Here is a 64,389-nt window from a genome sequence, read left to right as displayed (position 1 = left end):
ACTTGTGCAGGAAGATGTGGAACCCAACAGCAAGGTATTACTGAGGGTGTGAATTCATGAAGATGGCATCTTCCTAACTCAAGTCAAAAGATGGAAAGTACTCTTCACCCCTTTCCACATGACTTAGTTATTTTGATAGCTTGTTCTAAATGAGGGACTTGAGAGAAGCTTTCATAATTTTAAAGTGCAACAAAATAAAACAAATAGGGATGCTCACATGAGTCACATAGACGTTGAAAATAATGCCCTCGATCTTTAGCACTATGAGACCCACGGATTTGCCACCGAACCAGTCTCCATGCTGGAACTGTGAAAGAATACAGCACATATAAAACACAGGGGCAAAACTGAAACAACGAGTACAAATAGGTGTGCCTTGCACTCTTTCCTAAGCATGTTACTCACCATGTATGGGTAGCCATTCACAGAATATTGGTACAAGAAGGTGTCCAGGATCTGATGTTTGGAGAAGATGCAGAGCCCGCTGCCAATCACCCCACTGCAGAAGAACAGACACCAAATCATTATCTTCTCTATGGTGGGTAGACTTTGAGAGTTTGGGACCACACTTTTTGTCAGTGGCCAAAGCTCTGGGGGCGACAACGTCACTGGAAGTGGTGATGGCAAGAATCCCCACTTCTTTCTCTCATTTCTTGGATTAAGAGTACTGAAAGCTTTATGCATTTAATTTATGTGGCTTTTGCAAATAACTGTACCATTATTTGGCAGTTTGCCACCAAATTTTGGCAGGTGGAGTTAATTCTCAGGACTGAAAGTAAAAAGGGGTTTTCATGTCTCTGATTGAGAACATGACTCCATTCCTACCTGCCATATGAATCTAAAGCTGAGCTTTCTGGAATATAACTTTGTGATGGGGAACACAGGTAAAGGTTTCCAGAGAAAAAGCAGCATTTAGAACCTTTGGAATTATTCCCGGCTCTCTGAGAACGGAGTCACATTTTGCAAAACCCCCAGAAATTGAAGCTTGCCATGAACTGGGGTTTCAACAGCTACATATACATTGGATGTACAGGTGACTTTGAGTTACAACAGTTTTTTTAGTGACCATTCAGTTACATTAGCACTGAAAAAGGGACTTATAACCATTTTTCACCATTACGACCACTGCAACATCTCCATGGTTACATGATAGTTGCCATATCCTGGGGTCATATGATCACCTTGTGATCTTCTGAACAGCAAAGTCAATGAGGAAGCCAAATTCACTTAACCACCGTGTTACTAACTTCACAGCTGAAGCCGTTCTATTAATGACTGCAGCAAGAAAAATGTAAAATAGAGCAAATCTCACTTAACAACTGTCTCGCTTAGCAACAGAAATGTTGGGCTCAATTAAGGACTGCCTGTACTGTATATACTTTAAGCCACAATACAACTACATTTTTTGATCACATTTGCAATCACAAGACAATTTATCTGATCCGTATGCCAAAATTTACACGAAGATACTAAGCTGCTCCATGATCAGTTGCATTTAAGTTATACAATGTATATTTTTATCATTCCTTTTGTTTTCTACCATAGCAGATCTGGGGATCTAGTTACACAAGAGTCAATAGGGCTCAAAGTAGTACAGGAAATTCAACCAGTCTCCCAGTGTGATGCGAGTATGACTCAACATCCTGCCACGTTTGCATGTAAGTTATATCCTTAGTAACCAGTAATATCTCCAAGTTCATCGGCCTCACTGTCAAGAACAAGTAGCATAACAGGTCCCAATTGAGACCACATCCCATTAAAGCAAATCTGCAGGCTGTTCAACTAACCTGCCACACCTAGTAGGCAGGGACTACTAAAGATACACAAGTCAGTTGAAAAGCAAAAGACAATCATTGTTAGGAAGCTAAGTCCAACAATCTTTAGGTACAGTCTAGAACACATATTTTTGCAGAAAACTTCTGGAAAAGACTTTTCAATCTCTGTGGCAGCCCAACATAGCTCTTTGTTTAGAACAGTGTTTCTCAACCTTGACAATTTTAAGGCATGTGGACTTCAACTCCCAGAATTCCACAGCCAGCAATGCTGGCTGTGGAATTCTGGGAGTTGAAGTCCACATGCCTTAAAATTGTCAAGGTTGAGAAACACTGGTTTAGAAGCTTTCAACCACCTTCTCCCAACTGGTATCTTTCAGCTGAGAGACAGTGACTGGTTCAAGATCAACCAGCTGGCTTCATGTGCCTAAGGTGGGGCTAGAACTCGGTTTAATGGTTTGTAGACTTGTACCTCACCCACTACACCCAACTGATTCCATTTATATATCCTCAATAAAGCTGAACTATTCAAGGACTTTTCCCTGTCCTTGTTTGGGAGAAGTAGAGTTGGATCAATTTAAAAAAACTGTATTATGCTAATTTTAAGATTTAGACTACAATTGTGTATGATTGCCATAAAATCATACCAGTGTTGTTGAGTGCCATGATCAATGGAGGCTCTAGGATCCTCAAGACCCAATGTGCCAACTTTTGTCTTTACCTACTTTTAAGTCTAATCATACTTTGTCTAGTTAGACAGACAAATCCAGTCAATTTTAAGATGGAACAACAACAAAAAAGCTTGTGTTATCTTTCAGTCATGGATGCAAATTGAAACTGTGTTCTTCTTGAAATTAAAATCTTGCAAAAACTTTGGTGATACACCCTAAACAGAACAATGACTGTAATCTGCTTTCTAGAGATGGTAGAAGGCAATCAAATATATTTTGAGCACCAGATTGGGGAATGCTACCTGGACAAAGTGATAGCATGATAGCAATAGCATTTAGACATATACCCCTTCATAGTGCTTTACAGCACTCTCTAAGCAGTTTACAGAGTCAGCATATTGCCCCCAACAATCTGGTCCTCATTTTATCAACCTCAGAAGGACGGAAGGCTGAGTCAACCTTGAGCCAGTGAAGATTGAATTCTTGGCAGTGGGCAGAGTTTGCTTGCAATCCTGCATTCTAACCACTGCCCCACCAGGGCTCCTGATTCTGAACTAGGAAGGCTTTTTCTGCCTTATTAAGTAGTGTCAACTGGATATCTATGCCTTTCAGAAGTTAAACAAAAGAAAACTTAAGAGATTACCTGAACTTCATTTTTACCTTTTGAAGTAGTGGGAAGAAGGATAGTGGGTACACAGTTTCTTTTGCAGCACAAGATAATCTTTTTCACTCCATACCTGAAAAGCAAAATGCTATCACCACAGTGACTGTGAAAAAAGTAACAAAATGGCATGTTGATCTGGGGACCAAGGTCCCTAAGCTTATCTTCAATTAATTGCCAGTCCCAAAATAACTCTCTTCCATTTGTTATGTTTTTCTGCAACTGTGCAGAGTCCTTTAAGATTTCTCTAGAGCACGGCAAGAAGGCCTCTGCTGATCTGTGTAACAACAAATAGGCACACCCTTCCAGTGGCTGAATTTACCCATCACACTAAGCCATAATGTCATTTGTTGAGTTTGGGCTTATGACTAGTACTGTATGAAACAGGACATGATATTTTCTTCAACAAAACAAACCATGCTTTTAACATCATGTATGAAAATGTAATATGTCACCAGATGAAGTAGGATTAAAATCCCACTTTTTGTTCTAACAAGATCCATTCCAGAATGTGAAATCTTCACCTCCTGTAAGAGTGCCAGGTCAAATCCCTCCTGGTTAAGGACATCCCCAATCAATGCAACACGCTCTCGCCGTAATTTGCTCAGGTAACAAATGGCCCTAGACAAGGTGAAAAGGAAAGGGAGAGGAGTGAGGATCACCATTGTGAGAGATTGGAATAAGAATTCACAATGAATCAATTTGTATGTTTGCTTATACAAAAGTATTATTATTGCATGTTCCTTTAACTTCATATGTGTCTCCCTCTGTTCAACTCATGTAACATCCTTCCTAATCTGTGCCTGGTCCCAGAGTGCATGCTTGTGGGGACACAGGACTCAGGGACATGGGTTACCAAAGATACTTCTTCCTGCTGTAAAATGCAGGTCAGCTTGTTAGAATAACTATTAAGGCCTTGACTGAACTTAACATATCAAATCTGTTTTACTGCATTTCTAGAAATGTGCCTATAATGTATTCACACCCAAAGATTGGTATGCTTGTGGTTATCTTGTTTCCCAATTGCTGGTAAAGCATTTACTTATTTATTTGGATATGCACATGTGCGTGTGCATATCCAAAGTGCTTACTTCTACTAATATGTGCACATGCTCAAACTATTTTTAATCAGCTTACTAAATAAGATTAATTTTATCCCTGTAATACCACCCTAACAAAGTAAATTGAACTGAAACTAGCCAGATGGCCCAAAGCCATCTCAGTTCATTCCCAATACTTCAACCATCAGATGGAGCTATTTTTGCCTGGACCATAGTAAAGGAGATAGTTAATGTCATTATCCATTGCAATCCCTTTAAATATAAATATACTGTACAGTATAAAAATATACAGTGTCACCAATTTATGCATATACACTTAAGATCGATCCCTATTAAGAAACATTAAAATGTCTAGAAGCATTGAATAAAAACAGCCCAGTGGACCTTATTTGAGGACTAAATCCCACCATCAAGACAGGGAAAATTAGGGAGCTTTCAGAAAATAAAGGATAGCTCCTAGAAATAGATCAATAAAAACCTCAGTGGCCAAACCAAAAAGATGAAGATTCGATTAGATTAACAATGTTGAATGATATTTAATTCCTTTGTGTGTCTTTTCAGAATTATGAAAACACGCAGATATACCTAACGCTGGGAGCTGTTTTCCTAAATTCAAGTTCAAGGGATTAATCTTATTATGGCCAAAACCCTGGCTCACCTAAAGCAACCCAATCACTTTGATGCAGCAAAAATTTTAACATACAGTATATATTGGGCTCCCAGCAAATCCTTGACACTTTGCTGAGCAACCATGGCAAAGGAGAACCATAGTTTATATAACCTTGTCCTACTACATTGCAAAGGCAAGATAAAGAAATAAAGGCACACACAGTGGAAATTACAGCATGATGTTAGAATGTTTTTGATAAAACCCATCCACGTGATCTTAGTACTATCTACATATTCCGATTAGAGCATGCTAGCTATACAATCTTTGAGAGATGGTCAGTGACTATAAACAGTTTGGTTTATTGGGCCGCAGGTTCCTGACTGACTCTTCCCCTTCTTGCCATTTAGGATCAATTCAGGTTGATGTCAATGCATTTAAAGCAGTTAATGTGTGTGTGGGGGGGGGAAGGGGCATCTTACAGGTTTGATTGTAAGGGGGGAGTATCTTTTACCACTACATTCTACAAACGTGCTATATGTGCTAAAGATTTGCTGACGCTCATGCATTTTCTAAAAGTACACCTCTATCCTTCCCTCCAAATGCTATCTGTTTAAATGCATAATAGCAAATAACATTTCCTAAATATCAGAAAGCCAGCATGTTGAGCCAGTTTAGTGTAGTGGTTAAGGTGCTGGCTTAAAACCAGGAGACTGTGAGTTCTAGTGCCACTTTAGGCATGAAACCTATCCAAGTGACTTTGGGCCAGTCACTCTCTCTCAGGCCAATTTACCTCCCAGAGTTATTGTGGAGAAAATGGAAGGAGGAAGGCATATCATGTATGTTAACCTTCTTGAGTTACTTATAAAGTAATAATGGTAGGATTTCTTAAAAAGAATCTTAAAAAAAAGCAAACCATAGGATGAAATGGAACAACAAATGGAAGAATGAGACCTGGCCTATACCTGCAGTAGAAGGAAAGTCAAGAATCCTGGTATGTTAAAAGAGATTTTGAATTTTTAAAGTAGAACTAGGACACTGATAATGTTTTAAAACACAGTGTTTTATGAAAACATATTTTTTAGAAGTCACTATTCTCTGTAATACACAAGCATATTTTTTTTGTATTTACAACAAATGTATTATAGGGAACAGGAACAAAAATAGAATCCTGCCCCAATCCCATGATGAGCAATTAAATTTTACCGTTCAGCTATATTTGCAAGCTAGATCAGCACTGGAATCTGAACTTTCCTCAACAGAGGGATGAAATGCCTTAAGTCTCTGGAAAAAAAACCACCTCTCTGAATATTATTTTTTTGTTCTGTAAATAGTAGAAAAGGGATTCATAGGCTGGAGCTACTAATACAACATGGATCAGTTACTCCATCTTATCTTGGAAAGTGTAATAATAATTTTTCAAGCAAGTGATCTAGCACCTAGCACAGAAATGAAGTCAGCTGATAAAATGTATGCTACTTAAACTGTAAAGATAATAAAAACTAAGAAAACCTTAAGAGAATTATATTGTTTAAAGCAGTTTAGCTGCCTAATGGAGAATTAAAGTTGAACTATCACAACTGCAGGCATAATCAATCATTCTTGCCCCAAATATCAGGAGAGTTGTATTTGTAGACCTTTTCAAATATGCATTATTGTAGATAATAATAATAATAATAATAATAATAATAATAATAATAATAATAATAATAATAATAATAATAATAATAATAATAATAATAATGTTGGAAGGGACCTTGGAGGTCATCTAGTCTAACCCCCTGCTCAGGCAGGAAACACTATACCATTTCAGACAAATGGCTGCCCAGTCTCTTCTTAAAAACCTCCAGTGTTGGAGCATTCACCACTTCTGGAGGCAGGTTGTTCCATTGGTTAATTGTTCTAACTGTCAGGACGTTTCTCCTTAGTTCTATTTTGCTTCTCTCCTTTTTACCCATTTCTCTCCTAAATTTTAACCCACATCTCCATCATTTTGGCAAAGCTGCCCATACAACCAAAACTCTATTGTAACTATTATAAAATTGTAACTAAGAACTTGTGGTCCAGAAAGCAGAACAGGAAGAAAAAAGAAGCCAATAGCATTCAAGGAATATTTAACACCACCACCACCACACACTAAAATCCCAAAACATAAAGACAGGGCATCTGATAGCCTGCTTTGGGATAAAAACCATAAGCCCCAAGGAGGAAAAAACCCACATGCCACAGTTTTCAAAGTAATGAGTACGATTCAGAACTCTTGATAATATATTAGAAATAAGTCATAGTGAAAAAAGCTGTTCAGGTCAAAGATGCCCCAAACAAATGAAAAAGATAAACTCACCAGCAATTGAGGTCAAAGATACGAAGCTGCATTTGAGAACCCTCCATTGCTGTGGATGTAAGACAATGTAGAGGTGAATTCCAATCAAAATTTAACACAATGAGAAGTTCCGTTTCAACCTTTTGAGCAACCTGGGACTTAAGCTTGACCTTTCCCCCCTGCCAGAAGAACAGGAATTGTAGCTAAGAACTATGGTTTAGGGACTTTCAAGCAAGGTAAAGGCGGGGTGGGGCAGCTGATGGAACTGATTCACAGCTAGGAGCGTAAGGTTTGATGTACAAAGACAGAGGAAGCCTCTATGATAAACCCTTTGTCATCACTTGAATATTTCTATCTCTTTAATTAGTGAAAAGCAGTCAAGAAATGTTCATGAATACTAAAAAGCTTTTGAAATCTATAGCTGAGCAATACATTTTTAACCATTAACCAAAATATGCAAGCTTTCAAGTTCTCCAGGACTATGCACTATGGAAGAGAACTCAAAAGCTTGCACACTGTTGTGACATTTTAGTGGGTCAAAATAAAGGAAATGCCCAACTATGGTACAACTATCCAAGTGAAGTAGATCAAAGTCATCCTCCCTTTTACCTGATACCCCTTAGATATGGTAGATATAAATTCCCATAATTCCTAGATAAATGGCCAGTAGCTGAAATTGATGACAGTCGGCAAATTATGGAAAGTTGTTCTAGATATTACATCCACTCACTGTGCCAAACATTTTTTTCTGACTTTTGAGTTAGCATTTTTGAGTTCACTGCCAGAGCCACACAAAATGGTGGTGGTAAATCTTATACTGTACTGTATGAGTTTTAAACAGGAAATAGCAACTATATTTTGAATATGTGCATATCTCCATTTTTGTATAATTTGTGATAGTTATGCAGTTTTGGCCATCATATGTTTCCTGCTACTAGCCTTGTTTTTTTAATTGGCATTTTGCTTCCTAGCTGTTTTGTGTCAGAAATTGCTGAACTCTACCCTAAATTTGCTGTAAATGTCCATTCCTAAGTTTGGAAGGCTTTCTCCCATTGATTGGTAGTGAGACATTTATTCCAATTTTCTTAGAGAGCTCACAAAGATTGTTATGTAGACATGTGGATCAGTTTGGGTGACAAATTTGTTCAGCCTTGGGTTGGGTTCATATTATTGCACAAACCTATAACAGGATGTGCTTATTTGTGGCTAATACAGTGTACAATACTAAAAACATCTGAAATGACTCTCACATTAAAACATTATGATTTGACAACTAATGAACAAATCTGTCAGTCACTTTCTTGTCTCAATTACACAAAAGCCTCTTTCCAACAAAGAACTACAATTTAACTTTAACACAGAATAACATAGAATAACAGAGTTGGAAGGGACCTGGAGGTCTTCTAGTCCAACCATCTGCTGAGGCAGGAAACCCTATACCATTTCAGACAAATGATTGCCCAATTTCTTTAAAACTTTCAGTGTTGGACCATTCACAACTTCTGGAGGCAAGTTGTTCCACTGATTAATTGTTCTAACTGCCAGGAAATTTCTCCTTAGTTCTAGATTGCTTCTCTCTTTGGTTAGTTTCCATCTGTTGCTTCTTGTCCTGCCTTCAGGTACTTTAGAGAATAGCTTGACTCCCTCTTCTTTGTTTCAACCTCTGAGATATTGGAACACTGTTATCATGTCACCTCTAGTCCTTCTTTTCATTAAACTAGACATACCCAATTCTAGCAACCGTTTTTTATATGTTTTAGCCTCCAGTTCCCTAACCATCTTTGTTGCTCTTCTCTGCATTCCTTATTCCGTGACCTTTACAAAATTACATATTTTATGGAGCTTGGCTTTGCTACCTGAATAAACTTCATTATGGTGATTCTTCATTATATGGCAACAAGACTGAAATTACTACATAATGATATTAATGTACTATCAAAGGATTATGATATTGCTAAAATACAATTTCACAGATTTAGTGAATATTGAATAGGAAACCACAAACTGATCAAACATATCCTACAACATGTACACATGCTAGGAAGCTAGCTTAGCTGTCTAGCATATCCCTTTTTCACACATAGATTACTGTGGTATAATTGATGTGTAGGCTATTTATGCAATATCCTACATGACTTACAGGAAATCAGTCTTGCAGCACGAATCATAAAAAATAAATGGAAGATTAAGAAAGTGAACTACAAAATAGTAAAATGCTTACTATACAATTATAAATGTTTTTATAGTGATTGCTTTGTCTGAAAGTGGGAGAGACATTCTTAGAGAACCATTGTGTTTGTAGATTCAGTATTAGCTTTTCTTAATTTTTCCCTCAGGTAAAAAACAGTGTGAGATGGTATTGACAACTCTTCCTTCCCTCAAATCTGTACATTAAATGATAACTTGAAACAAGATGTTTTCAAGAAGAAACTTTTGATATTATGGTGTGATGACAATGCCAGCAAAATACAAGACTATGACTGTCAATCTATGAAAAAACAGACTTGACTCAAATTCTACAGACACAACAAAGAACTATATAGCAATAATACATTCACAAAATTCAGAAATTAACTGTTATTCCTTTTCACAGTATCGGGCAGAAACAGTAAACATTCTATTATATTATTCTCTTATGAGTTCCCAACATTACAATTCAAGAATAAAACAATACCGCTTCACTTTAGTAAATGTTGCTGAACAACTTACTTCCAGCATCAACCATTCTGATTAATGGTTTTAGTTAAACATTTAGAATTTATCTTCCCCATCCCTGACCAAGACATTTAGTCTGATTTGTCTTGTAGGGAGACCAGAGATTCAAAAATGCACTCTATAAGCTCACCAAGGTTTGCTCCTCTGCATTGTTTAATAAACGTGTGCATAGACAGAAGTTTACTATAGTTGTTTTACCTTTTGCTGTCCAAGTCTAATGGACCTTTATCTTCATCATGATGTCATTCAGTGCACCAGTTAAACTATTGAATCAAAAAACTTTTGGGGACTTTTGAGGCAAAAAACCAAGTCTTTTTCTCATGTTCTGCATTGCCTAAGGAAGCTTTAACATCCATTCTGAGCAAATTTGGGAAGGGTTAAGGTTAGGGTTAGGGTTGGGAGACAGTGCAGAACAGAGAGGCTCATTTCCCACCCCACTGAACATTTCCAAAGACCTTAACAAAACAATTACCAGGAAGGGAACTGTGTGTGTCCTCTTTTCGCTGGAAGAGAATGCTTAGTCGCTAAATCAGATTAAACAAATTCGGCCACACTGAATTCACATTAAGCCTCTTTTTTTTCCATCTGACGTTCAATGCACGACAATATCAACACGCTAACCATTCCCAGCACTGTATTTTGCCCAAGAAACGTTTTAAACAGAGTTATAGCAGTCAGAGTGTCTTCGACTTCAATCCTGATCGATTTTAAAACAGAAAGAAAAGGCTGCCAAGCATTCCACCTTAACAGGTATCAGTCTTCTATTTCAATATATGTGTGTGTGTAAGGGGGGGGAAGAGCCAGGGGGCAAGAGCAAGGAGTGTCCCAGTTTCGGAGCAGCTTTCAAGCAAATACTACAACTGCTGCTTGTGACAGCAAGAGAAAGAGGAAGGAAGAGAGAAAAGCTAGAACAAACAGTGCAAACGATATAGGACCCCGAAAGAGCTTGGAAAGCCGGTGCATACCTGGGATTTCTATCACAATCGAGCCCACCTCCAATTTTCACTCCCTGCCCTCCATTATTCGCGCGAAGACCGTCCGGGCTGCAGCAAAGCAGCGACAACTAAAGCGGGGAAGCAGCGCTTAACTGTGCGGCGCGCAGTGCATCTCGGGTCTTGTAGGCCTTCGTTCATGTCATCATAATTTGTGTTTAAACCCACTTCCCTCCCCTCGCGGACTGAAAAAGGCGTGGGGAGACGCCGCTGGGTGGAAAAGAGAGAAGCGGAACTCGGAAGGGGGAGATGGGTGGCAAAGTAACCTTTCGAGCTTGTATCCACTTTCCTCCGAGTAAGCTCAGTTTAGCGCAACAAGTTTTTTTTCCCCCTTTCAAAAAAAGGAAGGCACTTGAAGTGCAAATTAGAAGTGCTGAAGGTTTTTGGCATAGTTAATGATTTTAAGGACTGTTTCAAGATAGAAAAAATTAAACTTTGCATTTCTTCATGTGTACACAAAAACTCCAGTAAGCCATTTGTGCAGATTTTTTACCTTATGAACACAATCCCTGAGTTAACCCAATTTAAAAATCCAATACATCATTTAGATTTTTGCTTTTGTTTTTGACCTTAGAAAAAATACACTGGACAACCATTTTTTTTAAAAAAAGTTTTGCTTCCTGAAAAACGTCTGGTGATTATGAAAGACCCTTTTAAACTGAACACAAATATATTTTCAGAATGACTATATCATGTTGGAATCTTCAGAAATATAAAATTAACTTTTAATGACTATAATATATACTGCTCACAAAAATAAAGGGTACGCAAACCCCTTCAGTTCCATGGTAAAATGTTCCCTTTATTTTTTTGAGCAGTATATTTATTTGCATAATGTTCCTGAAATGCTGCATGAGTTCAACAGGACTATATATGTTTTGCTGCTGATTTTTGTCCAATGCTTCTCACTGCAGTGTCCAGCAATAGTTAGCCAGCATTGATGGATTCCATTTGCCCTGATAGCATTTTTCCATTGTGTCAATGTCCTAGTGAAACGTTTTACCATGTACGTCATTAACTGAACCTAGAAAGAAGTCCAAGTATGAATGCAGAACATCAATCTTCAGTGACATGTTGCACTTCATGATCTTGCATGTTGTAAGAAATTTGTCGTCTAATTGAATGTAGTTTGGTTCTCTGTAGCTGCCAAGAAAATTCTCCCCTACATCTTTGAATGCTGTCAGGTGATTTTCTTCGGTCTCACTAACAGATCTTCAAACTGGTGACTTTTCTGATCAGTGGACCAACAAAAATGCTTACCTTAAGCTTAGCATCAGTTATTCTTGAACACATCTATCTCAAATAACAAAAACCTTCATCTTCCTTGTTCATCATTTTCACAAAAATTTCCATCACTCTGAGTTTGATGTGATAAGGAGGCAAAAAATACCTTTGTTGGGTGAAACAAGTGGTTCATGTATCATGTTTTTCTTTCCTGGAACCAAATTCAGAGCGGTCAGTTCTTTTTAATATAATGCAACTCTCTTACACTGCTGACCCACTTGCAACAACAGTACTTGGTATATCTGTCTATATTCCAAGCAGCAGAGCCACGCCACAGATATTCCAGTTGTACTTGGTGTAATGGATGTGCTTCCACAACAGCCACATGTTTTGCATACTTCACATGTGCAGTGTGGCCAACAGATACTGAAGGGTATACATTGCAAAACAGAAGATTTTTTTTAATGAAATGGTATGTGATGGGTTAAATTATTTTCATGATAAGCAGCCAAAATCTATAAGATATACCGTAAGTGTTCAGGAAGCAAAATCCAGTGATATTAGTGGTAAAATCTATTTCTAGTTGTCTAATGTTTTTCAACTTCTATAACTTTATGATGTGTGAACTTCAACTTCAACTCAGTATCTTAAAGTTGCTACGGCTGAGAAAACACTTGTCTAAATCTATAAATGATTAGCTTCCTAATGGCTCCTGTTTAAGGCATCAGTGGAGCCAAAAGAAATTTCTTTGGGTGCTTCCTCACCTGCCCTGAGTTAGGCATGAACATGTCCAGATACCCACAGGTTTGCTTATGCATTGCTTTGTCACATTCCCAGCCCAGAGCTGAAACCTCTTAAAGTCATCTGTGATTATCCCAATATTCCAGTCGCGTGCCTCTTCATGCACGCTGGCTGAGGAATTCTGGGAGTTGAAGTCCACAAGTCATAAAAGGGTCAAGTTTGAAGACCCCTGGAGTAGGGCTTCAATCACAAAGTTGTGGCTGTCTTCTGGACTTTTCTGATGACCCCAGCAGATGTACCTCTTGGGAGGGAAATAGAGCCAAGAGAATCTATGGATTGCTTTGCTTATCTTGGCTTGTATTAAAATAGAAAGGACAACATTATTCATTAGCCTTGTTGCTGGGGCAGAGGAGAACTCAGAGTAGTGGGATTATGCCAACATACATTTCTGTCAGTATAAAAACTGCTAGGTAGCACTTTAACATGGTTGTCTAGCTATTCCTATGCTAATTTCACTGTAAAGAAGTGTTAGAAGTAAGTCTTCATCCTGATTCATCCAAGCCAGGAATAAATAAGCAAACATGGCGACTGCTTTGGGAAGAAGGTTACAGTTTATTACAGAAGAAAGATGGTCCTTGCAAGAAGGAGCAGAGCTCTTCTTTCTCTCTCTCGTGTACCCATCTTCCAAAAAATATGGGGGAGATCGGGACAAACCTTATCAAAGGACAAGGACACCGTACTTGAAACTCCTATAAAGACTCACAAAAAGATCCGGAACTATAGACACCAAATTAGGATAATAGTATAGGACGAAGGGAGGTGATGGGGCTAATGACTCCTAGAGTTTGGGTGCGGCATGCAGTTTTTCTCTTTGTCTTCTTGATTGCTCTGGCTTCAACTTTCTAATGGTTTTACATCTGCATTTGTATGGGGTTAGGTCTTGCTTGGGGCAGAGAGATTTGGAGCCAAAGTTGGTTTCTGCTTTTTAAAATACTTTTGAGGAAATATATATTTCTGCCCTTTTAATATTTCCTTCTCTGGGGCTCTGACTTCCCACAGAAGCAACAAGGATCCATTTGTGTCATTGCTTTATTTATCATGAATCAGAAATATTTTTCTTATCATACTTCAGAAACAATACTGCATATTCTTATCACCATTTTTTCTCTTCTTCCTTTTTCTCTTACAATACTATATATACACTTACTATATACAGTTCTTTTCACTGAAATTATATCATGTACATTTATCTTATACCATAAAAACCACAACTTTCAAAACTGGCCTATTATTTCATAATAAAATAATAAACTGTACTTACATAATAATACTTGTGAAATATTTCACAATAATAGGATTAAAGTGAATAAAATTTCAAGATAAACATTTATAAGAGCCATTTTATCACATTGATTTTATTGCTTTATTTAATTTATGAATCTGGCATAATAAAATAAAAGCTAAAACCAAGAACATAACATGAAAATAGCTAGGAATCAAAGGTAAGCTCTACCACTTATAGCTTCCCTGGGTGTGCCAAGAATTGCAGTGAGTGTTGAATATAATCAATCCAAATATAACTCAGTTGTATTTTGTGATTGTTTTTCTATCAGTGTCATCTTGACATTTCTGTGTTATCTTCCCAAGGTATAGAAAAGAATACCTTAATTAAGCATGAGAACTGAATGAAAGCCAGGATTGCCAAATAACTGTTGACCTTAGGCTTTCCATAACATACTGTTGAACCAAATTGCTTTTTTTAAAATCTCAACTGTTTATTAGAACATCAAAAAAGCAGAACTTCTATTAGGAGCAATCCAGTGAAGTGTTGCAAACTATTGCTAAATTATTATTTGTCTGAGACGGTATATAGGTTCTCTTACTTGAGTGGGGGGCTAGAAGACCTCCAAAGTCCCTTCCAGCTCTATTCTATTCTAAAATGTCTGTTGGAGGCTTTATCACTATATATGTCATTATATTTCATTATTTTTGGATTACATTTATTTATTTATTTATTTATTTATTTATTTGTTTGTTTGTTTATTTATTTATGATGAGTTGATTAAAGAGCAGAATCAGTACTGGAATTATTGTATGAATGTATTGAAGTAAGGATAATGGTATAATGCAATTAAGTTAGATTTCCTTTTTCTTTCATTTCTGGTCTTTACTCTGTTTGACTTTCTACTTATTTTGCTTTCCTGTGTTTTGCCAGTTGCTTATCCCAAAGCTGATTTGCAGGATGGGTATATATATGTCAAATTAAGAGCATAAACAAAACCATGACTTGAAACTTATTGCATTTACCTGAATCGAAGCTAATGTCACTAATGACCATTCAAAATATGGAGAGAGCTGTCCCTCTAAGGATGATTTATTTTGCTCCTCATTTTGAAAAGAGTATGTGGTATGATGGATATCAATTTTAACAATAGGTGCACTTCACTTTGTAGTGCTACATGTAAGAGGAGTTTCATTAAAGCCTCATCAAAGCAGAGCATTTTTTGCAAAGCTTTGTGCAGACCATGTTTTCTACAATCTTAGTAGAAAGGAATCCGTCGTCATCAGCAGCCATTCAGTCATGTCTGACCTTGGCCACTCTATGGATCAGCACACTCCATGTCCCTGTGTCTTGCACTGCCTTCTTCTGATCTGCTATGGCCATCTTAGTGTCATCTTTTATAGTGTCCAGCCAGCGGATGCTAGGGTGGTCCCTTCTCCTTTTTCCGCTGATCACTCCCAGCATGACTGACTTTTTGAGTGAGTCAGCTCTCGTGATATGACCAAAGTATGACAGCCTCTGTTTGGCAATCTTGACCTTAAGCGAGGTTATGCATTCCATGGGATGCGTAATAGTCACCGCTAGTACCACAGTTCAAAGGCGTCCACCTTCATGTCAGACATTGCAGTTCTTCTAAGGCAGGCATGTCAAACTGCCGGCCCACGGGCCGGATGCATCATACTGAAAATACGCCCACCCCATTGCCGGCAATGGGGAAAAAGTCACGATACATCGTAAGACGTCACATGATGTCGCGAGTTTGACATGCCTGTTCTAAGGGCTATACGCCTTCTGATTTAAGGGCAGCAAAAAGGGACTGGATTTACTTATGACTTGGGAATGCAGGTTACTTATCTCTGAATTAATTCTGAAGACAAATGCCCATTAGAAAATAAGTATCATCAATATCACTGATATAAACAAAAACAGCTATTAGAATGGTCAGCCTCAACTTTTAGTTACTGCTTTCAAGACTGATGCCCTTTTATATTTTCCAAATTAAACTGAATGTTGGAAGATGTTGCAATGGGACCAAATTTGGTTTGGGTGGAGAAGTTGGCAAAAAAAAGTGTTTGAAGTGAGTCAGATCTATTAAGGGGCTGTGGGGGAAAAATCCAAGAAGAAATCCATGCAACCGAATGGGAGACATGTTGGTCAATGGTTTAGGATGCTATCAAGTCCTCCATTCTAAGACCCCTCTTTCTTGATCACATGATCCAGAGGGCAACTATTATTAGCACGTTCAAAAGCTGCTCAGCATCACCTGAATTGTGAGATAGGCAACAAATAAATTTGCTAAATAAAAAGAGAACTCCAGCAACTGTCCTCTGCCTGCTTTCCATATCTTGTTTAAATTTGACTGCATTCAAATGAATCAAACTTTGAGAAATAGGTAGGCCTTTAAAGAAGGACACAATAGTATGGATCAGTGTTTTATATTAGAAAGATTATTATTATTGTTATTGTTATTGTTGTTGTTGTTGTTGTTATTATTATTATTATTATTATTATTATTATTATTATTATTATTATTATTATTAATATTAAAGATGCAAAACAGAATCCAGATTAGATTCAAATGTCTACCAGTGTGGTTGCCTCATGTGAAGTAAAAATGCCTGTTTGTTTTGATTCTTATTATCCTTGATATGTTTGATTTGGTTTATAAATTTATCCAAATAAATGCTTCTAGTTGGCCAGAGATAATAGAAAGCTGTATGTGTTCTCAAACTGATTTACACTGATACTCTGTCACATTCTTCTCACTAGTAGATTGTACAGAACACTGTCTTTCATCCATTATCCAAAGACCAAAATACTCGTCTCCTCAAAGAATGCAAAATATAACGTAAAATATAAATGAAAATTAGACCAAAATGAAACTGAAAAAAATCAAATGCAATAGATAGCTATTCATTTTATTTAACAACAGTCTTTCATGGAATAATAATAGAATAACTGATAGTGCGGAAGCCCTAATAAAATTTTGTTTCACCAAATCAGAACAATTTATCGATGTTGCTATATATTTTTTCTAATGTTAAATTGATGAGCTAGCATTGTAAGGTGTTGTTATTTGGGAAAATGGGGTGATCGTGAAATGAACACACTGCAAATTATGCACAATATAATTCTATGAAAGCTAGTCAGAGTGGCACCCTAGTCTTTTTCAATGTTTAAATATGAAATTACATCAATTAGAGAAATAATACTTTTTTGCCACAAAGTTAAAGTATATTAGCCTGCAGCTTCTACAAGATTGCTTCTCTAAAACATATTATCTGCAGTCTAAAAAAAGCAGGGATTGAATAATAACCAAAGATTATCACAGCTTTATCATCTGGATCAAAAATAAATAACAATATTGAATGGATTTCTGGAAGAACATCCAGGAACATTTCTGGATTTCTGGAGGAACATTCTGTAGAAAATTGGCTTCCAATTTCTCTCATTTAGCTGTGGCATTTTTTGCCGCATGAAGGAATGCTTTTCTGCAGAAACAATTCCTGACGTTTTAGAAAAGAGTGAATCAAACAAAGAGTTTGCATATGTAGTTCAGATATGATGAAATAGTTGAAATGCCTGTTTCATTGTTTTATCCTATCAGTTGCCTCTTACTTAACCTTGGAAAAGATGTCCTCATGATTAATAGCAGTTAGAACTACCCAGTGCAGGTTAAGTTTTCTCCTCAGGGTGATAACTATCATCTATAGGGGATCCTTGAATGCTGTATAGCAGAAAGAATATGAAAAGAAGATCTCACAGAGATTGTAGCCAACTGTAATGAAGATTTACTGATAATAAAATGGAATGCAATTAATTTTGTACTGGCATAGCCTGGTATTCATTATATTATGACTGATTGTCCCAAAGGTGATTTTTCAAGAGGCAACTGGACTTTGTTTTTCTTTGAGCTGAAGAAGCTTCTTGGATGAGAAGCGAAACGTCTTCAAAGAAAAACAAAGTCCAGTTGCCTATTGAAAAAGCACCTTTGGGACAACCATGACCTGGATGACTGAGAATCTCCATAGACATTATGACTGATTCTTTTAACTTAGTTGTTTTAGTTTATTTAACATTGGTGCTTGTTACTTTTAATATGTTTTATAGCTAATGTGTCTAATATGTAACGTAGTAAATCTTAATTTTTTGCAAGACATACTTTGAAAAATAATGCACATTTACCAAGGAATGCATTCCACAACACAATTATTCTAGTTTCTGAGAACATGCATTTTCTTCTTATAAAGTATATTGAAATTTTGTATGGAAATCAGTATAATTGATTTTTGAGCTTCACATGTACATACTTTTGATGCTCTTTCCTTTCAGAATAAGTAACATTATGCAAAATTCAAAGAGTGATAAATTGTGAGCAAAAAAAAAAGGGGGAGGGAAGTCTTTGTTTAATTTCTATAAGTCTAAGAGAATGGGGAAGTTCACTCCATCTCTTCATATCTTTCAATCTCGCAAAACATCCTTGCTTCACAGTGTACTTATCAGATTTATCTACTATATTGCCTTTTGCTGCTTAAACATTTCTCTTCCTCATTTGAGGACCTCATCAGTTCCCTCTAATAACATCTTTCTCAGTTTCTTCTCCCTCTCAACCTATTCACCCTTCCTTCATAGATTTGTTTGGCAATTCAAATACATTCTCTCTGTATGACCAAGATACTTCAAAGCCCCACTTTCTTGCTGGTCAATCTCTTTGTATTCAATTCACACTCATTCAGTACCTATTCATTCCTGACCCTGATTTTTATTCTTTTAACCACACACACTTTTTTGGGGGGGGGGGAAGCTTATTCTTTTAAAACATCTTAACTCCCATTCTGGACATGTCAGTGCAATTTTCCTGGCAAGATATTGGAAGTGGTTTGCCATTGTCTACTTCCTAGGGCTAAGAAAGAATGACTGGCCCAAGGTCACATAGTTAGTTTCATGCCTAAAGTGGGTTTAGAATGCTAGCCTCCTGGTTTCTAACCTGATCCTTTAACCTCTACACCAAGCTGGCTTAGTGTACCTTCAAGTTACTTTTATGATTTTCCTAAATTATCCAAAAGTCACTTCCATATAACATATTCTTATACACAGCTGTTCTAGTTTCCTTTGATAAGTATTCATTTGTGACAACAAACAGCACACTACCCGCATCTTTCTACTAGCTCAGCACAAGCCTTAAAGCTCTCCATTAATTTCCCCATCTTCAGTAAATATTCCACAAAGGTACACAAATCCATCTGCTTATTCTTTTTTAAAAAATATTTATACCCTGGTCACTGTGCTCTTCTGTCAAGCACAAGTCTCTTGATCTTGATAGGTTAAATTTTAAGATTCATCATACATATCATAGAATAGTTGGACTGACGTAGGATTTAAACTTGGATAAGGGGGAAAGGGGAAGAGAGGTGAAGATAGGATGGTAGTAGAAATGCAGGATATTTGTGAGATAGATTACAATTATGTTCCTATTAATTGCAATATGTGAAAGCCCTTCTTGTTTGTTGGGACCTTTGAGATAATTTCTTTTTACAAAGAAATCTTTTGATGTACTGCTGCTGTATCCAACTCTCATTCCCTGGTGCTGTTAAAGTATGGCTGTTCCATAATCCTTTTACTGAGATCTACAATAGATTGTCTCAGAAGACTGAAGTGCACTGATGTTATTTTGTCCTTGTTTTGAGTCCTTGACCTTCATTGATTAATTCTTTGGGATAAAGTTTGTCTCATTTGTCTTAGGCAGAATCCAGAGGGGTATTGCTTGCAGAAGAGGGCATATATCACAATAGGGGAAGAACATGTGAAGGCTCCTTGAATCTTGTGTGAATACTTGTTGGGGCCTGCAGTCAGAACTACCCGTAAAAGTAGGATTATATGTATTCTCATATAACTTTCTGAATTTATCAGAAAGAATAAATTCAGGTTTTACCCACTCGAGTTTTATTTCAAATCAGTTCTTTATTTTTATTTTTAATTCCATTCACTCTGCTATGGGCACCTAGTTAAGCTGTTTTCAATTAAGTCAATAATGTATTTATTTGTTCATTTGAAATTTCCATCAAAATTTCTCTGCATTCTCTCTTTTAACTATATTTTTGCAATTATTTTTCTCTATGATGCAGTATCTTTCCCTAATTTTTGAACATTCTTTTAAATATATTTCTCCTCATGTAGATCCTCTTCATCAGTCCACCTAGCGTATTTTTCATATTTCCAATTAGCAAATTCTCACATTTCTGTGACATTGTATAATTATTTTTACTATGTTCAAACAGCTTCCATATTATCTTTTCCTAGATCTATATGCCATTAATTTTACTGGTAGATAATTTTTTGAATAATTTTTCATTCAGAACTTGCACTTTCTCTTCCTTCAATTATTCAATCACTCTGTTTTCATTCCACTCCTTCCAATTGTTTCTATGATCTATAGGTAGTCCTTGACTTACAACCAGAATTGGAACTGGAATTTTGGTCACTAAGGAGTGCAGTCATTAAGTGAACTATATGATTATTAACTGACAAACATAGTTATTAAGCAAATCCAGCTTCTCCAATTGACTTTTACTTGTCAGAAGCCAGTTGCAATCATGTCATGATGATGTGACTGCTAGAGGCTTCAATTTTTGTAAATGCAGGCTGGTTATCAACTACCCAAATTGCGATCATGTGACTGTCTTTTGGTGTTATTTTGTATGAAAGTGGGATTGAATCAACCTGCTATACAATTTTATTAGATAGCTTGTCTAACTGATGATTTGCGAATTCACAAGGTTAAATTATTAGACCACGAAACAATTAAGTTGCAGATGCCACGAGCAGAATGAACTGTGAAAGAGCATTTGAATGCAGTCATTCTTGTGGCTTTATCAACTCTGAATACGTAGTGCAGAAATATATGCATTTATTTTACACCATAATTTACACAATGCGTTACCTTTTTGGGGGGGAAGTGAATTTGAAAGAAGGACTGCAGCATGGTTATATGCATTATCCTTTTGCAATCAGATTGGCAAAAAGCTACAATTTCAAACAAAAAAATTGTGTCATACAGAACTTGAATTATGGCATACATTTTTATGCGCTCTCCCAAAAGTGCTTTTCCAAAAGACAACTGGACTGAACAACTGAACTGAAGAAGCTTTTTGGATGAGAAGCAAAATGTTTTCAAGGAAAAAAACCCAAGGAAGTGCAATTGCCTTTTGGAAAACCACCTTTGGGACAACCATGACCTGGATGATTGAGCATCTCCATAGACTTTTACAGGCTCATTTACTAGCTTATCTTCTGCATGCTACATATAGTGTAAAAAGCAACAGAAGGATAAAGTCTGAGATCAGAAATGACCATACTAAAAAAGGCAAGTATTCCCATATGCAATGCTGATGCTATGTGACTATTTTGATATAAATCAATTTGAGATGGGATCTTCTGTGTGTAATAATTGAAGTAGTTTATGGATTAGCACAATTTCATTTGATTGGGCCCGAACCGGATTCACTGTTGGCTTTAATGCAATTACTACTGTATTCTTCTGCAGCTGATAACTCCCTCATATACAAGTGTTTGTGTATGTATCTATGCATGTATATATGTGTGAATTTTCTTGCAATTGATGAAGTGATGCCATAATTAACACATTTATTATGAAAACTTAAAATGTTAAAATATTCTTTGTTAGTTTTGCTGTAACAGATCAGTGTAGCTACTCTTATGAAATATAAGTCAAAAATTCATAAAAAGGTTCAGTATTATGCGTGCTCTTCCATGCTCTGCTTCCTCTTCTTGTCTGTTAATATTTAAAGTAAAGAACATGTATTCAGTAATTGCCATATTAATAAAACAAGATTCAGAAACTTTAATAATGTAAATTGCATTTGGTTTGAGAATCTGGGGATAGGAAGGACATAAAACAATTAGATGCTTGTCAGCCAGTATTTTGCTTTTGCAGCAAACTTCACAATTTTGTCACAGTCTGATGCTAGAAAGAGGAAAGAATATTTGAGCTGCTTCCAAATGGAGTTAAACAACTCTATGCCAAGAAAACGAAAACTTCACTTGAATATTGTAGCAATAATCTCTTCACACAAGTTATCATATACGTTTTTGTTACAAGTAAGTATTTACAAGAACTGAATTCTGAATGCAGTGCAATTTCCCCCCCTTGTGCAGCAAAATGAAGCCTATATGGGATACACACAGAATTTTAAAGAATGTGCCTGCTAGAACATTATGGATAAAATAGTAACTCGAGACTTACTAATATATAAAAGCAAACCCATTGAAATCAACGGAACATATAAAACACAATTAAATTCTTTTATGGCTAAATGTGGATCAAAGTAAGAGTCAGACTAAAGCTGCTTCTTGAAAATATGAACAAACAAGAAAACAAAAATACAAATGCAAAAAGATTTTTGAGCCAACCCATGAACAATAAGTTTAATAGTTTTCAGCAGACCATAGCTTTCTAGAAGCTCCACTGTCTCATCTAGTTGAAGATGGACATACAGTAAACACAATAATATATGATACAACCCATCACAACTGGATTAAAAAAAATACACAAAATATAATACATAAAAATGGTTTTACATTGTGGACTGACAGAGCTCTAAAAAAAAGGTGACCATAACCCTGGTAGGTTTTACAAAGTCTTTAAAAAAATAAAACAGTACTTCATGTGAAATTCATAAATACATGGGATGTGGGGGAGAGTCGGCTGTTAAGATTTGTGGTATATCCAAGAAACATTCATGAAGCATTCTTGACATTCTTTCCTTAAGCTTGCTATCACTATCTGGGGACACCAAATAGGCACTTGTAATCTACCTGAAAGTTGAGGCCAAGGGTGGAGGGGAATCTGAAGAGGAAAGCTGGGGATAGAAAATATAATAATATGACATGGGAGGACTAAAAAGGATGAGAAATGTAACAGTCCGGTTTAAGAGGAGGCCTATTTGAAAGGCTTTAGCTGATGATTGTCAATGTAATACAAGAACCTGCATTTACGTAAAGGCCTTTGTTGTTCTCCCCACATCTTTTTCAACAGAAGATTATTTTATTATACATGAGCTAATGAGAATAGGGAAAGTTTAAATCTTAATTCCTAGAATTTTTCATTTAGGAATGAAAAATGCTACATATAAATCAGCCAGCACTCCTGTCCTTATAGATGCTGATGGCTGAAACAAAAAGGAATTCAACATCCCAGGCACTATTGATTTTACCTTCTCCCATATTAGCTGTAATAGCTATTATTTGATACCAAGGATGCTGTACCTCTCCCCAAATGCTTGAGGAATCTCAAAACGTACCTGAATGTCAAAGCTGGCATTTATTGTCCAGTCAATTCTTCCTAAGAATAACATTTAGGACCCAAGGTTGTGGCATCACAGTGACCAGTTTGCCCAAACAACACATGAGGTTATGCTTGGAGCATTCAATTTACCAAGGACAGTGGAGCAGGATTAACATGAGGCGAGGAAGAAAGGAGAAGCATGATTTCCACTTGGCATTGCTTGATAGAATTTTCAGCACATGTTGCTCATCTCTCCAGAACACAACACGTTGTAAAATAAGGCACAGTTCTGAGCAAATTGAGACTTGGTTCTCTACAAATTCCATTTCTGTGTACCATTCCATTACTGTGACCACCTTGGGAACTCAATACAGAAAGGAGTGTTTGTTCTAACATTGCAATGGAGTTATCCAGAAGTTCTTGGGTGGAATCAATTACAATCAATTCATAGGGGAAACACCTCCCCCCCACAATCTTACTTGAATTTAAAACATCCTTCAAAGGGTTGGGAAACGACTCTGTCAGTTTTTCTTATGTTGCCACCTTGAAGTTGCATGTGTCACTCAAACAACAGTCCAAAGGCTCTTAGGAACATTCTTACTCTGCTGATCAAACTCTGAATTAGCCAGTGCCTTTGTACCTGGTCCTTCCAGCAAAAGCTGACCATTCAGGAAGTGAAAACGGTACTATGTCAATAATGTAGTGGTCATACAGGCCAATAGTGAAAATGAGGCCCACGTCAGTTATGAAAGAGAGATCATGATTTTATGAAAACAAATTTACTATCTACCCTCTCAGACAGACAGACAGACCGACAGTGGCAAAAACGACACCCCCCCAAGCACAAAACCCCTTGAAAAAGAAGGAATAACCAATGTTAAGGCAGACGTTTAACCTGAATATTATGACCCAGTGCCATGAACTAAATTCACAACTCATCTGTTTTAACGTATTTTTTATTCTGAAACTTCCCATCTACTTTTCACAGTCTCTTTGGGGCTCCTCTCCTCTGTACATGCTAATAACACTATGGGGAAAAACATTTCATTGTGATGAAATGTCTTCTTACAGCACCTTAAAAAAACACCCTCCATTTAAAGTGGGACAAATACCCAAGCATGAAAATGTAATAGTGGCAGGCTTTGACCTGTGCATTCCAAATGGTTCTAGAAAGGGGTAACCCCCCCCCCCCCGTGCTCCCTTTTCCAACAATCACATCCGTGCCTTGTAGTGTGCCCCTTTCCCAAGTACCTGCTTGGGAGTTCCTCCATCAGAATTCTACTAGCTTTGGGAAAGATCAATGGTCTAAGAGGTTAGTCTTACTGGATTGATCAGAAGGAATTGGACAAGAAGAGGTGCTTTAAGTTTAAGTAAAAAACCCGTAGGACAAAATAGGAAAAGCTTAGTGACAGAGACTCAATAGTAGGGACAGACAAAAACCATATATTCTGTTAAATCCTCTATTACTCAAAACTACGTGCTAATAATTAGACAGGGTATAGTTGAAAGTTATGGGCCTCAGTCCAGAAGATGCCATGCATGATGATCTTGACACTATTTCTGTAACAGAATTTGTGTCGTAGAAGCACCAATCTAAATTAGAAGGCAACTATGTTAGACTCTACGTTTAAAATCAGAGGCCTGTGTTTATACTTAAATGTCAGCATTTTCAGCAAGAAACAATACAGCCTTCAAGTGATGTGGGACTGCATTTCATCTTTCAGTAGCTCCTTAATTATTTTGATACTTAGCAAACCCTGCAAGGATTTGCTAGGGGAAAGATATATAATACAGAGGGAAAAATGTACCTGGATAATTAGATTCTGCTCTTTTTTCTGAGACTAGCACAGAAGAAGAAGAGAAATTAATATCTCTTCACCAGAATAATGCTTAGGCAGCAAGAACTTTGGTCTATGCTTTTCCCATAATGTTTTTGGCAAGGCAAATGTAAAAACAAAGAGAAAAGAGAAATAGCTTCTTATGAGAGTTATTACATTCCCACAGACGTATGAAATATGTCCAAGTTACTCAGCCTTAGCCAGCCCAAGTATTTCCCTAGACCATTATGCCAATGTTTCTCAACCTTGGCAACTTGAAGATGTGTGGATTTCAACTTCCAGATTTCCCCAGCCAGCTGTCCACAAAATCTTAAAAGTTGTAAAGATTGAAAGACACTGCCTTAGACAGTTATCGCACAATCCCCCTAGTCAGACTGTTAATTTCATGATTACCTCATCTGCTTTCCTCCCAGTGCCCTCCTTCTTCTAATATATACTCTAACTCATAATATCCCACAAATACTTTTAAGACCTTCTTTTGCTTGCTGGGGTTCTTATTCTTTTTTTCCCAAGTCAGTCAGTCAGTCAGTCAATCAATCAGTCTCTCTCTTTCTTGCACATTCATACCCTTGCCTTCTTCCCCTCCCCCAATCTTATACGACTATTACTCATGTCTTCTATTCAAGCATCTGGGACAAAATTGCCACACTTTTTGTCATAATCATCAGCAGAAGCCTTCCACCAGCTTCTCAGCTTGGGTGGGGAGGTGGGACGATGCAGTAATCCTACATTTAAAATGCCCAGGATATTGAGGGAATAAAGTTATTTCCTTATAATTAACCAACAACTCCCCATGTTGCCCCAACTCCCTATGTTGGCACTGCACACAGACTTAATCAAGAGATTCTTTAAAAAAAAAAAAAAAGATTCGTCATCTTCCTCAGTCACTAGATTGGTTAAAAGGCAGCATCAGATTTCCCAACCTTTTTTCTTAGAACAAGCATCTTCAGCCTGCCTATGTTAATTGTTCTCAGCAGATCAAGGCCACTAGGATAGAATCTGGAATTTGGCATGGAAAACACAGGCACATTTGGATATTAACAAGAGTCTCGTTTCACCAGATGCTGTTAGCATTCTGTTGCTGGGAAGGCATCAAGAGGTACCAGACCTTGGCAACAACATCTCCTGAAATACTGATGACCTAGCCCCCAAGATCAGTTCTTCCTGCTGCCTCCAGATACGATTCTCCTTTCACTTTATGTTTTCTTGTAATGCTTTTTTTCTCTGTTTGTTTGTTTAAAACGTTCCTAAGTAGAAAACATCTGTGATTGTAAAAGTCATTTTTTTTTGGCATTTTTTTTCTTTGTTCATTTTCAAAGGATGTATGTCAAGGCATCCTATAGAGGTGGCTTCTCTGACAAGACTTCTCTTTCCTCCATCTTCTTTAAATTGTCCAGTCAACCCAGAGGGGGCTTTAGTCTTTGACCAACTTGTACACATGATGCTGAGCTCCGTGCTCGCTGGTTGATACCTCGAAAACAAACGCTATGCAAAGTAATGTTTCCTGGGTATCTCTGTTTGTAACAACCTAGATAAAAAAGAAACACATACAGGGGGATCAGACAAAGTCAAACTGAATGAAAAAGTCAAGTTATACATCCAGACAAAGGGTAACATATTTTGTATAAAAAATGACCATTGAAATTTATGCAGGATTTCCTCTATCTAACTCAATAAATTTAGATCAAGTTAGATAAATCAGTTTAAATGATGGCATTAGGATGACGTTTCTCCCAATTTTACCACTCACTTACTTCTTATTTACAGAACCTCATGTCCATACAATGCCATTTTGTGAGGACAGAAACTTTTATTTGGGTTTCATGTTTTTTTTTGTGAACTGCTTAAGGTTTAACGTATAGGGAAAAGCAGTAAAAAGATACTATAGTGGAACCATAATTATCCCTACTAACTAGTCAATTTTCTGAACTGTATCCATTTGGAACTATGTATGAGCAGCTGTTAGGAATTGTTGCCTGAGTTTATTTTTTTTTCTCCTTTTTCCTGCCTTCTTTTTCTCTTTTGAATAAAGTTTTACTGATTTTGAAAATCAGTAAAAAAAAAAAGTATGGATGGATGAGAAGTAATTTACAGAACAATCATGTGTGTTTCTAAGAAACCATAAATATTTATAAGAGTTGTAGAGCTAATGACTTTCATTAGATTAGCTATCACATAACAGATGCACACCTGCACTTTAAATGAGCACAAATCCAGGGCAAAAAACCCCTAAAAGAACTTGTTACCAATAAATTCATAACATCCTGTTCCGAACAGGGAAAGGAGTTTCAGAGCATGTGAGGAAGTCATGGGACTACTCCATCATGTTCTGAATCTCAATGGCTACGTAGTCCTGAGAAGTAATTATGTAATTTGCCAATCATTAAACCACCCTTTTAAAACAAAAAATAAATAATGAGCACTAAAAGAAGAAAAATCTGAGAGGAAAGGAATGAAACTATTATTTATACTGGTAGTCCTTGACTTATAACTGTAATAGAGCTTGCCTGTTACAGTCGTAAGTTGTGACAGTCATAAAATGGGTCACCCACAGGTGTCATAGTGAAACCACGCCCACCCCATTGCCGGCAATGGGGAAAAAGTCGCAATACATCACGCGATGTCACATGACATCGCGAGTCTGACATGCCTGCTATAGAGTATTTTTGCTGAAAACTGGAAATAAACAACAACTTTCAGCAAAAACATAGTAAATTGAGGTCATGAGATTATGGGATACTGCAAATGACTGTAAATGTGGGCTGGTTGCTCAGCAACCGAAATATGGTTATGTGACCAGGGGAAACAGCCATTGGAACTTCGGAACTGGGTCATTAGTAGCCGTGAAGAGGTCCATTCAACTGATTCTAAGCTAGCAGTCGTACATCAAGGACTTCTTTTAGAGACAGAGTGCCCAAACTGTAACCCAAAACCCACTTATTTATCACAAAGTGCCAGGGCCGCATCAGCATTGTGGTGCCCTCGGGGGTGGGGCAAGGAGGTGCCTCTGAGTGCCGCCTCTGGCACGCAAAAACCAGGGGCGCAAAAATGGACTACTGTGCTGCAAGGTGCAAAAATGGCTGCAGCCGTGCTGCAGGGTGCAGATACAAGGTGCTGCACTACGCAAGAACGGGGCAGGGCTAGTAAGTATCACGCAGGCACTAGCGTGCTCGCGGCCCCGTGTGCGCATACACACATGTAAAATGCTTCCCCCTCCCTTTTCTTCCAGTCCACCAATCGACAATAGTTGGTGACCTCTGCTCTACCATCTCTACTCGAGCTTCCTAGTCGGCCGCTTCGCCTGCTTTGTGCTGGGTGGAGCTCCTGCTCCGGGCAGCGGTGGCGGCCTGATGGACCTGCTGCTGGTGGCGGTGGCGCGTGTGCCAACAGAGAGGGCTCTGAGTGCCGCCTCTGGCACCCATGCCATAGGTTCACCACCACTGCCCTAGAGAATTTAATTAATCTTGATTTGCTTTTCATCCTTTTATAAAGATTAGTTTTAGCATCTAGGCAGCAATAACACTAAAATGATTAAGAAGGGCTTTACTGAGCATCTGTGAGAAATGACAGAGCCAGCTACCATGTTTCCCTGAAAATAAGACCCAACAGGAAAATAAACCCTAGCATGATTTTTCAGGACACTCATAATATAAGCCCCACCCAAAAAATAAGCCCCATTTAAGATTGTCAGCCAGATGGACGCATTTAGTACCGTATTTCTCCAAATATAATCCTTAATCAGAAAATAATGCATCTTTTGGAGCAAAAATTAATATAAGACCCGGTCTTATTTTCGGGGAAACACGGTAGGAATCATAATAGAAGAAAGAAGAAAGAGTTTCTTTACCTGTAGGATGGTGAAATTCTCCAGGACACTATTCATCATGTATTTTTCTGGAAGATGTTTCAGTTTATGGATGAAGTTGATCATATACTCGCACATAGGAGACCGATGGATTCGATACACACATCTTCCATTCTCCATCCGAGCAAATTCAGTCTGCAGAAACACAGAGAGAGATCAGGTTGTACTCGTGAAAAGCTGCCAATGCTTCATCTGCAGAATACCTATACCTACTCAGAATGGAAAAAATAATCAAATGGAGAAAAAGAGGATGGCGAAACATTCCAAGAACTAGAGTATATTGAAATAGTGAACTAGGCTGCAGCTCAAATAACCTGCTTCTAGCAAGTGCATATATAGTGTATAGTTACAAAGCAATCTAATCCTTATGTTGCATTTTTTTTTCTGAGAATCCCTGTTTCCAATCCCACATTAAATATAATGAAGTTCACTTTTCTGTAGCATCTTCCTTCTGTTCATTCCTCATAGAGAAAGCATAGGACTCACCTCCACCTTTTCGACAACTTGTTTTCCAAAGGAGCACACTTTAGTGGAGACTGTGATGGTCATGTTTTCAGCACTGCTATATTGACTGCTTACACCATAAAAAGCACCAGGACCATCCTGTATAGTGCTGTTCAGATCCGCCTAGAATAGAGCAAGAAGTTCATGCAAATTAAACATGGATTAGAATGATTTATTGGCTCAGAATAGTGATCTAATTCACGCTAACTAAAAGAGCATGTTGATCAGTTGGACAGTGGAAAAAGTGGATGGGGTCCAAGCATCTTTCACCCAAATATATATGTCAAATCTACCTAGCATACAAAAGGAATAAAACCATTGCCAAATTAAGATTATTTGATACTATTTTGGTAAGGTACCTTCTCCTATCTAACTGTATATTACACCCCCAATTATATCAGCCTTCTTCAATGCTGGATGGTGGTTATGGGAATTGGTCCAACTTTCTGGAAGACTGAGGCTAGAAAAAACTTATTACAGGAATAGACTAAGAAGAATAGCAAGATCGTCTGCCATATTATCCTGTAAAGAAAGACTTAACAATCAGAGACACTGCTTAACTTCAACCTGCATGAAGTTCTTACCCAAAACTTGACAAGGAAAAAGGAATTCTGGGGTCCTCTCTCATAGAGCTCTTTCAGGCCACCTTTTTTCTCAGGAAACTTGTCATAAATCTGGCGTATGTCCACTGCTTCCAGCAGTGGGTCACTGTATGAGGGGTTCGTCTGTCCGATATGCACAAAAAGGTGTTTGCTATACTGTAATAGGAAAGAGAACAGATGGCATCTTTGTTCACCATGTAGGTTGAAACATTGCAAAAAAATAAATAAAAATAAAAAATTGGATACCCTTGATGAATTTGCCCTGGATGATTCAAGAGGTTTTGCCAATTGCTACCATCTGAGCAAAAGCAGATCAAAAGGCGCCATCGTAACATTTTATATTTCATAAGCCATTAAAGAGAATTCAGAACTCAAGTTCTGGGCATCACTTTTTAAAAAGGCCAGGTAAGTGGAAGCTCCAACGATATGTAAGCATGAAGTTATGATATAAATCTCATGATACCACTAAAGTGAAAACTCAATTATCTGGATCTTGATGCAATGGACTAAATTAACTTGTGTGCTATGTCATTTGTGCAATAAAGCCACCACAGAAATTGGGATGGGATGGGATGGGATGGGAATAACAGGTAGCCCTCAATTTGTCTTAAAAATGACACTCCATTGCATTCTGTAGGATAAAGCAAGATCTATCATTCTTTCCTCCCTCCTGTATGAATGACAGTGCCGAATTTCCTCTCTTAAGAGTTACCGTTTCAGGGTCACGCTGTACTTCCATGAATGCTGAATACTCAAGGAGCCGCAACTTGGCAGAGGCAATCGTTCGGTCCTGCCAGACTGGCACAGCTGAGGCAGAAGGTGGAAGAGGAGCCAAGGGCTCATAGCCTAGAAGATTGGGCAGGTACAACAATCTTAAAACATTTTCCAACGGAATTTTAGTTGCGGGAGAAAAGTATGGAAAAAATAATCTTTAACCACTGAGAAAAGCAGTCAACTGGGCCAGTTTAGTTCACTTTGGTTCATTTGTCAATCTTTCCAGGCAATTTAAGACTATTCCCTTCATTGTTATTCTGATTACATTGCATTACATTATATTCTCTAAAATTAGAGAATTTTTTTTTTCATTTCTGGGCTGTCTATGGACTTAGGAGATAGCAATATGAAACACACTGTCTCTTAAACGATGAAGAGGCCGTCATTGGACCTTTCCATTCTGGACAATAAGCATTCAGTTTCTTGGGGAAGGTTATGGAGAAGGTTCTCTCTGTTAGATGCTGCCACCTTGTGGGACTGAGGAAGCATGCCTTCTCTTTGTTGCCCTTTCCCTCTGGAACAGCAGTCCCCAAAAGATATTAATGGCCCCCCACTTCCCTGGAGTTCCAGAAAGTCCTTAAAACCTGCCTTTATCGCAAGCCTGGGGTTAACGGGTTTACTGATGTATTTGTGAGAGCTCTGTTGTATCTATACAGTTTATTGTTCTGGTTGTTTTGGTTTAAGTTGCCTGTTTATGTGTCTGTAACTGTTAATTGTTTTTATTGTTAATGGATTGTATAAGCCACCAGAATCCAACAGAGTAAGCAGCCATAACAAATTTAATAAATTAAATTAAGGTAAGGTTATTCGTGAACAAAATAGAGGTGCTGATTAGAAATCTGTCTTAAGGACAAATATCAAGAGTGCTATGAATTAGATAACTTCCTTGCATAAAACACGACTTAAATTCTCATTTACTGCTATAATAATACAAGAAGAAAGTGGTCTGCTTTTACTGAGTCCCTGGAGGAACACAGCATAACAAGGTTGGAAGGGACCTTGGAGGTCTTCTAGTCCAACCCCCTGCTTGAGCAGGAGACCTTATACCATTCCAGACAAATCTCTTCTCCAGTGGTGGAGCACCCACAATTTCTGGAGGCAAGCGTTTCTGTTGATTAATTGTTCTCACAGTCAGGAAATTTCTGCTTAGTTCTAGACTGAATCTTCCTTTAATGATATTCCACTAGTTATTTCTTGTCCTGCCCTCAGGTCCTTTGGAAAATAGATCAACCCCCTCTTCTCTGTGACAGCACTTCAAGTACTGGAAGACTGGAATCATGTTCACCCCTAGTCCATTTCTTCATTAGACTAGAGATACCTAGTTCTCTCAACTGTTCATTATACCCTTTAGCCTCCAGATCCCTGATCTTTATTGCTCTTCTTTGTACTCTTTCTAGGGTCTCAGCATCTTTTTTTTTATCATGGTGACCCAGAACTGGACACAATATTCCAAGTATGGTCTCACCAGTGCAGTATAAAACGGCACTATCATTTTATGTAATCTTGATACTATCCCTCTGTGGATGCAGCCTAGGACTGCATTGACTTTTTTGGCAGCTGCGGTACACTGTTGGCTCATACTTAAGTTGTAGTCCACTAGGACACAAAATCCCCATCACAGTTACTGTTGTTGAGCCAGGTACAATCTATTCTATACCTGGGCATTTGGGTTTTCTTGCCTAAGTGTAGGACCTTACTTTTCTCACCACTGAATTGCATTTTGTTGGATAGGGCCCAGTGTTCAAATCTGTCAAGGTCCTTCTGAAACTTGAGTTTATCCTCCAAAGTGTCAGCTATTCCTACTAGCTTGGTGTCATCTGCAAATTTAATGAGTTCCCCTTCTATCTCCACATCTAGATCATTTATGAAAATGTTGAAGAGTACTGGGACTAAGAAAGAACCCTGAGGTACTCCCTGCATGGAATGTTCTAAGAATCTAATATCTGAATAAGTACTAAATAATATAAATTATGTTTTCTGTTGAATTGCATCACTTCCTGCTCTCAACCAGTCCATATATCCCATTTTACAGAAGAGGATCTACAGAACAAACCGAGGCATCAAAGTGCAACCTAGAAAAGTAGTATAAAGACATACATACAGTAGTAGGAAGCTTTTGTTCCAGTTGTCAGAACAAAATTCTAGTCAAAGACTGAGAGTAACTATGGCCCTAAAGCAATAATTCCATGATTTCCCTACTTACTGGTTCAGCATTCGTTCAATATCAATTTGATTTTAGTGCAAAAATCCGTTTTGATATGTGTAAGTATATTATGAATGTCACTGTGAGCATAGCATCTTACATGCTGATTCTGTTTTTATTTTGCCTACAAGTAAGTGAACTGAGGACAAGCAAAAACTTATTTTAGAGAACACGTAACTTAGATGAGCAGCCTGCATTCATATGCTGCATATAAATTACAAAACATGCAGCCTAGTGGCACTATCACTTTCATTAAGATGATAATTACTCCAATTAAATTCACTACTGCAGTTGGTAAGAAAAGAGTTCTTGTGAGCAGCAAAAGAGTTGTACCGTGTAAACAAATAATGGAATCACATATGGATGGTGGTAAAGGAGACAGGAGACAAGAAAATTTTAGTTTTTGCATGGTAGAGCATCAAGAGGAGGCTAAATTGGAAAAATCAAGTGAGACAGACGACTTACTGGCTAGTGATGGAGGCATGGGTGGCTGAATGGGGTAGGCTGGTTGTGCAAAAGGTTTAATGCTGAAAAACAAAATAACATAGAATAGGTTAAGTTATTTTGAAAAACCTTCCTCTAATCTGCGTATCTCAGGTACAGCTTTTCTCTGAATATCAGATGCTAGGCAATGCGAGCAATAGTAAAAGGGGCAAGGGTGAGGCAAATGATGAAATTATGTATTATCATAATATAAATCTCATGATTTACATATTTACATCAGACATTGGGGTATGGGTGTAAAATTGCAGCATTTATGCCTGCATGTCATTATTTTGCCATCATTGGGATTTGCTGTATATGAGCAGAAGGGTGCTAGCTCTTTCACACCAGTGGGTTTCTCATAGTCACAGACCAGTCAACGTGGAAGCACAGTGCTGGACTTGATGGGTCTTTTGATCCGATCCAGCATAATCCTGGATTTCTGGAATTATATGTCTAAAAGTACTGACTCTCCAGTACTTTTATATCACATCAAAAATTTAATATAATTGATAAAGAAATATTGGTGGGCTTTGCTGTGGCAGGGTTTCTTAAGTGCAACATTATCCAAACAATGGAAGAGTTTACATAATGTTTTCCACATTTGAGTTGGAGCAATCTCTGTGTGCAACAGGTAACTAGGATTCAATTATTCTGTTTTTGAAAAATAGTAACAAGAGTTTGTTTGAAAACCCTAATCTTGCATCAGCATTAAAAATGTACCCATAGCATACAGCTCAAGCACCTACGCTACAAAAGTCATGTTCAAGATTATCCCATCCCACCCCATCCTACTTACTCCTGAGAAGAGCCAGACTGTCCTGGGATAGGCCCACTCCAAAACTGAGAAAGTAAAAAGGATAGAAAACATGAAATCAAGGATATCCTCAATAGTTGAAATCATCCCTCAATGATTCACAGCATGTTAAGGGGGAGTTTTTAATACGCTTTCTATAAAATAGTTTGAAACTTTTGCCACTAGCAGGCAGTTAAAAACTGGGACTACATCAGTGGGTACCTCTACACAAAGCCAGAGTATTTTCTTAATTTTAGTAAAGTAAAAGTTAGATAGAGGTAGGCAAACTGTGAAAGAATTAGTTGCTGTAACTGAGCTTCCTCATCTTTGCAAGAACCTTAGGAGCCCACCTGCTGATTTAGCACCATCACTGAAGAAAATGAGGCTGGAAACTTATATCCATTTTGGGGGGCGATGGTGGGAGAAGGCATGAGAATGGAGAGGAGGGTTTAGAGGGGCAAACCAGTATTATTTACACCCTTAAAATTCACAAACAATCTCAAAATTGGTACAGGTAGTCCTTGGATAATGACTACTTGTTCAGCAACTGTCAGAAGTTAGGGCTCCCACAGTCTCATGATCATGATCTTACGATGGTTGCAGTGTCACGTGGTCACATGATCACCATTTGCAACCTTCCCTGCCAGCTTCCCACAAGCAAAATGAATGTGGAAGCCAGAAGAGAAAATCACAAGTCACTCCAATAAGTAATTCCCATTCCTGCTGCTTTTGCTCCTGGGGAATCTGGCTATGGAGTATGAGATCCTGGGGATCCTGTACTACTCTACAGAATGTGCCCACCTGCAATCTGTAGTGCATGCCCAATCACCCAGTGGTACTTGTTTGTATGGTGCCCACCGACAAACTCTCCTGCATCATTAGGAGCTGCCCCTGGCTCACCATCCTGCTTGCAAGCCACTCAGGACTTCTTTGCTTAGTGATTAAACATGGCACTTGAGTTTAAAAAGGCAGAGATGGATAGCTGATGCAGGTTCGTATAAAATACCTAACATGTTTCAAATAAGCCAAGAGCATCTCTCCTAGGAATCCTTAGTGCTTATGTGGGACATTTCTTACCCTGGGAGCAGCAGAGAAGACAGCCTGAGGGAGTGGAGGAGGAGGACTCAGTTTGTTCTGCAGGACACTGGCAGATACAATCTGTGCTGAAGACATGGAAGCCATACTCTGCAAAGCCTTGTCCTTTGAGACTTGATCCTTCAAAATAGGATAAAAATGAATGAATAAACAGAAGGAGAGCTTGCTAATCCATACCATGAGAGTGCACAAAAATAACAAGCCACCTAAATTTTTAAAATATTTGTTACAATAAACATTTTCTGTCTGAGTTTCAATTACTGTACACTAACTATAAATCATTCAGCCAAGCTGTTTCTGAAAAATAATGAGATAGTTGCCACTAGTTTCAGAAAGCCGATTCTCAAGGAACCGTGTTAATCAGAGACAGTCAAACTCTTCAGTTCTGTACAACTTAAGTAGAGTCAGAGAAGCAAAGCACAGGCAGCTTCATAGCATAATGTTCAAATTCTCCAAACAGCAGCTTCTTATTTTCTCTTTATACCATTATCAGACATCGTTTTGGGTTTCACCGAGGTTAAGGATTTTTTTTTATCTTCTCGGGACCTATACGGTATTTAAAACTAATGAAATAAAGACAGGTCTGGGTGGTACTTACCAAGTTCATAGCCTGCATGAAGGAAAAAGAAAAAGAGAAATATGATTAGAACCCAGGTGTGGGCGAAGGATGAGGAAAATCTGCATAATATCTATAATCATAATAGGATTTCAAGGTATTGAAATAATCTACTTTACTTTGTCCAAAAGGCAACTGGACTTTGTTTTTCCTTAAAGACATTTCGCTTCTCATCCAAGAAGCTTCTTCAATTCTCTAAGTTCTTCAGTTTTTTGGATGAGAAGCAAAACATCTTCAAGCAAAAACGAAGAAAGTCCCAGTTGCCTTTTGAAAAAACACCTTTGGAACAACCATGATCTGGATGACTGAGAACCTCCACAGACATCTAACTTTGCTTTGTAAATAAATTACATCTAAGCAAGGCCAATTTACAATGTATCCTACTTCACAGAATCCTGGGAACTTTGGCTAAAAGGGAATGGGTGGAAAATCCCACCTGGCAGGATGCTAATCTCAGTGGATATCTTCTTCGTGTTCACAAATGAAGTGAACAATGAGCAAGTTTCTTTTTAAAAGTCAAACACTGAGCAGGCTCTCCAGTTTTGCTCTTTCACAAATTAGTCTAGGTCTATGTATGGATGGTAATACTCTTTGGCACATTAGACAGATACAAATGAAAAGCAATGCTCATTGTTCAATGTTCAATGTTCTCTTCTATCATGGGCTTGTACAATTATACAGAAGAGGTAAATTAGGACTATCATATCTAGACTGCAATAGTCTGGATGACAACTAGATGGCAAAACAAAGATACAGAAAACCTATCCAGGATTTTTGCAGGGCATATATGATAGCCTTAAGTAAGTACTGCACTGAATTATAGGTATAATTATAAATGTTTATGCCATATATTAAAGAATAGCAATGTATTCTAACATTAATATTTGGTATTTTTAAGAATATATTGCTTGCGTGCAGACAATTGTGTGAATCATTAGATCTTCTGCATTATTTTTATATTTTCTTTGGCTCCCTCATTAAAGTTTAAAGACTAACTCAGTGAAGTGGCTGTGAAGATGCCACGAAACATCTTTACAATCCAGAACTGAATCTGAGATAAGTTTATCAATATTGGACCAGTCTCAAAATCTCAATTCTGAACTAGCAGGGACAGAAATAAAGATCATCTCAGTAGATTTCAATATCACAATGCAGTTATAAAAGGAGAATTTATTTTCTGAGTATCCTCCCTCACCCCAAGGCACAAGTTGCTAGTAGTGGTGCCTACTGAGTTGGCTAATTCCAGAGTCTGAAAAGGGTCATTTTGTCATGAAGTAGAATATACAGGGCTTCATTGTTAATTACTTTGTAAGTCTGTTACAAATGAATATACTTTTGTTCACCATTTAACATTTAAAAAAAATCAGAAATGCAGTGTTGTGGACAACTAACTCGTATTAAAGCAGGCTACGAAAGCCATGTTTCGGTATAAGAACACACGCAGCCCCAGTTACGGGCATACAGATGCACATGCAGGAACAACATGGCTTAGCAATGTGACTGCACTGCTACACACTCAAGGTCCGGTATTTTCTTCCAAGGATCTTCCTTATATCAAAATTAAAGTACCAGCAACAACAGGATTAATTTGGGCATGCATCCTGTAAAAAGCTGCCAAGTATATCTCAAACCTAAGAGTTACAACAGCAATTTTTAAAAACCAGTTAAGATACCAAATATATTGCTTGATATGTATTCAAAAGATTAAATAATAATTGTTATTATGAAGTAATGACATTAATTTCAAAAAAGTGTTGATAAGTGATTTAATTACCAGTCCCTCTTTGTTCTCACTTATCTTTTGTGCAAGGAGCTTCAATTGGGGTATGAATACTCTTCCCATTTTATTCTTATAATAACTTTGGGAGGCAGGTCAGGTTCACTGTGTATACATGGCTTGTCTTCTAATGAACCACCTAGTATATTCAACCAGAAGCCAGTTGCATGGAGTTCAGTATAACCTACTCCCACAGATGCCAGTATAATATCAAATTTCAACTTGAGGAATAATTTGAAAATGTGCCTTCCTGGTTTCACTTGGACACATGGCCCACTTGGAAGAGATTTTGCCACTGGCAATATTCACAGCAAGTAGCTAAGGTTTACTCTGAATACAGAGCTTAAGGGGAAATTTGTCCTTTGTCCTTTTCTTGCTTACAAATAAGAAAAAGTAAAATATACAGTACATAGTGTCATTTCTAAAGTATTTGACAAAAATATTTCTTGGCGTCAATTGACTAGCATGCCAACCTCACTTCCGGGGTAATGTATTTTCTAATTTTTGTGGAAGATTTCCTACAGGGTCAGAATGAAAGTAAACATGCTCTAGAATTATACCCAATTATTGCATACAATTCACTTCTACATCTTTTTTTTTACTCTTCTATGCCAGTCTTCAACTGGAAGGATTTACTGAATTCTACGGAAACCTGGGCTTTGACAATAAATATAGGCAATGTAGTCTGTTGGTAAATAGTCAATATTTTTTTTGCTTTTGGGGTCAAAAGATGGGGAGACAACTATCTGCAACTTTCCCAATCCTACTTAAATATATTTTCTACCTTGGGGAATCTACAAAGGGAAGAGAGGCAATTTTGTAAATTTTTCAGTTCTTTCCAAAGCATATATTCATCAACAAAAAAGAAAAGATATTCCAGATCAGTTTAGAATATTCTCTGACTTCCTTTAGAACCACCCCACTCTCCGTGCTCCACCTTCAGACATTTTATTCAGCAAATCACAATACACAGAACACACGAGGGAAGGGATCAAGTTAGTCAATCTCCAGTTACAGAATAAGGAGAAAAAAAGCCAACCACAGAAGAAAAGGAAAGGCAATCACAGGATAAAGCTCTCCAGTTGCATCCTTGCCCAGTTTCCTTAGTTCCTGGTTTCATGAACTTGTTCTACAGATCCTGATTCAGCCACAGCCATCTTACGTTCCTTTCTGGTTCTGTGTATCTCTGTTGCAACCGCTGCATAGGCTTCCTTGCCAAATAATTTATTAGATTCTTAAACACATCACACAACAGTTTCCATAAGAGAGCTAGAGTAACGACTGTTTCATTTGCTCCTCTACCTGCTATGGTAAAAAAATAAATTAACTCAAGCTTAACCCACTCACACTAATAACTTAATAATTAAATTCAAAGTAATACTTAATAATGACATATTGCTATTATAGATAATTGTTATATAATTAGCAATAATAGTAGAGCTCAACACTCCCTTTTATTTAACATTAACAGGAAACCGCTGGTTAAAGTCACCTGCTGTTTGGAGTTAGGCATCATCAATATGCAGATGATGCTCAATTGTACATCCTGAACAGAGTCGATTGTGCTCTTTGTCACTTCATGACTGGATTACTGCAGTGTATTTTACTTGGAGATGTCTACCCAGAAGCTGCCAGTTGGTCCAGAATACAGGTAGTCCTCAACTTACGACCACAATTGAACCCCAAATTTCTGTTGTTAAGTGAAATATTTAAGTGAGCTTTGGCCCATTTGATGACCTTTCTTGCCCCAGTTGTTAAGTGAATCACGGCAGTTGTTAAGTTAGTGACTCAGTTGTTAAGTGAATCTGGCTTCCCCATCGGCTTTACTTGTCAGAAGGTTGCAAAAGATGATCACATGACCCCAGGACACTGCAACTGTCATGAATATGAACCAGTTGCCAAATATCTGAATTTTGATCACATGACTTCAGGGAACGCTACAATGGCTGTAAGTGGAGAAAACAGCCATCGATCACTTTTTTTCAGTGCCGCTATAACTTTGAACTGTCACTAAATGAACTGTTGTAGGTTGATGACTATTTGTATAGCAGTGTGGACAGTAATGGAAATAATTCAGACACAAGGCAACCGGTATTTATTTGTGACGATAGGAATGTCCTGGGGTCGTATCGTTCCCTTTTGCGACCTTCTGACAAGCAAAGACAATGGGGAAGCCAGATTCATTTAACAACGGTGTTACTAACTTAACAACTGCAGTGATTCACTTAATAACTATGGAAAGAAAGGTTGTAAAATGGGGCAAAACTCACTTAACAACTATCTTGCTTAGCAACATAAATTTGGGGCTCAGTTGTGGTTGTAAGTCGAGGACTACCTGTGTGCAATTCTCATGTCATTTCATAGGCCATTATGCATTCTGTATAGCTAGCTTTGTTAAGACTTTTAGGGTTATAGTTAAAGAGTTCAGGTGAAGGTATATAACAAATGTCACCTGATAGGATTAGTAGTATCACTAGGTGTTTATGGAAAAACAAGAGCCAGCTGTTGAAAGTCCAATCTGGAAAGTTCTTACTGGAAATTTGCTCTTCTGTTTTTCCACTGATCTGACATAAAATGAACTGTTTTAGATCACAGTCCTATTCAACTCCTGCCACATAAAGAGGCTCTATGACAGGGGTGTCAAACCGTGGGCCGGATGCATCATAGCGAAACCACACCCACCTCGTTGGTGGCAATGGAAAAAAAGTCACGATACGCCGCAACACGTCACATGACATTGCGAGTTTGACACCCCTGCTCTATGACAGCTACCAACCAGCTCTCTCTCTTCAAGAGTTCTAGCTTTGATCTGATCCCAGGATCAAAGGGAAAAGGGCAAGGACATGAAAGGAACAGAGTGGCGATAACAGAGTGCAGTATGTTAGCTGCAGCATGGCTACGGCTTAAAGGTGAGAAAGCTGGGGAAGCGCGTACCTTCAGCTTGGACTGAATCTCACGAGATTTCCGTCTGGCTAGAACCTGCAAGTGGCTAGAGACCTGCAGAGAGAAAAGCAGAAGGAGAGGGGGAAAAACAGCAGAGCCGTCAACCAGAGGAAAGGAAAGGAAGGAGAGGGGGCTGCCCATGCTCACATACCATGGATGCATGGGCAGGGTCTCCAACGTACCTTTATGCCAACCTGGTACTCTCGCACCTTCTTCCGAGCTAGAACCTGTATATGGCTGGACACCTAGGCCCCGCCAAGTCATTCAAAAAGGAAAACACAAAAAGAATGAAGGTATGACCCCATATTGAAAACAGTGCTTCAAGCACCCATGTGACACACACTGGCCTCCTAAGCCAGTTGAAGTTCTGACGGAATAATATCAGCTTGCAGGGTAGATAGCAGTTAATGCTTACTGAAAGAATCAGTTGAAGGAAGTTGCTGTAATCTTGCTGAATGACACATTTGGAAATATTCCTAGGAATTACCATTTTTAGGGTTCTTTGGCAGCAACAAATACTTTCAATTTTAAATTTATTATTTCTCAGGGACTTCTACACATTATTAACCATACTGATTTCAGAAACTAGTCAAATTCTGATCTACAGATATTTTGCTGCTTCGGGCCCTTCCACTCTTCTCAACTATGCAATCCCCTGTGTGCTTATTTGATTTTTCTTAATCAGGTAACTGAACTGCCTTTCATGCAATCAAAACTGTTTATGGGAAGGCTCTTCAAAATATTAGTTCTTGATACTATAAATACTGATACCTAGAAAATATGAAACATTTCTCAGCTGTTTGCAAAACTGCTTTTAGGGAGCAAAATGGTAGATGTGAAGTACTTCTTCAGAACAGAAATTAAATATGAGTTTATGGCTTTGAGAACTGGTTTAATATTTTGGATAAAAATCAGTTTATGATTGATTATAACTGATTAATGAAACAATCTTTGCAGGAAGTCATAACACATAGTTTTCATTAACAAAATATTGATATTATACACAAAGACAGGTGAAGGAATTCACCTAATATCTACATCAATTTTAATCTGTGTTAAAAACAGACAATGGAAATGGCTTTTTTTTTTACTCTATATACATTCATTTTAAACTTTATATTTCTGTACAGACACAGCTCTATACAAAGCACATCTCCAATGATTGGGAGAGCTGATGAAATGCAATAAGCCAGGCAATAGGAAAAAAAACCCCAAAATAAATCTGCTCTGTTTTATAGTGACATGCTTTACAATCCATTCCAATCTCTTGGGACAGTTTGCAGTCCCAATAAATATGCTTAGAATTGTCTTATAAACCATTTCCTGCTATATATGATTTTCAGTTTCAGCAGAAAGTTATAGACTGTTAGCTTTGGAGCTGAGAATCATATCTGTAAAGATAAACAGCTCAACATGAAAGATCTGCTTTCAGACAGTCCAATAAAGATGCCTAGAGAAATCAGCCCAGATGTGGGACTGGCATTTCCAACTTCACTGTACCATGGAAGGACACAAAGGAATTAAAATTGGAGGAATTGATTGTAATTCTATAAACAATGATTTTCCTAGTCCAAATAGACAGCTTTCATTAATATGTCACGCACTGCAATCTAACATAGCTAACATGGAGTTCCACAAAGAATTCTGCCGCTCTCCACTAATGAACCCCTAATTATTCTGAAAGTTTTACCTATCGGTTTGAAGAGGAAGAAAATGGAAACAAAGGTTAAACTGAAGTTTCATTCATGACAGCTTTTACAACACAAATGACATGACTGACTGCTCTTTCTCCATTAATTAAAAAAAAACAGCTAGAAGACCATCGGATAGGTGTACACATGGTATATTCCCCATCCCAATTCTGTTTTTTATATTGTACAACAATTTTTTTGAGATTGACCAGAAGAATGAAAGTTTCTGATTCAATTAGGCAGACTTAGCAAGTAATAAGAGTCAAGATCCAGTAATCATCTAGAGCAGGGGCCCCCAACCTTTTGGGCACCAGGGACCGGTTCTATGGAGAAAGATTTTTCCATGGACCAGAGGAGGCGTGGTTTGGTGTGCTGCCTGTATCCCGTGGATGAGGCTTCGCTTGTTTGCGTGGCCCGGTTGCTGGCATGCTGTGGCCCAGTGCCAGTCCACGGGGGTTGGGAAACCCTGTTCTAGAGACTGTCCACAATGTGGTATGCAATCTCACGTGCAAGGAAAAAGCACAGCCCAAAATTTGTTACTGCCGGGTTTTCCCGAAAGTAAGACCTACCCTAAAAATAAGCCCTAGCTTGGTTTTGGGGGGGTGGGCCTAATATAAGCCGTGGTCCAAAAATAAGCCCTAGTTTTGGGGCAAGACGCACGTCTAAAAATCAAGCTAGGGCAGGGGTGGGCATGGAGCTTACCACTGCACCCAGGTCTCCCGGCCCACTTCTTCTGCAGCTGAAGGAGCAGCTTTATTCTGCAACTGAGAATGGAGCTCCGGCCTGCATTTCGTAGTCGGAGGCCAGGCCTCAGCTGCAGAAGAAGTGGGCCGGCTGGGATAGCATGGGCAAAGGGATTAAGAATGATAAAGTGAAATGAAATTAGTTAGGTAGAAGTACTTATATAAAACCTTAGCCTTTATTGAATTAAAACTCAATAATATAGCTGGTGAGTAATTTTTAATAAAAGCCCTTCATTTTTTCCACTGACATGTTTGCATTCACTGGTTTGCTAAACAGGTCTTCCACTTCAGGATTCTTCCCAGCTTTTTATAGGGTCAAATGGTTCTTAAGTGGTCCTCCAAAGCTGCCTAATTTGAAAGGAAGATTCGCTAAAAGCCAGGGGCAATTTTTATTGCTTGTAACAGCAACTTACAGATGTGTAGACTTCACTTATAGAATATTCAGCAATAGCTGGCTGCAGAATTTGGAAAGCTGAAGGCCACACATCAGGAAATCACCCATATTGGGAAAACTCTGACAAGTGATTTAGTAGCTAGACTTGCCATTCTTAATTCTTAATTCCTAAACTTTAAATTATACAATAAATAAAGTGTTTCTGAAATATAAATCCAGCCATATGAAGTCAAATGATTGAAGATATTCTGGTGGGTTTTTTTGTGTGAGATAAATAGCGGTCATCCATAGGAAACCTATGTTAAGAAAGATAAAACAGAAATCTCACAGCAGACCAGTGACTGAGTCAAAATGAGAACTTAAAGATCACATATCTCCTTGGCATGATTTTTGCCGGTTAAATTATCCACCATGTAAGTTAACAGTACACCAGATCACAGCACTGGAGCATGCATATATCAAAAAACATGCATGTATATAGATTAGCAATGTTTTTCATTCTACACACTTTTTAAAGGGAGAAGCATGAAATGCATTTTTACCTGTTTTCTAGTCCTTGTCTTCCCTGTCCGTAGCTTGATGTATCTTGCTATCAGTTCATTGCGTCCTAAATCAGAAAAGGCAAAGATGTAATGTGATGAATGCACACTGTCCCACTTCTTAGGAATAAGGCTGCCCTCTGAAAAATCAGATCTACCTTCCTAGATCCTTCAAGCTGACAAACAGTGTGAACTCCTACTCCTAACTCAGTGATGACATTTTACCAGAAGATGGCACTAACGCAACTCTTCTCTAATTGAAAAAGATGCTCTGAAAAAAATCTCTGCTTAAGGCCCTGGTTGTTTATGCATTGAATCAGATATCCACAAAAAGTCCATAGTGTTGGCAAAAAACAACAACAAAAAACCCTGGTGCTTAAGCTGGACACTCAGAAAACAATGCAAACATGGGACACATAGAGATGTAGCTAGAAAGACATTGTTCCCTTTATATAAATTATGGGATTTCCGAGGACCAGGATTTGTAGCCTAATCTGGAAACCCAGAATATTTCTTCCCCTATTCTGCCATTTTAATTCAGCTGTCACAGGAAGATGCATTCATGCTTGGACCAAGACATCCTCCTTCCCATCTTCCTAGCTTTCGTGCATGACTCCAAGGAACTTTTATAATACAGAAGAAAAGAGTTTTTTAAAAAGCTGTAAAATACAAAGGTATGGATGCTCAGAGTTTGAGGTCTGATATACAACAGTCAACAGGATGTGCAACCTACTGGGATGTTTTAAGTGGCACTGCCTTCTGAAAGGAGCTTCCCAGCCTCCTCTCTGTCCTAATTTGAAGCAGAAGAGCTTTTGCTCCACATTTTACAGGCCAGCTGTGGCCAATCTAAATTCAAACGTCAGAGCAGCTGGGAACTTTCTTTTCCCTCATCTCCCTCCCCCCCTCAACATGGAAGGAGAATAGTTTTGGGGAAGCATGCCAGATTTATTTTGATGGACCAGATGGTATTGGCTAAAGCTGGCTGAAATGCCCTTGCAGCTAACTTAGAACAGAGAGGGGGGGGGGAGAGAGAGAGAGAGAGAGAGAGAGAGAGAGGGAGGGAGAGAGAGAGAGAGAGAGAGAGAGAGAGAGAGAGAGAGGGAGAGGGAGAGAGAGAGGGGGGGGGGGAGAGAGAGAGAGAGAGAGAGAGAGAGAGAGAGAGAGAGAGAGAGAGAGAGAGAGAGAGAGAGGTTTGTAAGCTGAAGCAAGTGTGGTTTTTCTGGCATAGCTAGAGTCCTGTTTTCCTTTCAAGGAAAGCATTGCTTTTCAGCCTTGGGGACAGAAGTCTTAAATGAAGTCACATCACAGTCCGCCAACCATGCCTCTTCTTTTCTCTCCCCTCCCTATCACCATAGTTTTTTTTACAGACAAGACCAGGTGCTGTGCCCAGTCAAACAACACCATGTGAGAGGGAAAGAGAAGGATGATACCGAATACTAGAGTAACAATACCATCATAAAAGCCATCTGGCTCAGTGCATATCCCTTGATATATGCAGTTCCTGACATTGATGTAAAAAAAAATAACAGAAGACTAGCTCTATTTTATTTCGTGGCTGAGAAAGACAAAGTAGGACTACATGTAACTTAAGAGTTGGTTTCCTCTTAGCAGTTGTGCACATGCATACACATTTCTGTTGGGACCTATTCAAAAGTTTTACACAGCATTCCCCAGCCTGGTATTACTATTGTACTACAACTCTTCTCATGTACAGTTCTGTGAAAAAATATTTGCTCCTTTTACATTTTCTGATTTTTTTTTGCCACTGAATATTATCAGAGCTTAATGCTGGTTCTCTTAATATATGAAGGGAATTTAAAAGAACAAATAGTTGTTAATGATATAAATGAAATTAAGCACTAAAGCCATCTAACATGAAAAATGACTGTGAAAAAAAAAGAATTGCCTTCTTGGATTTAATGACTGCTTGTACCACTTTAACTGCAATAACTGCAATCAAACACTTCCTGTAATTATCAGTCCCTCACATTGTTGTGTAGGAATTTGGACCCATTCTTCCATGGTTATTTGTATCAGTTCAATAATATTTGGATGTTTTCTAGGTTAATTGTTTATTTCAGGTTCTGACATTACACTTCCATGGAGTTTTAAACCTGGACTTGGCTCTGGACTTTCCAAAACTACATTTTTTTCCTCCACAATGTTGCTTGTAAACCTGGGATCTCTTTCTTGCTGCGTGTCCCACTTAAGAGGAAAAAGGATTTAATATTCTCGTGAAAAATTGTTTTATCTAACAGAATTCATGTTTCCTTCAACTATGGCAAGTCATCAGAATCTTAAGAAGCAAAGTATGTTCATATAACAAAATTGATGTACTTGGCATTAGCTTCTACAATAAATCACAGTGTTTAGTTTTTGCTAGATATAGTGTCATCCACAGAACCACCAAAGTCCACTTTTGAGTCATCTCTCCAATTGTCCACTGGAACATCCACATACTTTTTGGCAAACCTAAGATCAGCTTCCCTGTTCTTCCTAGTCAGCTATGCTTTCCATATTGCTAATTTCCCATTTCTACCAAGTGCTTTTCTGGCTGTGAGATCATGAACACTTACTTTTAGTCAATACAAGAAATGATTGCAGATCCCTGGATTATTTTATGTTGACCTTTTAAGTGATTTTAACAGGACAGCTACTTTTGGGAGCATTCACTATTGTCCCAACATATTCTCCATTTCAATATTGCATCTTACTATATTAATGGAATCCCAACCTTAAGAAATGGCTTTAAAACCGTTTCCAGACTGATAGGCACTAATAACTTAGCATAAACTAACTCGGAATCTGTGCAATGAAAATTTCAGAATGATAAGGAGAGCCACAGATTGTGAGATTTATTTGGGCAGGTCTAATCCTGATTTTTTTCAATTATGTACTCTTACAACTAGCAGGGCAATTACTTTTTCACACCATGTTATATTACTTTGTTCATGAAATAAATAATGAAACAAATGCCTAACTTTAATTTTATTTGTTCTCTCAGAATTCTTTGATATTTTACTAGGTACATAAACAATTCTACTAATATTCAGTGGGTAAAATCTGAAACGCAACTAGGCTATGAAATAAGCACAGCAATTCTGTATGGCTACAGCAATTCTGTAGCAATTTTTACAATCCAAAATTATCATCTGAAAATTCCACTGATTCAAAAGGTTATGATTTTTAAATGGATGTGTGATCTATTTAAAAATAGCCATTTACCATGACCCATCATTTTCAGAAAACACAACTGGACTGCTTCTGCCCTTGAGTCTATCTGCAACTGAGCATCTTGTCTCCTAAAATAAGACAGGCAGCAGAACTGGATAAGGCTGAATAGTTTGGGTCAATCCTTCCACCATACTTTCAGCTCTCCTGCTCTTTTTCAGTTATGCTACAATTGTGCCTTGCTTCTGAGGCCTTCCTAACAAACAGCTATGTAAAATAATCTCAAATTGCAACTTCTTTGTCTGAGCAACATTCAACTGGCTTTTTTCCCCCTACACTACATACGCATGTTTGCTAGCTGATCTTTAACCAGACATTTTCAAACAATTGCTTTCAACTGGCTGTCACCCACGTGGGATCTGACATCACAGAACATCAAATAAATGTTTCTTTTTGGGGAGGGGAGGAGTGCTTTAATTGACTCAGGATGTCCAGTTCCTGTACTGACTGAATCATTGTTTCCATGAATGTGAGCTGCGTGCCCACCACCTGGGATAAAGAACTTATGACTTTCTGCTGCTCTAACTTCTTTGATTTAAGCAACTTAATACTTTGTTTATGGAAATTTTGCCTCCTGGTTTATAACATTCAACATCTAAAAAAGCCAAGTCACTATATTAGGTAAAATCCCATGTCTATTTTGGTATTTTAGTAATATTCTTTTTAAATATGCCTCCATTCTTTCTATTATTCTATAAAAGACTTACATTCATATAACAAAGATAGATGTGCCAAAATCTGAGTTTGCATTGACTTTTTGGTGAGGAGATGGTTTCTTTCCTTTCTCAACAGACCATGCTTGCTGTACGAAAGGATTATTCATTCCCATTTCTACTTTAAGAAGATAAGAAGAGGCATTTTTCCTTTCTGCAGAATTCATCCAGGACAGTTGTGGGATGAATTTCCTGGCTCAGAATTTATTTTTGATATTGCCTATAGGAACGCTGCCAGCACATGCTGCCTTGTTCATCCTTTGAAGCCTTTCTCAATGTGGAGCTTTCTAAACATGTTAGCTCATCTATTCCATTATCCTCAACCAACACGACTATGTTGGATGAACATCACGGAGATTTTAATCCAACACATCCAAAAGGTGTTGGGTTAAAGAAGACTGTCATATGTTATGGTCAAGATGTATACCTCTCCTGAGTTAAAGATTGAAAGGAAGGAAATGAAGCTGTCATTTACAGTAAGACCGAGAACCGAACTGGTGTTTATTAAATAGAAGGCTGCACTTCTCTGCTGTTGTGATTGATTTCCTAGTTTACTGCTACTTCATTTCCTATTTCATAGCTTCCTGACTTGCCAGAACAGCAGTAAAAGTAAACTGAGATTTGTACTTGTGCTTCTTGAAAAATAAGAAATCTTAAGTGTTCCCAGAACATAGCCAAATACACACAGACAAACAAACATGCACACCTTCAATCTTAATAAAGACCAAGGCATACAAAATGATTGACCATTTCACTAGATATTAAGGTAGTGAGGGGTAAACATATCAGTTATTATCAGACTTCTAGTTACAATGGTAGCATTGTTCAGATACTGAAAAACAGCATGGAAACAATCAGCAAAAGATAATAAAATGCCTCAGTAACTGTAAGATACATTCTAACAGAAATGATGTTTCATCTTGTCCATTTACTGACTAAGTTCAGGACATAGATAGACTTCATAATTACAAGAGAAGTGACCCTTGGATTTCAGGACCCACTTGACTAAAAAGAGACTAAAAGAATAACAGAGTTGGAAGGGACCTTGGAGGTCTTCTAGTCCAACCCCCTGCTCAGGCAGGAAACCCTATACCATGTCAGACAAATGGTTGTCCAATCTCTTCTTAAAAACTTCCAGTGTTGGAACATTCACACCTTCTGGAGGCAAGTAGTTCCACTGATTAATTGTTCTAACTGTCAGGAAATTTGTTCTCTCCTTGATTAGTTTTCATCCATTGCTTCTTGTCCTGCCTTCAGGTGCTTTGGAGAATAGATTGACCCCCTCTACTTTGTGGCAACCCCTTAAATATTGGAACACTGCTAACATATCACCCCTAGTCCTTCTTTTCATTAAATTAAACATACCTAATTCCAGCAACCATTCTTTATACAGTAGTGGCCAAAATTGTGGAAACCTTTTGGGAAAAGTGTACAATAGAAATGCCACCTTTGGTTAGGTTTCCACCAATTTTTCTTCTAATTTCTTTATAACTGTAGCCTTGTTCACTTAATAATACTATTTTACATTGCTTTCTGGGCAACCAGTCAATTCTTTGCACCATTACTTTAATTTTATTACGTTTTACAAGCTCACTAAATGAAAGAACACAAAAAAACCCAATCAACTTGATAGCGATCACATAACACACTGACAAATGTCCTCTTCTCAGCTTCAATACATGACATCAGTAACTGAATCCTGTGATCTGATTGGCTCATTGCCAAAACAAGAGGACACCTGATTGGCGCTCTAAACACTCATGCTCATTGGCTACAATCAGATGAAGGAAAGCTACCTGATATCAACCTAAGCAAGTTGTGCTTCCTTTTTCTGGTTATTTGGCTAAACTTTTTCATAGAATACAGTACAGATAATTGAACAAACTTTGTTGCATTACATTCTTGATTAAATTATGGTACTACTCCAAAAAAAAGGTGGTGTTATTAGCCATCAAATCTCAAAAATACACTTTTCCCAAAAGGTTTCCACAATTTTGACCACTACTGTATGTTTTAGTCTCCAGTCCCCTAATCCAGGGCTTTTCAACCAGTGCTACGGGTACCACCTGTGGTACATTGGCACCTGGCAGGTGGTACGCAACCATTCTGGAAAAGTGGTAGCGGGGGAAGGGAATGAGCTGAACCGGTGGCAGCACCACACAAGCCTGAGCGAGAGATGGCTGGAGCTGCAGGGCTGTCAGGGCTCAGCGGAAGCGCCAGGATCAGCACCAGGCTCCAGCTGGAGCTCGGCGCTGATCCTGGTGCTTTTGCTGAGCCCAGAAGAAGCGCTGATCAGCTGGAAAGCAGCACTGATCCTGGCGCTTCTGCTGAGCCCAGAAGAAGCGCTGATCAGCTGGAATGTTGCGGCATCACCAGGGTCTTGTGATTTACATTCAGATGCTTGGCGGTCACAGTGTCCCAGGGTCATGTGAAGTGACCAAAACCTGCTGCAACCACCCAGCAGATGGGGGGGGGGAAATAAAAACCAAACACTCCCCCACCCCACCCCCACTGCCAATCCTCAACAGAAATGCTCACAACAATGAAAACCTCGGACAGGAGGAGGAAGAACACAGTCAGGCGGGCAGACAGGTGCCTTGCTCGGCTGTGCTTGGGGGGGGGGCACTTTTTTCAGTGCCATTGTAACTTTGAACAGTCACTAAGCAAACTGTTGTAAGTCGAGGGCTACCTGTACTTTATCACTTTTTTTCTTTTGGGGGGGGGGAATCATCAAGTTTTTGACACCTTGCTAGGCGACTGGTGATACTCGGATGTTGCCATATCCTAAAAGTGGTACAATGGGTGAAAAGGTTGAAAAGCCCTGCCCTAATCATCTTTATTGCTCTTCTACTGATGATCATCTACTACTGATCATATACACAGAAGTGATCCTTCTATAGCAATAGCACTTAGACTTATATACCACCTCACAGTGTTTTACAGCCCTATCTAAGTGGTTTATAGAGTTAGCATTTTGTCCCTAACAATGTGGTTCCTCATTTTACTGACCTTGGAAGAATGGAAGGCTGAGTCAACCTTAAGCCGGTGAGAATCAAACTGCCGGCAGTCAGCAGAATTATCCTGCAATACTGCATTCTAACCACTGCGCCACCACAGTTAAAGGTAACATACTTTGCTTGCCTCAAATGATAGATGCTGGAATACAGAATGAAAGAAGCACCAGCACCTCCCGATTATTCCTTCAGAGCTCCCATGTTATTCACCCTATGTTCAAGGACTGAGCTGCACACTCTGCACTGTATTTGGAATATGCAAGAGAACTGGCATAAGAGAGAGCAATTCAAATGTGGAAGGAAGAATAAATGTAATATTTATTACTTTCTGTACTTTTTTAAGGATTCATTGAGTTTTTGGAACAGGAAAAACACTACAAAAATTCTTCTGTCACAGGATAAGATCTTCAGTGAAGGAAATGTTAATCAGGAGGTAATAACCTAAAATCTTGGATTAAAGCAAACAAAATATTTTGAAGCAGACTGCCTGCTATCTCCATTGTAGGAAATATGTGCTCTAAAATATGTAGTTTAAGAACACTACAAGGATTCTGCTTCATAAGAATTATGACACACCTAGTCTCACAGTCTCTCTTCTTGTCTGTTCTTTCACAACCATTAACATCCTAGTACCAGAACAGACATTTCTTTAGAAGTCTTAATAATCCAAACCATGATGTTTCACGATAAACCTTGTCATTGATCCAAGTTAACATCTTTGAATTAAAACTATATTCCACACTGCAAATCATCTGCTATGCATTGAATCATATTTTCCTTAAATATGTGTGACTTAAAGAAAGATTCGACCCCTTTACTTCATGGTTCTATCTTTTCACATTTGGTTCCCTCTTCTGAACATCTTCAGATGAGACCACTAAGGGCCCCATTGGAAACAGGTTAGTTTTATTTGCTGCAGGATATCAGAAATGATGGAATGTAAGTTATTTATTTCCGGCCTTTATTATTTTTGCAAATAACTCAAGGTGCCGAACATATCCAACATGGTTTTCTCCTCTTATTTTCCCCACAAAAAACGCCCTGTGAGGTGAGTTGGGCTGAGAGAGAGTGACTGGCCCAAGGTCACCCAGGCGGCTTTCACAGCTGTTAGGAAAGTCTGAAAATGATAGTGTTTCAATTCAGTGAAAAAAGTTACATATTTAACAAATAAAAATAATGAACATTTATCAAGAGGGCAAGCCTCCAATCCACATGTAACTTTCTTACAAATCAAATCTGACTGGGTTTAATGAGAAGAATCTACTCATGTTTACATGTTTTGATACAGGAAGACCTACAAAGAAAACTTAACTCATCATTCCTGAGCTTTAGGGATTCGTGAATATGAGGGATGATGGTTGTCCATGGGAAACATTTGTAGCCACCCATTTAAAGAATGAAATATAGCTATAACAGACAGTAACTGAGAGAACAGAAACAGCTAAGAGCAAGGGAAGCGATGCTTAAAGATCCAAGGGCTAGGATTCCCCCTCCAGGTGACTGAAGAAGAGAATAACTTGCTGGCCAGATTTGGATTGAAACTAAACATTTAGAGGGGACAGAATTAACTAGATATTTTCCCTTTTCCTGCTCTTTTGATTAACTACCAACCTTCACTGACTGCTTTTCATTAAAATGATCAAGTACTGTGATCCTCAGACAACTTTTTATGTTTTTTGGAATTGTTGTGGACCTACAAGCCTAATGTACCTCACAGGAATTGTTGCAAAGTGAACAGTCTAAAAGCGTCCAGCATTCTGCAAATCCAAAGCAAGATATCGAGAGGATTTTTCAAAGGTAAGAGTATTAAGATAGGACCACAAGCACAGAAATACCCTTGTGGAAATCCTCCCCCTCTCTAGGCCATCCATTGTGCTGATGATAGTAAAAAGTGTCAGAGGAACTCTTCCCTTTCCTGGGCACCTGCCATGGCTAACTGTCTCTTCCAGTTACCGGCAGGCAGACACTGCAGGCCTGCCTCTGCTCAGCTGTCCCAGTCCCGTGATTCACCAGAGGCTGTGCCATTCCCTCTCGGAGGGCACGTCCTCCTCCAAATTGCTACATTCCACAAATTCCTCTTCCCTGACACCACCACGTGAACCAGTTGGACAGCTCTGTTAAAAATAACCTAGTGGGGCAGCCTTCCAGCCAATCAGCCTTCAGTAGCATACCAGCCTTGGTGGTGCACAACTCAAGTTACACCTGCTGTCTGGGGCAAGTCAAGTGCAGAGCTAGTTTCCTGTGTGCTGCCTAAGCTCTCTGCCCCACCAGAGGAGAAAGAAATACCCCTTGCCATACACGGTCCAGACTCTCTCCCCACAGTTGCACACTGGCCACCATTCAAGGGCTCCAGGTTACCACAGGTCAGCGGCTCTCCTTCCTTCTCAGTCACTCCTCACAGCAGCTGGGAGACTAGTTCCTGTGTCAATAACTGGCCCACCCTTTAGCCAAGTATGAGCCATTTATTGTAGGCGTTTAGATAGTGGTCTGGGATTCCTGAGGCATCCTACTTCTAGCATCTGACCTGGATAAAGCTGTCTACGATTCAGCAGAACTCTGCTCTCCAACTTGCCTTCTGACCCACCCATGGTTAGAAAGTTATGGAAGGAACGTCTCACCAAGTTCAATCTCTCTACAGCTGAGAGTGCTTTTCCAAGAAGAACATCATATAAGGTTTTACCAGTCAATTGTTAGGTGATGGGCACACCGCTTTGTGTATCTCTAACAAGCAACAAGAGCTTGGTTGGAATTGCTGCAGGCCGGCTTTGCTGGGAATATCCAGGTGCAAATAATTTTTTTCTTAGGTAATGTACAAAATACTCAAAATACCCAACTTCTTATTATTTGCAGAGTCTAGTGTACACTTCCCACAGAAAGTAATTCACGCTGCAGCATCACAAGAGGATATTCCAGAACAATCCAGTTATTTAGGCAGAGATCACATGCCTATGATGCACTGATACACACTCTAGAAAATGATCCCCTGCCCTATGTTTCTTCATGTGAAAATACTGTTCTAGAGTACACTGAATCACCGCTTGAAAAATGAAAGACTATTTCTAGATTTTTTTCTTTATTAACCTAGATAATTTTCACAGAACTTCTTCATCTAATCAGTTATAATATTCCTTGTTACATCACATGTAGAAATATAACATGTGAACTAGGGTTCAGCAACAATTTATGTGACTTAAGTGATACTTTTGCTATGCACTTATTTTATTCCAAGAAAGACTGCAATTGATTTCCGGGCCACAGGTACTACATGAAGTATCTTCATGTATAAATAGCTCAGAGATTAAAATGTATTAGGGATCTGTGAAATAAACTGTTTCTTGTGAAAACATGTGAAATTGTGCATTGATTGATTACTTGCATGTGAATAAGCAGCACACAAAACATAGCAATTAATTATCTTCTTAGCATAACGCCTAATAAGCCTATGTTATACACCTGATAACCTGTCACTAAACTGCATACTGTTTCCTTATCCTGAGGAAATTTTATCTTCATCTACCCTTAAAAAAAAAAAAAGAACTTCTGATTCTTAAAATCCAAGTATTAAAAAATTACCATGTGAAGCAATTCAGAGAATTACAGCACTGTGTACTAGGCCTGTGAAAATGATTTATGGGGCATTGTGCAAAATATTCGTCCAAATCAGTGCAGAGTAGTCTTCCGAATCCAGGAGCAGCTACAGCCACTTTGCTTTGCATGGCTACTTCAAGGCATTCCCAAAATCTACTGTCCATGCATTCTTGTGTCCAGAAGCTACTTCTGCAGAGCAAAGCAGAAGGGTCTATTCTGGTGGATCCAACATCTTCTAGATGTCCGTGTGTGCCCAGGAGTCTATTCTGGTGGAATAGACTTCTGGGCGCACACACACTCATCTAGAAGATCTTGGATTGCCTCAAAGTAGCCATTCTTTGAGTGGTTGGATCTGTTTTAAGGAATAGATCCAGAGAGGAGATCCCCTACTGTGCCAAAGGTTTCTCTCACAAGAGTGGAAGAGTAAAGACAAAACTATAATATAAGGCATTTCTTTTTTTAAAGAGCACTTTTAGTCCATTATCCAATCTATCATTAAACTGGAAGGGTGCAAGAGATTCCGATGACTAATATTCAACTTTGTTATCCAAAAACATTTGCAGAGTGAACTATTAGCTTCTGGCTTGTTTAGTCTTCAAGTTCTCAACCAGTCAGCCTTGAATCAGTGATCATTACGGACAATCATTGCTGCCATGTAAAACAAAGCTAAGCACAAAATTTTACGGACAGAAATCCTCAAACCCACTTCAGTCAGCACCTCAGCAATTGGTGCCGCTACTGTTGTTATTACAACCCACACTGCTGCAAATAGCACTGCAGTCTACTTGCTACAAAGGAGCAGTGCAGTACCCAAGGCCATATCTGAGAACTTTAACAGAATACTTAACAGAGTATCTAGTGCTTCAAGCTTCCTTCTAATCAAAGAAATTATGGACCCTTTTCCAAGGCAGCCTTTTGCAAACAGAACAGGGCTTACAGAAGCAGGATGCCTACACTGGATCCCATCCAGACCCAAAGCGCCTGAAGGCAGGACAAGAAGCAACGGGTGGATACTAACCAAAGAGAGAAGCAACCTAGAACTAAGGAGAAACTTCCTGACAGTTAGAACAATTAACCAGTGGAACAACCTGCCTCCAGAAGTGGTGAATGCGCCAACACTGGAAGTTTTTAAGAAGAAACTGGACAGCCATTTGTCCGAAATGGTGTAGGGTTTTCCTGCCTGAGCAGGGGGTTGGGCTAGATGACCTTCAAGGTTCCTTCCAACTTTACTATAATAATAATAATAATAATAATAATAATAATAATAATAATAATAATAATAATAATAATAATAATAATAATAATATTATTATTATTATTATTATTATTATTATTATTATTAATCAAGCATCTTTTCCCACCTTACATAAAAAAAGATAAGCATATTAATTGACTAGTTCCTTTCTCCAAATATTCTTGCATGGTAGCCGACAAGAAAAATGACTCCATGCTACTTATTGCAAGTAGATAGAGTATGGAATAAATTGGTACTGAGTAAAAAAAAATGGAATTATTATGCAGCAAAATCTAAAATACCAGTTCTTAAGTTGTCAGGTTAGAAAAGCAAAGGCAGAGCAGGGTTGCTGTTTCTTTAAGTGATTGCCAGATGCCTCCAAGTGGCTGGAAAAACCAGTTTGCAGGCTTGGGTTTGAAGAACAAAGGGCAAACTTCCCAGCAGTACTCCAGATATTTCTGGAGAAATCTTTTTTAAAATGTCTGTTCAGAAATCTCCCATTCCTCTCAAGAGCTCTCGGGTCGTGTGGCCCTGCTAAACTGTGTACAGAGGAGTTGGCTAAAGAAAGCTAAGGTGCAATGTGGCAGCTTCTTAAGTTTATCTTAGAATATAGAAAGGTACAGTTTCTTTTCTTAATTACAGAATGATGCAAAGCAGGAGTACTTCAATCAGAAAAATAAGTTGTTAAAAGAAATATCCAGTCCAGGTATCTAACCAATGTCTTTAGTTGCCTTACAAACAGGTAAAATAAAACAAGGATGTTTGTGAACCTGATTAATTTCCTCAACATAGTAATATATAGCCCATTTAGGGGCAGGCTTTTCAGTAAGGATTGTTAATAGCATTTTTATTTTTAGAAGATTAACAGCTCTGGATAGACAACTACAAAGCAACAGTTACAGTTACTATATAATGGTCATCTGTAGGGCAATCGCAGTATGGAAGCCCTCATCATGTTTATGAAATAACCATTACAATAACAACCTATAATTTAATATTGAGAGAGAGTTAAGTAAGCACCCCGACTTTTGCCAATCATTTTCAGCAGCCATATTTCCTATCAGCATCCCAACCAATTACTTAGTTGAAGAGTGCCCTGTGATAACATTAAAACGATCCCATCTGAATGTGTCCTTCCCAAGAAATTCGCCATTGCCCTGCCAATCAAAAAGGAAAGATTAATATAACATGGCCTCATCTATGCAATGAAGATCAGGTAAAAGAGATATCTTAGATTCTGGAAGCACCATAAAAATAGGTAAAAATATATGTACCGGTACCCATTTTCATATGATTTTTTAATTCATAGCTGCTTCTTATCTCCTATCCCCAAATTAAGCACAAAATAAGCTTGCATTATCAGAGGAGAAAAAAACATTGTTAAGCTTAAGGAAGCTCAGACCTCGACTTAAGCAAGCTCAATTAAGCAGGCTTTGACAAAAACAATGTTGTGCTTAAAGCAACAGGCAGTTACCTCCCTATCCCTGATTCATTTGGCAAGATTATTAACTTGGTGTTTGCTAACAGAACAATCATTCCCATGGAAATATTTCTTTGAGGTCACAAACAACATTATGACATCACAAAAGGAACACTTGGTAGAACAGATAAGTGGGAAGGAGCAATGCAATGATTGTTTATGCTTTATTTTATAGGATGCAGTTCAGATCTATCCAGGATTAAAGCCTTCCAGAGAAAGAAGAACCAGATACTAGTACAAAGGCAAACTAGTTCATTCAAACTCTGCTCCAATAAATAAATTTAAGATATGGAAGTATGTCAATTTTTCACATTCAAATCAAATCAAAAGGGGGGAGTTTCATTTTACCCTTCCTCTTTTTTAAGTTTTCCAAAATTTTATGAATTCCATATGAAGAACTAACCCAACAACAATAAAAGATCTAGGCAAAATAGTTATTGTATTTCTTCATCCCCAGCTTTTAAAGAAAAATGAATGTAGGGATTTTCAGATCCTGAGCTCTCCATTTTATAGTATAAAGATATGTTTGCCTGTCTTTTACGTTACAAGTGTCTTGTGTTAATGTCTCATGTGTTATGTCTCATACTATCATGTTACAAGAGTAATTGATAAAATATTATCATTCCCCCACTGTTGAAGCCGAACCACTTTGAAGTTAAGCGTTGGTTCTAATGAGGTGCAGGGCCCATCATGGATGAAGTCCTATCTTTATGAGGCATGCTGTTTTGAGGCATGGGAGTTTGTGATTTCCTGTGTAACAGGTATGCATGAAAAAGAAAACTCAAACCACATACATTTTTATAGCATTTTGAATAGGTTTAAGATTTGCATGTTATTGCAGTAAACAAACACAGCCTTCTTATCTCACGGCCTGGCCACAATCAATGAGTTAGCCTTTAAAGCAGCTTTTCCGAGGAGACTGGATGTCCTACAGACTTTCCCTGCCAGAATTCCTTTGGTTAGCCTGGAGAACTCTGCTTTAAGATTTTAGAAAACACTAGATTGTCTTAACTTAAGACACATTTAATAGATCAATTAAAAAAATCAAGATGGAAGAGGCTATCCGTCTTTTAAAAAAACGCAGCACGTTCCTTGATGTGTGTTTTCAAAAATTAGTTGCTCCATATTCAATAGGACTTACTGAGTTTAGAATGGTAGTTCAAATCAGAGCTCCATCGTCAGAAGCAAGAAAATCACAGATGTGGCAATAAAGAAAATCGAAATACAGGTACTGTAAATGGGTAGTGAGTAGACCTTGGAAAGAATGTGGTGTTTTGTTTGTGACCTGCATTAGAGGCCAGATATACCACCTTTCACACCCAAAGGCAGGTATGTGGGATCCTCAAGCAGACAAAAATCAATCTTCCTTTGACAGGAATGAACTTCCCAAACCAGTTCATCAAGTCAGGCAGAAAGAAGAGTGGGAGGGAGGAAAGAGGTGAGGCATAAGGGAGTGGGAGGGATATATAGTTTAAGGGAATTACAAAGGAAATATGAGTCACCGATCCAGGGAAGAAGAGTCCAGCTCTCTGTTTATTCATTTCAATATAACCACCCCCACAAGCCGTAACCGCTTCACAACATGGCTTCTGGAAATCCATTGTCTTCATTGACCCGGGAGATAAAATATATAAAATGCCAAGTAATCCAGAAAGCAGCCAATTAAAAGGCCAGGAGCAAAATCCATTTTTAGTTTGTGAGGTCTACACATTAGAAGTATATATTTTAAACTGCAGAATGTTTATAAAAGGCAAATCCCTACTATCTCAATACCCAATGGTAGACTTTTATGATGTTCTAATACACACTCATGGTAAAAGGATGGTTATTGTGTGGATTAAAGTGGCACTGAAAGTAGTATTACAGATAAAACTATCAGATTCAGAGAGAATTCTACAATAGCTGACAAATAGATTTTCTGCAAAAGTTATCCTTCTGCAGCCTCCAAGTTTCACTGCATGACAAATACAGTCCTTGGCTTAAGACTGTTCATTTAATGACAGTATGGAATTACAAGAGTCATGGAATGTATGCTTTAAGACCCATAAAGCACTTCTGGCCATTGCAAAATTCCACTCACACAATTGCAATCTAGGTGTTTGGCAACCTGTTTGTACTTATGACTGACTGGTAGCCATGTGATCATGTGATTGCCATTTGCAGTCTTCTCTGTTGGCTTCCCTAGAAAGTCAATGCCATAGAGCTGTGACTCCCCCCATCCCAGGCAGGCATTTGAGAGCAAAAGGGCAGCCTGCCAAGCAGAGATGAATTCCTTTGATAGGCTGCAGAAACAGAGATCAGATCCCAAAAATCTGAGCTCTATTCCTGCAGCCCTTTGGAGGAATTCCTCTCCACACACGGAAGGGAGCTGAACTCAGTAGGCAGCTCTTTGGCTTCATCCACTTAACAACCCAAAAGACTGGTTGTTGACTGGTCCACAATTGGGAGTGCTGGGACTGTGGTCATTAAATGACACTGTCATGTGAGCATCTTACTTAATGACTGATTCACTCAATGACTGAGATTCTGTTCCCAATTTGTAAGTCGAGGACTATCTATACCTAATTTCCAATTTCTTCAATTAAATATCCAAATCCACCACACTATGTATTGGATTATTAGACTACAATGGTTAGCTGTCCTATTTAATTAAATCAATGTACTTCCTGAAGAAATGTAGCCCCTTCTTTCTTTTCTTTATAAAACTTTAATCACTGTGCACTTGTTTCAGATTAAACTTAGAAAAATGCAAATCCTTGCTCAACTATCAAGGTCCTCAGATAATAGTTTCTCTTGGAGATGAGGGGCTAGAGTGACTATTGCTGGTTGCCTCAGTACTACATTTCGAACCTGTTGAATATAAGTTATTACTTATCACTATATTTTGTCACTGTACTTTTTATTCTACATGTTGGCCATTAGAATTGCATTCCACGAAGGATCATTTTGGAGCAGCATGCAGGCTTCTGAAAACAAATACAAGAAAGCACAACTCAACTATGATGGTTGTGAGCACAAAAGGAAGAAGTGGAACTGGTATGCCTCCTTGAATTTTTTGAAGGAAGGTGGGAGATAAGTATGCTTAAGTGAACAGCAAATAATCAAGCTATTGCTCTTGGGTCTTTCTGAAATCCAGCTTCAACCATGTAAGTTATAAAACCAAATCTCACTCACCATACATTTTGCCCTCATCTGAGAGGATAATCTTCCGCCGACCACAGGGCGGATATATTGCCAGTGCCTCCTGGAAGCTTTGTTCAATGTCTGGACTCCAAACTCCTTCGGCATCATTGTCCAGACTTTTGTCCATTCCCTCTTGTCCATCTTCTCGCCCCTCCCCAGGGCTGCCGCTGGTGTTCCAGCTGTTGGACGCTATTGTGATGGCTGCTCTGGGCTCTGACCCTGAGCCCCAAAAGGCAATTTGTCAGCCTAAAACAAGCAAAGAGGGTTGATTAATGAACTGCCATTGAGCATAGATGGCATCCTAAACCTCCAGATTGAAGTTAAAAACAAATTTGGAACCACATAAACATCAATATGGGTGAGGACCCAACTTTAAACATTTGTTTCACGGAATTTTTAAATATACATATTAAACACTTTTACAGATGATGTCCTAGCTATTATAAATTTGCTGGTCATAATTTGTAGCAATGTTTCAATGCTTTTACATACCCCTGCCTGTGTAACATTTATCCAAGGAAACCAAAGGCTATTTTCTCGTATATATATATTGAATATATATTGGATATTTTTAAATATTCTGGCTCTGGCTCAAAAAGTTACTTAAGCAATAGGACTTCAAACAAAATTAGTATCAGAAATTTAATCCTTCCCATACATACCATTGTCCCACTTCCAGATAACATGTAACAAACATAGAGAATATGACCTTTCAGAAATGAGGATTTAAATTATTTTCTAATCATCTTGGTTGTACTTTAGCCTACATTAAGAAACAAGTATTTAAACACTGATTTCAATAACCAGAATTTGTCTAAACCCATTCCATCGTGATTAACTACACTGTGACTATTGGAGAAGGCCATTCAACATTATTTTTTAACAGTAATGTGGTTTGGAGAGATTTTCATCAGCACAATATGCTTCTGTTTAAGAAAAACTCTGTGTCGTAAAATTAATTGATAACATAATGAATTAAGACAAATCAAACAGTCTATTCAAGGATTTAATGTTCATCAAGTTGAACATTAAAACTACCATTTTCTTTTTTTGGTGTGTGTGTTGTAAATAATCTGTAATTTTCAGAAAGATTCTGCAAAGATCCAGACCCCTGTCTGCAATTCAGCGTTATCTGTGAGCCTGGAAATTGTACCTGTTTCTTCCTACACACTACTCCAAAGCAACCGGGTGTTTTGCAATAACTTGTTTGGGGGCTGCAGCACCACCAGCAGCTGCTCATGGGGTGATGAGAGCACAGAGGTGTCTCCTCCGGCAGGAAGCTTCCGGAGAGAACACAACTAAGGTGTCCAATGCAGATATCTCCTTTTAAAGAAACTGTAGAGACAACGGGCTGGCTTAATGTTTCATGTTCTCTCTCTCTCTTTTTTTTAAAGGAACCTCTTCTCTGCTGCTCTATGATGTCACCTAATCTCCCTCTTGCTTCCCTCCGCCTCCCCTTTCACCCACCCCACCCCACCCCTTCTTTGGAAACAGAGCGTAGCCAAATAAGGAGATCAGAACTACAGCAACTAGCCAAAGCGAAGGGGAGGGATGAAGGGGAGACTGCAGTCCACACAAGGCTCCAAACACACACTTCTCCACTCTCCCTCTCTTTCCTGCGCCTGTTCCCTCCTCTCTCAGACACATACACACCATGCAACATGCACACAGCTGTGCAAAATGATCAGGGATCCCCATGCTCCCAGAGAACATTCTGAGAGCATGGGATGCAACAAGAATTCCAAGAGCAGGATGTAGAAGTATGTTCACAGAAGTATGTTCAACTTTGGAAGAGCCTGTGAAGACGTTAAGGAAGGGTGGGTCTGACTCCAACAATCTTGGGGGAAAAAAGGCTATAGTGGCAAAGTTGTTTTTTGCTGAACATCAGCCTCTGTGTCTCTTTCCTCCCTCACATATACAAAAGACATTAATAAGATTGAACAAGTCCAGAGACCCGCAACAAAAATGGTGCAAGGTCTGAGGGGCAAAATATATCTGGAGAGATTGAAGAAACTGAACACAGGTAGTCCCCGACTTACAACAATTTGTTTAGTGACCATTCAAAGTTACAACTGTACTGAAAAAAGTGGCTTATGACCATTTTTCACACTTACGACCGTTGCAGCATCCTCATGGTCACGTGATCAAAATTCAGACTCTTGGCAACTGATTGATATTTATGACAATTGCAGTGTCCCAAGGTCATGTGATCCCCTTTTGTGACCAACTGACAAGCAAAGTCAATGGGGAAGCCAGATTCATTTAACAGTTGTGTTGTTAACGTAACAACTGCCGTGATTCACTTAACAACTGTGGACAGAAAGGTCGCAAAATGGGGCAACATTCACTTAACAAATGTTTCTCTTAGCAACAGAATTTTTGGGCTCAATTGTGGCTGTTAAGTCGAGCGTTGACATGAATGAAACCTTTAAATATACTAAGCGTATGAATAAGGTTATAGATAGCAATAATTTCAACATTAAGCAAAAATCACAAACACAGGAGCATAACCTTAACCTGATTAAGAGGGAAGTTTAAAAGTAATGTTAGAAAGTATTTTACTGCACAGAGAGAGTAGTGGAAGCTTGGAACCAACTGCCAGCAGAGGTAGCGGGTCAATCATCGGTATAACTGAGCTTAAAATATGCTTGGGATAAACATGTGTTCATCATCTGACAAAACTTTAAAAATAATATAAATAAAAATAATTAAATAATAAGTATATAAACTAAAAGGAAAACAACCCCCCCCCCCAAAAAAAAAGTTCAAAGGGCAGACTTGATGAACTACTAGGTCTTTTCCTGCTGTCTTGTTTTCCTAGTTTCCAGATAGTCCCTACCTTATTTCTCCATCTTTTTCTCCCATAAAGATGCACATCATAGAACTTAAGATAGGAGCACAACAAGAAACTTCTATTGCTATTCAGGGGAGGAACCGGCCAAAAGGGTGGGCTCCATGTTTGGATCCTTTCAAAGAAAGACCTTCTTTTCTGTCTCGGTTGCCCACTTGCTTGCTATCTCAGAGCACAATTCTTACTACTGCCCGGAGGAAGAAGGCAAGTTAGTAGAGTAGGGAAGGGCATTGGTAGCGACAGCTGCTCTCCTGCCAGGCTCTTGCAACTGCCAGTTTACTCAGCTGTTCAAAAAAAAAAAAGTGGGGGGGAGAGCGACCGTGTGGATAAGCAATGGACGAAGCAGCAGTAGGATCAGCGAATTTCAGTAAAGGGCCCTGAGCAGATGCCCAGCAACTCCAGCTGGCAGCATTGACTCGGCTGAGAAATCTTCTAACAGGGGCATTCAAATAGTAAGGGATTTTTTTTCAAGCTGAGATCACTTCATGCAGTTCCCCACCTGAGATTCATCCTTCCTTGAGAAAGGACACTGGAACATCTTGATCCATGCCCTTGTCCCGGAATCAAGAGTGTACCATGAAGAAAACTGATGCTACTTATTTTTTTTACAAAAGACCATCTTCCCTGCCTTGCTCCGGTTTTCCAGGAATTCAGGAATGCCAATAGCAGTCAGCCAAACCATCAATAATGAAGAACTATGGAAGCAATCCAGGTGTGAAAAAGTGTTTTGCAAATGTCAGAACGTTGTTTTCACATTTTAGGTAATTTTAGAAATCTTTTCACGTTTCAGATCTTTTTGTTATCAACAGATTTGAAACAGCAATTGTTATCCTAAAGAGTAGGTGCCTTTTTCTTTCTGCCGTTCATACAGACACAGAA

The 64,389-nt window shown here is 38.5% G+C and overlaps 2 protein-coding genes across 3 annotated transcripts in view; both read right to left on the bottom strand.

Moving 5' to 3' along the window:
* SMPD2 (sphingomyelin phosphodiesterase 2) overlaps positions 1-10,894 on the bottom strand; it is a 16,527-nt gene extending 5,633 nt beyond the window's left edge. Inside the window, exons 1-6 of the mRNA XM_015817729.1 lie at positions 10,776-10,894; positions 7,117-7,165; positions 3,629-3,725; positions 3,104-3,180; positions 406-499; positions 218-307 (exon numbers count right to left, since the gene is read on the bottom strand). Of these exons, the coding sequence (XP_015673215.1) occupies positions 218-307; positions 406-499; positions 3,104-3,180; positions 3,629-3,725; positions 7,117-7,163 (405 nt within the window). The 5' untranslated portion in view covers positions 7,164-7,165; positions 10,776-10,894. The remainder of the gene's footprint in view (positions 1-217; positions 308-405; positions 500-3,103; positions 3,181-3,628; positions 3,726-7,116; positions 7,166-10,775) is intronic.
* A 14,850-nt stretch (positions 10,895-25,744) lies between these two features.
* Positions 25,745-63,694, bottom strand: TEAD3 (TEA domain transcription factor 3). Of its 2 annotated transcripts, XM_015817727.1 has the most exons (14): positions 63,499-63,693; positions 60,651-60,905; positions 44,220-44,284; positions 41,032-41,094; positions 40,841-40,903; positions 36,112-36,123; positions 35,496-35,633; positions 34,422-34,465; positions 33,605-33,666; positions 30,875-31,008; positions 30,145-30,318; positions 29,543-29,683; positions 29,039-29,191; positions 25,745-26,719 (listed from the first exon to the last, which is right to left on the bottom strand). In XM_015817727.1, the coding sequence occupies exons 2-14, from the start codon at positions 60,784-60,786 to the stop codon at positions 26,606-26,608; spliced, it is 1,299 nt and encodes a 432-aa protein (XP_015673213.1). In that variant the 5' UTR covers positions 60,787-60,905; positions 63,499-63,693; the 3' UTR covers positions 25,745-26,605. The 2 variants fall into 2 exon arrangements, with proteins under 2 accessions (XP_015673213.1, XP_015673214.1); XM_015817728.2 differs by lacking the exon at positions 40,841-40,903 and having other exon boundaries at positions 26,592-26,719; positions 63,499-63,694.
* Between the last annotated feature and the right edge of the window lie 695 nt (positions 63,695-64,389).

The sequence above is a fragment of the Protobothrops mucrosquamatus genome, unplaced genomic scaffold, assembly GCF_001527695.2.
Source record: "Protobothrops mucrosquamatus isolate PMUCROS unplaced genomic scaffold, P.Mucros_1.0 scaffold631, whole genome shotgun sequence".
Lineage (NCBI taxonomy): Eukaryota > Metazoa > Chordata > Lepidosauria > Squamata > Viperidae > Protobothrops > Protobothrops mucrosquamatus.
Note: the sequence above shows the minus strand (reverse complement) of the source record. Positions and strands in the feature narration are given on the sequence as shown.

Excerpts from the sequence above, each read along its gene's own strand:
- TEAD3 (XM_015817727.1), bottom strand. The coding sequence starts at position 60,786 with ATGGACAAAAGTCTGGACAATGATGCCGAAGGAGTTTGGAGTCCAGAC. Across the intron at positions 44,285-60,650 it reads AGATGAGGGCAAAATGTATG|GACGCAATGAACTGATAGCA; the intron begins GTGAGTGAGATT and ends TTTCTGATTTAG. Across the intron at positions 40,904-41,031 it reads AGTACCAGGTTGGCATAAAG|GTCTCTAGCCACTTGCAGGT; the intron begins GTACGTTGGAGA and ends TTCTCTCTGCAG.